At 43.1% G+C, this 72089-nt stretch overlaps 3 protein-coding genes across 9 annotated transcripts; 1 reads left to right on the top strand and 2 right to left on the bottom strand.

Moving 5' to 3' along the window:
- Positions 1 to 11369: 11369 nt before the first annotated feature.
- Positions 11370 to 17635, top strand: LOC118938801 (tripartite motif-containing protein 60-like). Its single transcript, XM_090200169.1, has one exon. The coding sequence runs from the start codon at positions 12743 to 12745 to the stop codon at positions 13829 to 13831; it is 1089 nt and encodes a 362-aa protein (XP_090056295.1). The 5' UTR covers positions 11370 to 12742; the 3' UTR covers positions 13832 to 17635.
- Positions 17636 to 29023: 11388 nt separating this feature from the next.
- On the bottom strand, positions 29024 to 46549 carry tpst1l (tyrosylprotein sulfotransferase 1, like). 5 transcript variants are annotated; one of them, XM_090200171.1, is made up of 8 exons: positions 46275 to 46515; positions 46030 to 46082; positions 35087 to 35203; positions 33577 to 34249; positions 33251 to 33409; positions 32842 to 33095; positions 31683 to 31884; positions 29024 to 29684 (listed from the first exon to the last, which is right to left on the bottom strand). In XM_090200171.1, exons 4-8 carry the CDS (start codon positions 33988 to 33990, stop codon positions 29652 to 29654), a joined length of 1062 nt encoding a protein of 353 aa, XP_090056297.1. In that variant the 5' UTR covers positions 33991 to 34249; positions 35087 to 35203; positions 46030 to 46082; positions 46275 to 46515; the 3' UTR covers positions 29024 to 29651. The 5 variants fall into 5 exon arrangements, with proteins under 5 accessions (XP_090056297.1, XP_036800282.1, XP_021418924.1 ...); XM_036944387.2 differs by having other exon boundaries at positions 35068 to 35203; positions 46275 to 46510; XM_021563249.3 differs by lacking the exon at positions 35087 to 35203 and having other exon boundaries at positions 46275 to 46549.
- Positions 46550 to 61699: 15150 nt separating this feature from the next.
- On the bottom strand, positions 61700 to 65588 carry crcp (CGRP receptor component). Of its 3 annotated transcripts, none has more exons than XM_036944384.2 (6): positions 65482 to 65588; positions 64647 to 64683; positions 64067 to 64165; positions 63823 to 63917; positions 63616 to 63673; positions 61700 to 63490 (listed from the first exon to the last, which is right to left on the bottom strand). In XM_036944384.2, the coding sequence occupies exons 1-6, from the start codon at positions 65487 to 65489 to the stop codon at positions 63344 to 63346; spliced, it is 444 nt and encodes a 147-aa protein (XP_036800279.1). In that variant the 5' UTR covers positions 65490 to 65588; the 3' UTR covers positions 61700 to 63343. The 3 variants fall into 3 exon arrangements, with proteins under 3 accessions (XP_036800279.1, XP_036800280.1, XP_090056302.1); XM_036944385.2 differs by having other exon boundaries at positions 65238 to 65536; XM_090200176.1 differs by having other exon boundaries at positions 65347 to 65520.
- Between the last annotated feature and the right edge of the window lie 6501 nt (positions 65589 to 72089).

The raw sequence follows: 72089 nt of genomic DNA, 5'->3' as shown, positions 1-72089 counted from the left end.
TGGCTTGTATTATTATTATTACAGTTAATAAAAAATAAATAGTACATTTTACAGGTTATGATCAAAACAACAATTACGTCTCTGACATAATAAAGAGGGAGAATGGTAAACATGCACTTCGAACCAACGTCGTCTTTGTGTTTTGGGTCACTGCTGTGTTCTTGCACGGTTACGTAGAGTGACGTCACATGACATTGATACTCCTTTGTAGTAAGAGTATCATGTGATCCTGTCAGATTTGTATTATTACTTTTTTTTACAGTATTCATAATTTATTGTCGCTGTATCTGTCTGTAATTTGAATCACGTTTACGTTTCCTTATGCATTATCCGTTTTATATGAAATCATATATTTACAAAATCATCAGAGTGGGTGGCAAGGAATAAGTTAGCCCTAAATATTTCTAAAACTAAATGCATTGTATTTGGAACAAAACACTCACTAAACCCTAAACCTCAACTAAATGTTGTAATAAATAATGTGGAAATTGAGCAAGTTGAGATGACTAGACTGCTTGGAGTAACCCAGATTGTAAACTGTCATGGTCAAAACATATTGATGCAGTAGTAGCTGAGATGGGGAGAAGTCTGTCTATAATAAAGCGATGCTCTGCCTTCTTATCAACACTATCAACAAGGTAGGTCCTACAGGCCCTAGTTTTGTCGCACTACTGTTCAGTCGTGTGGTCAGGTGCCACAAAAAAGGACTTAGGAAAATTGCAATTGGCTCAGAGCAGGGCAGCATGGCTGGCCCTTGGATGTCCACAGAGAGCTAATATTAATAATATGCATATCAATCTCTCCTGGCTGAAAATGGAGGAGAGACTGACTTCATCACTACTTTTATTTATGAGAGGTGTGAATGCACTGAGCTGTCTGTCTAAACTACTGGACACAGCTCGGACACCCATCCATATCCCACAAGACATGCCTCAAGAGGTCTCTTCATAGTCCCCAAGTCCAGAACAGACTATGGGAGGCACACAGTACTACTGTACATAGAGCCATGACTACATGGAACTCTATTCCAAATCATGTAACTGACACAAGCAGTAAAATTTGATTTAAAAAACAGATTAAAAAAAAAAAACCTTACTGAACAGCAGGGACTGTGAAGTAACACAAACATTGGCACAGACACACGCACGCACGCACGCACACGATAACATACACACTATACACACACATGGATTTAGCACTGTAGACATGTGGTAGTGGTGGAGTAGGGGCCTGAGGGCACACAATGTGTCGTAAAATATGTGAAGGTATTGTATGTTTTTAAAATTGTGTAAACTGCCTTAATTTTGCTGGACCCCAGGAAGAGTAGCTGCTGCTTAGGCAGGAACTAATGGGGATCCATAACAAATACAAAAATACAAATATATGCAACAATAAATGACACATTTTCCTCCGTGAACCGGATAAGTTGTGAAGAACAATATGCAGACATTTTGTAGTTTATTTTTCTAACCCTAATCGGATTCTGATCAATATATTCGCCATTGCACAAATATTACACGTATAGAGCTTCATGGCAGAAAACAAGCGTATGTATGTACATCTTTATACATACTGTTTTATATTGATATTGGAGCCTTGAGAACCTCAAAAACATACTATTTAAACATACTACACCCTTTATATGTAAATGTGAAATTTCCGTTTTTAGTTTTAAATAATTCTAATAAGCTGTTTCTGCTTTGTCATTATGGGCTATTGTGTTCAGATTGATAAGGGAAAAAAACATTTAAAAAAGTCAAGGGGTCTGAATACTTTCCGAAAGCACTGTATATCAATCAGCATTGTGCCTATCTTACTAGGCTATAGTTTGTGAACTGTATACTGTAAAATTCTATATTTTTTTAGACCATGAATATATTCATTTATATCAATGAAGTTTGGTGAAACTACTATCAAATTATATGCTGCTGTAAATAGGCAGACGTTCTTGTACTTCATCAGCCAGTAAGCTTCAATAGGACACATGGAAAGAGACCCTATGTCCTACCATTTGAAATTATGGTGTAGGGTACAATGCACTGCTAAAAATATATGGGTTGGGCAACAGTACATTTCCCGGAATAGGTTCAGAAGGTGAGGGGTCAGGGGTCAACGTCGGGGGACCAGGCTGCTCCTGAGGGAGGTGGTGGCGGCCTTCTCTTCCTGTGGGAGAGAGCGAGACAGAGCGAAAGAAGAAGGGGTGGTGTATTATTTCAGAAAGCATAGCAGTCGTCATCTGAGCGCTCAGCAATATAACTTCTATTTTCATCTGAGTTCTCATCTACATCAGAGTCATCAAAAATATCCCCTTCTCCCAGAATCAGATTGTGGTAGGTATTCCTGGTGTTGACTTGGTCTTGTGCCAGTTCACTCAATCGTCTCTTCAGGTGGCAGAGACTGCCATTCTTCCCTCCCTCTGACAACTCCAGTCCACTGCACGTAAAGCAGGGAATAATTTACAATGTCACTACACAAAATAGTGTGGAGGGTATTTGTAAAGCCAGACAAAAAAGTTCAGTCCAAAGATAGTATAAACCTCAACTTACTCTGAACTTGCAGGTGTTGGGACAGTGCCTCCAGAGTTCCCGCTGCTCTTTGTAGGCTCCCCAAGTGCCTCTTCATTTCCTGCACCAGGATCATCTCTTCCCCCTGCAGTCTGTTCACCAACATCAGTCTGTTGAATATTTCCTTTTTTGATGGCAAGATGGCTGTGGCCTGTGAGATGTAAACTCACAGAGGTATATAGCAGAACAATAGCAATGATTGCAGCCTACGCTAAATGTAAAAATTCAATCAAAACAGATACCAACTGCAATCATATACTTACTGGTGCCAAGTCTCTCCCATGGCAACACAAAGTTGTCAGTATTGATCAGCTCATCCACTGTGGGGAGCCTAAACTCTGCCTGCTGCTCGTCAAGTTGATCAATGGCAGCTGTCAAGGCTGCTTTGTCCTCAACAGTTTTTCTCAGAAACTGATGCCACCTCTTGTTGTCGTCTGAATAAAAGGGATGATTAGACGGATTGAAGATTCAGATATATTGCATGACTATAAGTTACAGAGCTACTATAGAGGCACAAACAAAGAGAGTACAAAGCAATCAATTCATTTCTAAAGCATTTGTTGTCATGCAGGTATAACATTATACAAGGCACGCAGAGTTGTGACTCACAAGGTACTCTGCTGTTTATGGTCATGTAACTTCTCAGTTTAATGAAATGTCTTACATAAGATCAATTAATAGCATAGGTCATGCCTACATTTGATCATAAACATGGTCTGATGTGTATGACTAATGCATTTTCTTTCACAAATTAGTTTTACTGCTTGAATAATAATGTGTTTGAGGTCATATTGTTGTTGGGTCTTACCTGTCAACAGTAGAAGTAGTGTTTCCTCTGTTTCACACTGAGGTAAAGCCCCTCAATCTTCTTCTGGAGATGCCCTGTCTGACTATCCTGTCTAATGGTAGAGGTAGTGTTTCCTCTGTTTCACACTGAGGCAAAGACCTGCCTGTCCTGTCTGACTATCCTGTCTAATGGTAGAGGTAGTGTTTCCTCTGTTTCACACTGAGGCAAAGACCTGTCTGTCCTGTCTGGCTATCCTGTCTAATGGTAGAGGTAGTGTTTCCTCTGTTTCACACTGAGGTAAAGGCCTGTCTGTCCTATCTGACTATCCTGTCTAATGGTAGAGGTAGTGTTTCCTCTGTTTCACACTGAGGTAAAGACCTGCCTGTCCTGTCTGACTATCCTGTCTAATGGTAGAGGTAGTGTTTCCTCTGTTTCACACTGAGGCAAAGACCTGTTTGTCCTGTCTGACTATCCTGTCTAATGGTAGAGGTAGTGTTTCCTCTGTTTCACACTGAGGCAAAGACCTGTCTGTCCTGTCTGGCTATCCTGTCTAATGGTAGAGGTAGTGTTTCCTCTGTTTCACACTGTGGTAAAGCCCCTCAATCTTCTTCTGGAGATGCCCTGTCTGACTATCCTGAAGTGTGGCTGTCAAACATAGGGCAAGTTACAAACATGACTCCAATGACATCAATGCAATTATGAAGTTGAGAGACAGAGAAACATTTACTTTTCTACCTGTTGGATTCTGGCTTGAAATATACGTATTCCTGTCATCATATTAGAACATATTGATTACTTTATATGTATAAGTAATGTATATGTTAGGGGTTAATTAAGGGTGAATGGGAACTTTGGGTATAGAAAGTTACTGAGTGAGACAGGGGGAAGTGCAGAAAGTTCATATTCTGTTCAAACATGTTATTGCTGAATATTCATATTTCTAAGGAAGGAGGCAAAGGGTAGCAGTCTGGTTTCAGTTCCTGACAAGGCAGGCCAGCTGCTGTGGAACTAGGACAATGAGGGATGTGGAACTCAACTCAAGATAATTCAACAGTTGAAAAGAGAAGACACTGCTGGGAGGGGGGCCATAGGGGTCAACCCTGAAGACCATCTGACTACAGTCCTATCTCATATTCACACACTTCCACGCCCATGAGGGTCCTAGATTTAGGCAGGGCCATGACAATACCAGTTAGAGGAACAGACTGAGTTTCTGCCTAACAACACAGAAGGAGTGTTTATCTAAGGCATGCAAGGCGGTGACTCCGCCTAGTCGGAAGGTATACATATATGCTTGTGTTGAATAACATTTGAGATTTTTCTGGTTGTCCGTTTGAGTTTTTGCTCTAATTCTTGAGAACCTAACATACCTCCAGGCTACTGTTGCACCTCAGCAACCCACTCACAAAGCACAGCGTTGCTGATGTCCAGCTCTGCCTGCTTATCTTCAAGGAAACTAGTCTCCTCCTTCAGTCTTTTGACATTCTGAAAAAAATTCAATTAAGGAATAACACAGGTGAAGGTTATAATTTTTCAAGTGAATCAATCTAAAAGATTTGACTTTAATGTATACAGTCATCCTGATGTTTTCCTACATCAAGATGACTAATAAATACTAAAAAGCTGAGCCAGGATTGCAGACAGAAGATCAGACTTGTAGAAATAGAGAAACAACAATGAGAAAGCAGATACAGGTATAAAAAATTAAAAAAACTTTTATGAAACCCCCCCCCCCCCCCCCCCAAAAAAAATACCTTCACATATCTCTCTGCCAACTTGCGATCCATGTTGGCAAACTTCCTCTTATTCCAGACCATTGTCAGGAGTGTGATAATGTCTGTCCGTACTGTTGGAAAAACATCTTCAGTCAGCTATTCTAATAAATTACTACTGGGTGCCTAACCAATCATCATAAAGACTGCAATTACAGTCATGTGTAAGACATAAAAACAATAAAATCATTAACAAAGCATAACATAACATCATCATCGCATCATCATAGCATCATCAGTTAAGGCCAAAAAAGAAATGTCCTTCACTGTCAGCTTCTCCCTTCAGCAGTAACATGGGTCCAAGAAAAAAAGTGCATGCTGATCTTTTTGTTACGAAGCATATTTTTGTGATGTTATATTGCAGTTGGTCTTCTTTTTAGAAGAACATTCATTGTTAACTAGGTCATTTTCCATTAAGAAAAATTGTGGGATAGTAATTTGTCTTTTTGAATGATCCAAACCCCTCCGAGACACACACAGACACAGAGAGGTTGGAGAAACACGGTCAGATGTCTGGGATTTGAACCCAGCTCTCTAACCTCTAGGCTACTTGCCACCACCCTGGTGGTTTGGTTTGATGTATAATTTTGTGATGTCATCTTGCAGCCTGTCACTCTATTTAGTGAGAAGCCTTTTGAGAAAGGCTTCTACGACGGTGTCTTGTGGCATTACATTGTAGTCCAGCTTTATATCCAGAGCTGCTGTCACGACAAAGTACATGTCCAAGGCTGAAGAAGGTTTAGGATTGCAACATAATTCCCTTAATAATGTGTAAGTATAAAGTGGTCCTTATATTTGAGCTCCAGCACACTTAGTAGTTAATAAGATAAACCTAATTGCCCCTCTCCTGGACTGTCACCGTGCCACGATGGAGAGGCTTGCGTTCTCCAATGACCCTGAGCGCAAAGCTGGAGGGGGTGCAGCCAAGCCGGTCGAAGGGTAGGAGGCAGACAAAGCAATCCATGATCCTCCATGTTGGGGGTTAAGCATGGGCCTAACTACCCCACCCCGGTAAAAACTCAAACATTGACGAATGGAAACCAAATAAATTGCACCATAGCAGGACATTTAAAGGTATAATTATACCCTGAACAAAACATGTCTATTTCAAACCGCCTGTCTACTCGAGGAATGCCTTCTGGAATGTTTCGCCACATATCTTTCCACTCTAATAACATGCAAAACATACAGAGGTATAAATAAGTAAGGGGCAATTTTTATATTAGGGACAAATATTAATCACAAATGTATTAAAATGATCGTTTGATGAGTATATACACACTTACCCTGCCAAAGTGCTTTTTTCTTCCATCAAACATTCCCACAAAGGCTTGACGGGAGCATCCTGGGGCCAACACCATCATGTCTTCAAAGGACTTGAAGAGGTCCACAGTGAAGGTGGTGAGACGAGTCCCGGTGGCTGCCCAGTAGACATTCTTTAAAACTTTGTCCAGCCCCACTGTCCAATGTCTCAGACACCTGGATCAGATCAGAGCAGGAAGGGACAGGTTGAAGCACCCTGAGTCAGAAGTAATTATTAGGAAGTAATTAATTACACTATTTAAACAACCATACAGCTGTGGCACAGCCATGGGCAAAATACAAACTAGAAACCAGAATGTGACACAATAAAAATCCAAAATAAATGGTTCTATATATTTGGACTGTAAATACTAATGCATTGAAAATTGTGCAGTATGACTCAAAAGTATTGCAGGAGGGGCTATCAGATTTGATACACCTAAACAATAAACACACACCTCTCTCCTGGAAGGTAAGAGACCACTCATCATCCTGATGAATTATGGTGGTTGGGACAAGGGGCGATAAAACCCTTCAAATTGAGACTTCCTGTTGTGCAAACCTTGATGCTATGGGTGGCTATGTCACATGCGGCACAGAGAAGATGCCCGGGCAGGCACTCTGCACCGGACAACAGCATCCTCACTATTGCAATACTGCCACTGGCCCAACACAATGCCTTCAGCAGACAGCGTGCTGTCCACCATTACCAATACTGCCACTGGCCCAACATAGTACCTTCAGCAGAGAGCATGCTGTCCACCATTACCAATACTGCCACTGGCCCAACATAGTACCTTCAGCAGAGAGCATGCTGTCCACCATTACCAATACTGTCACTGGCCCAACATAGTACCTTCAGCAGAGAGCATGCGGTCCACGATTATCAATAATGCCACTGGCCCAACACAATGCCTTCAGCAGAGAGCATACTGTCCACGATTATGAATAATGCCACTGGCCCAACACAATGCCTTCAGCAGACAGCGTGCTGTCCACCATTACCAATACTGCCACTGGCCCAACATAGTACCTTCAGCAGAGAGCATGCTGTCCACCATTACCAATACTGTCACTAGCCCAACATAGTACCTTCAGCAGAGAGCATGCTGTCCACGATTATCAATAATGCCACTGGCCCAACACAATGCCTTCAGCAGAGAGCATACTGTCCACCATTACCAATACTGTCACTAGCCCAACACAGTACCTTCAGCAGAGAGCATGCTGTCCACGATTATCAATAATGCCACTGGCCCAACACAATGCCTTCAGCAGAGAGCATGCTGTCCACCATTACCAATACTGCCACTAGCCCAACACAGTACCTTCAGCAGAGAGCATGCTGTCCACCATTACCAATCCTGTCACCAGCCCAACACAGTACCTTCAGCAGAGAGCATGCTGTCCACCATTACCAATACTGTCACTAGCCCAACACAGTAGCTTCAGCAGAGAGCATGCTGTCCACCATTACCAATACTGTCACTAGCCCAACACAGTACCTTCAGCAGAGAGAATGCTGTCCACCATTACCAATACTGTCACTGGCCCAACACAATGCCTTCAGCAGAGAGCATACTGTCCACCATCAGCTCCTGTAGATCTTGTGGGAGTCTTGTGGAGATAAAGATAATTATTTTTTAAAAACATGACAGAACCCATGAAATTAATTGCTTGGCTGTATAAAAAAAGGTTAAAGTTGGCGTGGCATTTGTCTGGCATTGTAGCAAACTGTACCTGTATCTTGTGGGGATAGGTGCAGGAGCATGGATACTGCAGGAGGATGGGTACTGGTACTAGAAACTATTAAATACAAATTGTGTTATTTCTTAATCAACACAACTTAAAGGCATTAGTATAACTGTGTTTTTTGGGTGAAGACATGAGAATCCACTACGACAGACATACGTCATAAAAGTATGATATACTTTACATCGTTATATTATATATATATATCATTAAATGACATGTGGGTAACTATGTGGTTTTAAGGTTGACCTGGATTCAAGCCTACCTCAGGTCAATACCCCCTTCTACCATTTGATTTCCTTAGGGTCAAGTGACCTGGATTCAAGCCTACCTCAGGTCAATACCCCCTCCTACCATTTGCTACTCTGATGAGCAGAAGTAGGATAGTGTATGAGGGTCAAAAGCTTGTCATGTTAAGGTGTGAGGGATTTGTGATAGAGAAGCACAGGTTGTGTTTTGTGAACCGAGGGAGTAGTGTAACGATCCTAGCCTTGATAAGTCTGTTAGGAAATCCCCCAAGGGAGTTATCGCTCTTGGCATCTCCCTTGGAGTTCCTTTAGGGCAGGTTATACCAAACCTCTCCTCGGGCCCCTCCAGAAGTTTCACATTTTTGTTTTAACCCTTAACGTGCACAAATGGTTCAATTAGTCAATTAATCATCAAGCTTTTGACAAATGAAATTATTTTGGGGTAGTTTAGGGTTAAAACAGAAATGTGAAACTTCTCGGGGGGGGGGGGGGGGGGGGGGGCGGTGGAGAAACCGTGTTTTAGGGTCAGATGCCCCAGGGTCAAGCTCTATTTTGGGGGATGCTCACCCCCGCCATTAGCTGCAATATAGTGACCTGTTCCGGTAAGGTCCATGTCTTCCTCTGTGACCTTTGATGACAATAACATACAATTGAAATGTTTTTATTTTCTTTATTTCACATTTATTTAACCAGGTAGGCCAGTTGAGATCAAGTTCTCATTTACAAATGCGACCTGGCCAAGATAAAGCAAAGCAGTGCGACACAAACAACAACACACATGGAATAAACAAACGTACAGTCAATAACACAATAGAAAAACATCTATATACAGTGTGTGCAAATGAGATAAGATTAGGGAGGTAAGGCAATAAATAGACCACAGTGGCGAAGTAATAACAATTTAGTAATTTATCGCTGGAGTGATAGATGTGCAGAAGATGAACGTGCAAGTAGAGATACTGGGGTGCAAAGGAGCAAAAAATAATTGTTATTTTTATGATTTTATTTCACCTTTATTTAACCAGGTAGGCTAGTTAAGAACAAGTACTGATTTGCAACTGCAACCTGGCCAAGATAAAGCAAAGCAGTTCAACACATACAACACCACAGAGTTACACATGGAATTAGCAAACATACAATCAATAATACAGTAGAAAAATCTATATACAGCATGTGCAAATGAGGTAGGATAAGAGGGGTAAGGCAATAAATATGCCATGGTCGCGAAGAAATTACAACTTAGCAATTAAACACCGGAATGGTAGGATGTGCAGAAGATGAATGTGCAGGTATAGATACTGGGGTGCAAAGGAGAAAGATAAATAAATAAATACAGTATGGGGATGAGGTAGATTGGATGGGCTATTTACAGATGAACTATCTACAGGTGCAGTGATCTGTGAGCTGCTCTGACAGCTGGTGCTTAAAGCTAGTGAGGGAGGTAAGAGTCTCCAGCTTCAGAGATTTTTGCAGTTCGTTCCAATCATTGGCAGCAGAGAACTGGAAGGAGAAGCGGCCAAAGGAAGAATTGGCTTTGGGGGTGACCAGTGAGATACACCTGCTGGAGTGCGTGCTACGGGTGGGTGCTGCTATGGTGACCAGTGAGCTGAGATAAGGCAGGGCTTTACCTAGCAGAAACTTGTAGATGACCTGGAGCCAGTGGGTTTGGCGACGAGTATGAAGCGAGGACCAGCCAATGAGAGCATACAGATCGCAGTGGTGGGTCGTATATGGGGCTTTGGTGACAAAACGGATGGCACTGTGATACACTGCATCCAATTTACTGAGTAGAGTGTTGGGGGATATTTTGTAAAATTACATCGCAGAAGTCGAGGATCGGTAGGACGGTCAGTTTTACAAGGGTATGTTGGCAGCATGAGTGAAGGATGCTTTGTTGCGAAATAGGAAGCCGATTCTAGATCTAATTTTGGATTGGACATGTTTAATGTGAGTCTGGAAGGAGAGTTTACAGTCTAACCAGACACCTAGGTATTTGTAGTTGTCCACACATTCTAAGTCAGAACTGTCCAGAGTAGTGATGCTGGGTTAGGGTTAGGGGGGGGGGGGGGGGGGGGGCAGGTAAGGGCAGCGATCAGTTGAAGAGCATGCATTTAGTTTAACTTGCATTTAAGAGCAGGAGGATAGTTTTATGGCACTGAAGCACATCTGGAAGTTAGTTAACACAGTGTCCAAAGAAGTGCCAGAGGTATACAGAATGGTGTCGTCTGCGTAGAGGTGGATCAAAGAATTACCAGCAGCAAGAGCAACATCATTGATGTACACAGAGAAGAGAGTCGGCCCGGGAATTGTGGCACCCCCATAGAGACTGGCAGAGGTCCGGACAACAGGCCCTCCGATTTGACATACTGAACTCTATTGGAGAAGTAGTTGGTGAACCAGGCGAGGCAATCATTTGAGAAACCAAGGCTGTTGAGTCTGCCGATAAGAATGTGGTGATTGACAAAGTCAAAATCATTGGCCAGGTCGATGAATACGGCTGCACAGTTTTGTCTTTTATCGATGGCGGTTATGATATCATTTAAGACCTTGAGTTTAGGACCCTTGGGTGACTGTGGCAGCTTTCCAATCTTTGGTGATACCAGACAATACGAAAGAGAGGTTGAACAGGCTAGTAATAGGGGTTGCAACAGATGTGGCGGATAATTTTAGAAAGAGAGGGTCCAGATTGTCTAGCCCAGGGGATTTGTAGTGGTCCAGATTTTGCAGCTATTTTAGAACATCAGCTATCTGGATTTGGGTGAATGAGAAATGGGGGAGGTTTGGGCAAGTTGCTGTGGGGGGTGCAGGGCTGTTGACCAGGGTAGGGGTAGCCAGGTGGAAAGCATAGCCAGCCGTAGAAAAATGCCCACAACTAACAGTGGGAAAACAGGCTACCTAAGTATGGTTCTCAATCAGAGACAACGAAAGACAGCTGTCCCTGATTGAGAACCATACCCGGCCAAAACATAGAAATACAAAACCTAGACATACAACCATAGAATGCCCACCCACATCACACCCTGACCAAACAAAAAATAGAAACATACAAAGCAATCTACGGTCAGGGCGTGACAAGCTATGGAATCATATTTATATGGGACACACAGGCCATAAATAAACTAGCTACGCCATCAAAGATCTAATTAAAAGGCTAACTAGTTTATTATGTTATGTGTTATGTATTATATGCAGAGTAATTGCTCATTTTAAGTTGGGTGCAGTATTTAACACAACCACAGGTATAATAAGAACGAAGACAATGGGCAGTTCTGGTACAAATGATAAAACGTCAGTTCCAGTACGACGGAATCATGGTAGATTGAGTTTCACGGTCCGTCAGTCACTCACAGCCAGACACTTTTAAGTCATGAAATAAAAAGCTCAATAATTTGTTAAGAAGTATTCCTATGTGCATATACACAATGGTTATTGTTGATTGTCTTTTTTACATAATAAATAACGGCAATCAGCTAGCTAAAAAGGCACAATGTTCACTGGGGTTGCATCCAGCAGGAACCAAAACGCTAACGTTAGCATACAAGATACTATTGTGAAGTGCGAATAAATGTAACTTACTGTCTACAAGATGAACCAATATACGTAACTGACTGAAATTAAATAAGAGTTGGCCTGACATTTGCCACAGCCCTTTTCAACCACTTTTGATTTGGTATAATAAAATATATAGATGCCAAAAAAGAGCGGCAAAGTGTTGTTTTTTTAGAACAATTTGCCTCATGATTTGTCAATTCGCACACAATTTCTCCATCCTTCTGACACATACAGTCAATATCGCTTTTGAGTTCAGCACTGATAAAGACATTGATATAGATACATTATATCCCTTTATGGATCTGTGCATTCTTGCATTCTCTTCAAGGGTGGGGAAACGTATTTTTATAATGTTACGACAGTCATTTTCTGGCAGTTACAGCATGATTCCTGTAAAGTACCACACCCCAGGTCATATAATGATTCCCATAGTGCTATATAACAATTACTGTTTGATATTTTGAGAGCAAAGTCGACTTTTCTTCATGCTTTCAAACCAGATACTCCTAGCCTGGTCCCAGATCTGTGTGTGCTTCATTCCAAATCCTTGATTGCATTCAGTTGTACAACTGACTAGGTATCCCCCTTTCCCTTCCCCTTGTCATGCAAAGAGTAGTGTCAATGAGTGGCATGATGGCATAAACAGACTGGTACCCAGGCTAAGACACTCCTACACTTTCTTTCTCATTGTAGGAGGATCTACAGAAAGCTCAGGTAGGCACCTTCCTTTTCTCTCACTTCTGACACGTCTGCAGTCATTCCAGTATGGCCACAGCCTCCTCTCCCCTCACAGACCACCTCCGTTGTTCGATCTGCACGGAGGTTTTCACTGAGCCTGTGTCTCTCAACTGCCAGCACACCTTCTGTAAGAGCTGCATCCAACAAAGCCTGAAGACCCTCCAGCAGTGTCCATTGTGCGGATCTTGCCTATTCAGCGACTCAACCTTTGAAATCAACAAGCCTAAACCTAAACCTAGACTTAAACCTAAACCTGAAGGGGTGGAACAGTCTTCCGATCATGGTGAATGGAGACAGAGAACCACAGCAGGACAAGACATGTGTTCTAAACACAATGAAATTTTGCAATTGTTCTGTGATACAGACAAACGGTTCATCTGTGTTGTATGCAGAGACGGGAAAGCCCACGCAGGACACAAGTTCAAACCTGTGAAAGAGGCGCAAGATGATGTCATGGAGAAACTAGTCTCTGACTTAATCTACCTTCAAGAGGATATCAACATGGTGGTCAGGTTCCTGGAGAGCGAGCGAGGCATCACGGCGAACACGCGGGAGAGAAACGTCCGACTCAAAGCCGAGATAAGCTCCCAGTTTGAGGAGCTCAGAGAGCAGCTGAGACTGAGAGAGGAACAGGCCATGAGGGAGATAGAGGATATGGACATGGACTTTGAGACTAAACTAACCGAGATAGAGGAAGTGTTGGCAGAAGGCTGGGAGAGACAGGCCATCTTAAAGTCAGCGATGAACATTGCTGAGCCCAGGGAGTTCGTCATGTGGTGGACAGAAAAGGGTGAGGCCGAGGCGAGGCTGGTGAGGGAGGTTGGAAAACTGCAGGGACCTTTGATGAGGAAATGCCCCACTCCCAGTCCACAGAAACCCTGGACAATCCTGGGCCTATCTGCTACACAGTCCAAACCATCCGTCACACTACCCAACTCAGTCATGATACAACGCGGCCCAGCCGGGACAGAATTGCAGAGCCTGCTTGGCTTCCTGGACTCAGAGGGTCTGAAGAAAAGTCTTTCCAGAAGCATTTCTCAACCCAAATCCAAGCATTTAGTCTTTAAAAAGAGTAAATCTAAAAAAGACAAGAGTAAATTTCATGTCAGTTTTTAGATGCTGAGTCATGTCTCAAAGTGACTTTCCTCTTTGCAAACTGATTGTGCTCTTGTAATCTGATTACTTCTATTGATGTGATTGATTTGAATGAATAATGTGTATTATTTTTAAACGTTTTATAGTAATAGCTGTATTGGTTTGAATTGTGGCACTGAGAAACAAATGATTGTGTGCATTTGGAATGTGTAAAGAAGATCATATAGATTTTAGATTATATTTAGATTTAATGTTTCGTTTTAGATTTTAGCATTAGTGATTAATCAAATCAAATCAAAGTTTATTTGTCACGTGCGCCGAATACAACAGGTATTGTATATCACCTTATAGTGATAAACAGAGTAGCAGCAGCGTAAAAAGAGGGGAGTTGGGGGTGGGCACACAATTCAAATAGTCCGGGTAGCCATGTTCAGGAGTATTATGGCTTGGGGGTAAAAACTGTTGAGAAGCCTTTTTGTCCTATACTTGGCATTCTGGTACAGCTTGCCATGCGGTAGTAGAGATAACAGTCTATGACTGGGGTGGCTGGGGTCTTTCACAATTTTTAGGGCCTTCCTCTGACATCGCCTGGTGTAGAGGTCCTGGATGGCAGGCAGCTTAGCCCCAGTAATGTAGTGGGCCGTACGCACTACCCTCTGTAGTGCCTTGCGGTCAGAGGCCGAGCAATTGCCGTACAAGGCAGTGATGCAACCAGTCAGGATGCTCTCGATGTTGAAGCTGTATAACCTTTTGAGGAACTCAGGTCCCAGGCAGGTATAATGCACTCAATTCTCAAGATCAATGGATTTATATGAATACATTTAAAAAAGTGTCAAACTGTGACCTAAGCTAGGAAGCCATAAATATTTGAAAACATGGTATACAGTGCTTAACCTATTTTATTTATCCTCTACGGGATCGGTGTCCCTAAACCGGGACAGTTTTTGCTCAATATGCGATAATGTGACTAGAATGATGTTGTAAACAACAGACATCTTCCGGGACATAGATGTCTAATATGGGCAGAAAGCTTACATTCTTGTTAATCTAACTTCAATATGCTATAATGTGACTAGAATGACGTTGTAAACAACAGACAACTTTCCTGGACATAGACGTCTTATATGGGCAGAAAGCTTAAATTCTTGTTAATCTAACTGCAGTGTCCTATTTACAGTAGCTATTACAGCAAGAAAATACCATGCTATTGTTTTAGGATAGTGCACAACAACAAAACACTTTTAGTACGGCAACTGGTTTGATACATTCACCTCTGAAGGTAAATAATGTACTTACATTCAATAATCTTGCTCTGATTTGTCATCCTTAGGGTCCCAGAGATAAAATGTAGTGTAGTGTTGTTTGATAAAAAAACATGTATATATTAAAATGTAGGAATTGGGTTCTACAGTAGAGAGAATAAAGTAGACACACGTCAAACGTTTGATATATGACCCAATGTCCGGATGATGTGTGCATGCCCATATTTGGGCATCCGGTCAGGACATTCAGGCGGGAACTGATCACGTGCTTATGCCCATATATGGGCATCCTGTTCCTGTTCTCACGCATTAGAGGGTGTGCTAATTTATGCATATATTGTATCTATTCCTTTGAAGTTGTCATGATGATTTATGTCTAGGGACCTCTTTGAACTGGGGGGGGGGGGGGGGGCCCCCCACCCCCTGTTTTATTGACCTTAGGGCTGTTGTCTATGAAACAGGAATGTCTGGGGTATTGGGTGTGGCAGACGCATTATAAATAAAGCCCAGAACAAGACATGCGGCCCCAGAACAGCAAACAAGATTTTAAAAATAAACATAGATTTTGTGATCAGTGGCAAAGCTGTGATGACTGTAACAACGGAAGCAGGACCGTGGCTAAAACATAGAGAAAGGGCCAAGTATAAAGCCACAATATACGATGCGCCAAAAAAACGGTTTCTAAGTGTGTATAGAACACAAATACCGCCCGCAACTGCGCTGAAAGATCAAGTGATGATGTCTAATGGACAGCAATGGGGGTATCAGTTTAAGTACCTGGCCTGTAGAGTGAACCTATATAGGAGAAGAAGGAGAGAAGGAGAAGAATATACCGACCAGACTTTAGGAGTGGACTACGGGCTTGAAGACTGGACAGTTTTTCGCAAGGTTGTGTGTCCCGAACTGAGACTTATCACCAAGGGGTATAGGTTGTTCACGGGCTACGAGACCCGTTGGGAAGGTGCCCCTGACTCCCCAGGAAGAATTTTTCACAGGGTAAATACAAAGAAAGAATGGACTTCCATTATGGCTGCATGGAGTTCTATATCAGCAATGAGGAAACCCGCAACCAAAACATTCGTGATGGTGGCCTGACTGGGGATTTTAGGTTGCGCATGCTTATTCCTTTTAAAAGTTGGGATTTAATGGAATTGAAAATGTTAGAGTTGTTGGACGCTCTTTTTGTACAGAGCCAACAGCGGCAGAGCATTGTTCATGTAAGGAAGTGCATAATATATGAAAATCCTGAGGATTATGATTCAAAGGAGCACCAAGAAGGTACATCCTCAGAAGGGTTATCCACCGAAGAAAACTAAGTACGTGGCTGCGTTAACCACGCCCTGATACCCAAAGGACTGGTTCAACAATAAAAGGAGTGCCCTTAAAGCCTCCAGTTCTTCATTTCCGCATATACCATTCATACAACATACCAGGACTCCGAAACGTTATGGGGGCCAGACCCTAAGGACTCTATGCCTCGCAGCCCAACATTCTACTCCCCCCTAGTACTGACTCCCCCCTGGCAAGACCTGCGACACCCCCCTACATGTACACAGCCTGAGTATGTGTTTGATGGGGTGGTCAGTACTATTTTTGTGGACACCATCAAGGCCTCTGTAGCCACCCTTTTAGACGTGGTGATTGGAGAGTATATACGAGAAAAATGCATTGGTTGTGAGGTCAATCACCCAGCCAGCGCAGGCATCCGTGCCTATACGACCCCCCAAGATACTACTTCTTCAACCATTTTGAGGAGCTGGTGAAAAGACTTTGATCCTGCAGGTTTATACCATCGCTGGTCAGAGCCCTGGAGTCTATGGGTCTTGTGCCGTCTATTCCGAGAGTTTACGGGGTAACCGAGGCTTTCCTACATGAACTGAAGGAGGCAATCTACATGCACAAGAAACTCAAAGAAATCCGACACACCCTGGTGGACGACAACAAATACAGGGAAGCTGTGGTGGCTGATGTGATGACTTTCTGGCTCAATAAACCCCAAGAGACCGAGTGACAATTTGTTATTTAGATGTAAAGCAATGGGCAACTGTGTGTATACAATTTTAGAGAGAATAAATAACTTTTTTCTTTTGAGAGAAATTACAAATGTTATGCATCAAATTATTGAAAATAAAGTGAACAATGTATCGTTCTACACAACCCACAATTCCTGGGCTATAGAGCGCTGTAGAGCGTGTGCTGAAAATGGAACAAATCAAGAATCATGTACGACATGCGTGCGAGAGTCTACAATGGACACAATTGGTATCCTGTCTTGTGGATGATTCTGAAGAACTAGAAACAACTTTGTCTAAGATTTTACTTTATTTGTTGGAAACACCATTTAATTGTAACATGTATCATATTTGTTGTTTATATACTTATATAGCGGACATGTGTGTTCTAAAAATTCAGCGACACAAGCCTGTTAATCTAAACCAAATATACAGGGTGTTGCATGCTGTGATCGTTGAGAAAACGGGGACATGTATACTGCAACGAATTCTGAATTGTCTGTATACGTAATACAAAATGTATGCTTAAAATAAAAATTCAAAAATGAAAATGAAATGTTGTCGTTATTTGAAAGTGGCTCATTAACGTTATTGTACCTCAGAGAGGCAAGAAGGATGGTGGAGCAGATGTTGAAAAACATTTATTATAATCCCTCTAACCCTGGGTCTTATGGGGGTAAGGAACGTTTACAGAGAGCTATAGCCGAAGAAACAGGTAGCCGGATAAGCGATGCTAAAGTGAATGACTGGTTATCAGAGCAGGATGCACATACTCTACATGAACCTGTAAGAAAACAAATTCCAAGAAATATAGTTTTTTCTACTCAACCCTTGTCCCAATTTCAGGCGGATCTATGTGACATGCAGGCCCTTGAAGGATGGAGGAGCCCCCAAGAAAGTGCAGACTGATGGCGCAAAATAATTTTTAAATAATACTTTTCAGAAACTCATGAAGAAGCACAATATAGTACATTTTGCTATAGGCTCGGATTTGAAAGCTTCAGTTGTTGAATGCTTTAACAGAACTCTGAAGGAGCGGATGTGGCGCTATTTTACAGCTCACAACACGCATAGATATATCGATATAGTTCAAGATTTAGTAATGGGGTACAACATCAGCTACCATAAGAGTATACGTATGTAACCCTCCGAGGTCTCTTCTGAAAACTATTTTCAAGTCTTTAAAAATCTGTATGGTTTGTTCCCCCTTCGCCGTAAGAAAAAAATACATTTTAAATTCATAGTGGGTGTCATGTACTTCTAGAAGTAGTGGGTGGAGGAGTCAGGTGCAGAGAGCAGGGTAGTTGATATGTGGAATATTTATTCCCAAAAAACAGTGTCGGTCAACGCCACACACAAGGGCGCAGTAAGACCCAGTCCAAAACAACAGGACGAAAACGGTTCGAGAACAAAATACTTCCACAGAAATCACACACATCAAATAACGGAAAACAAGCCCGCACAAAAGCCGGCGGGCCTACCGGGTTTAAATAGCCCAAAACCAAAACCTAAACAAGAAACAGGTGCAACTAATCAGACAAAACTAAATGAAACAGAAAAGGGGAAGATGTAATCTATAACACACCTCATTAATCCTCCTCAGGACTTTAAAGCGGCCCCAGCTTCCGGCAGGGCATGCGGAGGGGCAGGTTTCGGGTCGAGAGCCAGACCCTGTCGCCTGGTGCGAACACAGGGGCCTCACTGAGGTGGCGGTCAGCGCTCTTCTTCTGCCGTCCACCGGCCTGCTTGAGAGCATCCTGGACTGCCCGCCAGGTCTCCCTAGAGCGCTGTACCCACTCCTCCACCGCAGGAGCTTCGGTCTGACTCTGATGCCACGGAGCCAGGACCGGCTGGTAGCCCATCACGCATTGGAATGGCGACATGTTCGTGGAGGAGTAGCGGAATAAGTTCTGGGCCAACTCCGCCCATAGGATGTACCTCGCCCATTCTCCTGGCCGGTCCTGGCAATACGACTGCAGAAACCTACCCACTTCCTGGTTCACTCTCTCCACCTGCCCATTACTCTCTGGGAGATATCCAGAGGTCAGGCTGACCGAGACCCCCAGACGTTCCATAAACGCCCTCCAAACACGGGACGTGAACTGGGGACCCCGATCAGATAGTGCTGGAAGACGTGGGTAAATAGAGCCTCCGCAGTCTTTAGGGCCGTAGGGGGACCAGGCAATGGGAGGAGACGGCAGGACTTAGAGAACCGATCCACAATGACCAGAATGGTAGTGTTCCCCTGAGACGGGGGAAGACAGTAAGAAAGCCCACCGACAGATGAGACCAGGGCCGTTGTGGAACCGGGAGGGGCTGTAACTTCCCTCTAGGCAGGTGCCTAGGAGCCTTACTCTGGGCGCACACCGAACAGGAGGAGACATAGAGCCTCACGTCCTTGGCTAAGGTAGGCCACCAGTATTTTCCCCTAAGACCCTGCCCTGTCCTCGCAATCCCCGGATGACCTGAAGAAGGTAGTCTGTGAGCCCACCGAATCAATTGATCACAGACACCAAGCGGCACGTACCTGAGACCGGTAGGACACTGTGAAGGTGCTGGTTCCAAACGCAACGCCCGCTTGTAGGCCGCATCCACCTCCCATACCACCGGAGCCATCAGCCTAGAAGCTGGAAGGATGGTAGTAGGATCGATGGACCGTCGGCCTTAGTGTTGAGGGAACCTGGTCTATAAGATATCGTGAATCTAAATTGGGTAAAGAACATGGCCCACCTAGCCTGACGAGGATTCAGTCTCCTCGCCACCCGGATATACTCCAGATTGCGGTGGTCAGTCCAGATGAGGAAAGGGTGCTTAGCCCCCTCAAGCCAGTGTCTCCACACCTTCAGGTCTTTTACCATAGCTAGCGACTCCCGGTCCCCCACATCATAGTTCCGCTCCGCCGGACCCAGCTTCTTAAAAAAGAAAGTGCAGGGGCGGAGCTTCGGTGGCGTGCCCGAGCGCTGTGATAGCACGGCTCGGACCCCAGCCTCGGACGCATCCACCTCCACTAAGAAAGCTAACGATGAGTCCGGATGCGCCAACATGGGCGCGTCAGTAAACAACGCCTTCAACTGGTTGAAAGCTCCATCTGCCTCGGCCGACCACCGTAAACGCACCGGCCCCCCCTTCAGCAGTGAGGTAATAGACGCTGCCACTTGGACAAAACACAGGATAAACCTCCGGTAGAAATTGGCAAACCCACTGCAAAAAAACGCTGCACCTCCTTTACCGTGGTCAGAGTCGGCCAATTACGCACGGCGTTAACGCAGTCACACTCCATAACCACCCCCGAGGTGGAAATGCGATAACCCAGGAAGGAAACGGCTCGTTTGGAGAACACACATTTCTCAACCTTGACATATAGATCATGCTCCAGCAGTCGCTCAAGTACCTTGCATACCAGGGAGACATGCGCGGCACGTGTGGCAGAATAGATCAAGATGTCATCAATGTATACCACCACACCCTGCCCGTGCAGGTCCCTGAGAATCTCATCTACAAAGGATTGAAAGACGGCTGGAGCATTCTTTAACCCATACGGCATGACGAGGTACTCATAGTGGACTGATGTGGTACTAAACGCTGTTTTCCACTCGTTTCCCTCCCGAATACGCACCAGATGTCCAGTTTTTTTTTAAATGCGCTCTGTGGAATGATTCCACCGGTAGCATTGAGAGGTGGCGGATAACTAAATCCCACTGTGATCGAATTTAGACTTTGATAATCAATGCGCAGTCCTCACTCCTTTTTTTTCACAAAGAAGAAACTCGAGGAGACAGGTGACATGGAGGGCCGAATGTACCCCTGTCTCAGAGATTCCGTGACATATGTCTCCATAGCCAACGTCTCCTCCTGTGTCAATGGGTACACATGACCCCTGGGAAGTGCAGTGTTCTCCTGGAGGTTTATCACGCAATCCCCCGTCGATGGGGTGGTAATTTGGTTGCCTTTTTTTTACAAAAAGCGATAGCCAAATCGGCATATTCTGGAGGAATGCGCACAGTGGAAACCTGGTCTAGACTTTCCACCAACGTGGCACCGATGGAAACTCCTATACACATACCTGAACACTCCTCTGACCACCCCTGAAGAGCCCCCTGTCTCCAGGAAATGAGGGGATTTTGAATAGCCAGCCAGGGTATCCCCAACACCACTGGAAACGCAGGTGAATCGATAAGGTAGAAACTGATCCACTCCCTATGATCCCCCTGCGTTACCATGTCCAGCGGAACCGTGGCCTCCCTGACCAACCTTGACCCTAACGGTCGGCTATCTAAGGAGTGCACGGGGAAGGGTGGGTCTATCTGCACCAACGGAATCCCCAACTTACGGGCGAGTCCGCGATCCATAAAACTACCAGCTCCGCCTGAATCGACTAGCGCCTTATGCTGGAGAGAGGGAAAAAACGCAGGGAAAAAAATAAATAAAAACATGTGACCAACAGGGAGCTCTGGGTGAGTTTGGTGCCTACTCACCTGGGGTGGCCGAGAAGTGTTCCGCCTGCCATCTCGACTCCCAGACGGACTCCTGCAGCACCGGTCCGAAGTGTGTCCTCTCCGGCCGCAGTTGGTGCAGGAGGAGCCTCCTCCCCCGGTCCCCCTAGATGCAGCTCCTCCCAACTCCATCAGAGTTGGAGCGGGAGGGCTGGGAGGTGGAACTGACAGGACCCCCTCTGAATGCCCACGGGCAGTTAGCAGGTTGTCCAGTCGGATCGACATGTCTACAAGCTCGTCGAGTGAGAGTGTGGTGTCCTGACAAGCTAGCTCCCTGCGGACGTCCTCCCGGAGGATGCATCGGTAGTGGTCCATCAGGGACCTGTTATTCCATCCCGCACCAGCAGCCAAGGTCCGGAACTCCAAGGCGAAGTCTTGCACGCTCCTCGTCTCCTGTCTGAGGTGAAACAGTTGCTCGGCCCTCAGGAGGGTGATCGAAAACAGCGGGTGTACTCCGGGTAGTGGTCCCGAGCAGAGGCTGCCTCTACAGTAGATCCAGTTTGCCAGAAGAGAAGCACTTTGTCACTTTTGCTTTTTAAACTTTCTAATCATCTCTAGTTGTTTTTGTTTTTGTTTTTTGTTTTTGTTAGTTTAGATTTGTTTGTTTATTATCATATATTTTTATATGTAAAAGTAATATAAACACAACACATTTTATATGATCAGATATTTTTATTTTTAAACACAACACATTTAATTATTAAACTATTACACATTATTGAACAATTACATTTAATTTATTTTCTTTTCAACTTGTAAACCTAGACATTCTTAACAATTACATTTTTAAGCAGTGTATTAGTAGTTAACATGCTACCTAACTGATCAACAATTATAGGTACAAGCTAATAACAAGGTATATATGCTATCTTATTGAACAAGCAACTTAACTCAAATAATGATGTGTGCGCTAGGCATCTCTCTCCAGATCTCTCCAGGTTGTTGTGCTGCTTGGCTGGCTAGCTGCTCAATGGTTTCCTCCAGATATTGCCACTGTTGTCGCACACACTGTAGTACACACTGCCACCATCAGCTGTGTGTCTCCGCCAGTTCCAGAAAGTCCACTCCTTGCATAGTACTGTAAATATGATGAATCATAGATTGGCAAGGAAATCCTCTTCATCTTCACTGTCCAACTGCATTGTTACGGAGCTGGAACCAGCAGAAGAGGATGGAGTGGCCTTAAAGTTGTACGCTGCTGTGGTGCCAAACTGCTGCAGAACTTCATTTGGTAGTTTGTGCTGGTAAAAGGTATCACCAGCCAGCTTCAGTCCATACCGCACCAGGAGTATGGAGTTGAGAGTGTGCAGTGACATTCTATTTCTTAACTTTGACTTGACCACACTCATTTGGCTGAACAGCCGTTCAACCTTCACATTTGAGTGTGGCAAGGAGAGGGCAGCGAGTGCAGCTTTGCACAGTCACTCTAATATACTTGTCCTCTTGCTCAATTATGCACTGGGGCCTCCCACTCCTCTTTCTATTCTGGTTAGGGCCAGTTTGCACTGTTCTGTGAAGGGAGGAGTACACAGCTTTGCACAAGATCTTCAGTTTCTTAGAAATTTCTTGCAGCTTTTGAATGGTACTGCATATATGGGGCTCTCGAGTGGTGCAGCGGTCTAAGGCACTGCATCTGTGCTTGAGGCATCAGTGTCGAATTTGGCCCAGCATCAAATTTGTTCTTAACTGACTTGCCTAGTTAAATAAAGTTTAAATGTAATATATTATTGTTTTTTTACTGCCAACATTCCATGTTCCAAACAATGCATTATGCATCCACAGCCATATACTGGCTGAAAGAGTTGCAAATGAAACAAGTACTGATATTGTATCACTCACACCTTTCCAAAAAACAACAACACGGAGACACTTATGGTCTGTAAGAGTAAGAACTATCCTGTTTTATTCGTTTAGCTCTCCAAAATTAGTTTCATAAGCATTGAATTCATGTTATTGAGTTAATGTTTGAATAGGTCGTAGTTTCAATTATTCCTATTGGCAGGTTTCAAGGGTACTTGACTGACATCGTGTGGTTTGTTGACCGTATTGCATCCCAGCTGTTGTATTATTTTTGCGCACCATTTTCCCTCAGACTATTTTGTGCTGATGGAATTAATGGTAACGTTAGGTAGGAAATGCTTCTCCACTCCTTTCCCAGATAAAGACTTTCTTTTGATATAATTACATCCAAATTGTCACAGAATATGTATTAGCTAATGTACAATGTAATGACATATAGTTTGTCATAATGTGAAGTGTATTTTGGTTGTTTTAACAGAGTTCTCATGCTAACTAGCTAGCTATGCTAGCTCTCGTCCTGTTAGCAATGTAACGTAAACTAACCCCATTCCGTACAAATGTGCGCAACCGCGACATTCAAACTATGCTGCAAAGAAATGTAGCGACTGTGTTGACATCGAAATCTGTGGCGTGAACTACGTTTATATTATTGTATTGATTGACATGGTAATGGCTCTATAGTGTTGGAGAAAAGTTGGAAAAAACGGACACCTCCGACTCTGTACATCGTGACGTGTCATGTCGTAACGTACAGCAAGCATAAAGCAACTAATTATGTTTTACAGCCTCTCTCCACCAGGTGTAGAACTTCTCTCACTGTTTAAAAACAAGAAAGGGACAGGGTAAGGGGGGATACCAAGTAATTTTTGCGTCATCACTGCAAGCTATCATGACTCTCAAAAGCCGCTGTTTATTTCTGAAGATCACTTAAGCACCGCCTAAAACCCGATTCAAATTCGACACAAACCTTCAAATAGGTATGTAATGACACATTATATAAACCCTTTATAGTGTTTTATTTACATTTTAGAGGCGATAAAGTGATAAGTTGGACAGATCGAGTGAAAAAAAGCTGTTTCCCCACACGACATCTCTCCTTCTCACTATCACGCAATAGGTTTCGCTTCCCCACCCGCCATTTTTTATAAAGACCCAACGGAGTTCATTGCCTTCTTGGATCATGCAGAGATGGGCATCATGAAGGTCTCGTCATTGATTTTGTTGGAAAGGAGAGTAATTGTGCTTTACAACGGAATTGATATTACAGTTGATCTGGAAGTTTTACGCTTTTTGTACAAAAGTGAGTACAAAAGTGAGTTAGTTTACGTTACACTGTTAGCTAGCTTGTTTTCAACATGTGCACCCCGTCCAAACCTAGAAGGTTCAACATTTTTGACGAGTCCTTTTATGTTGTAGGAGTGTGAGAGAGGCCATAAGTCAACGAACACTGCTGTGTATGTTATTGTGTCTCAGAAAAAAAAGAAGAAGATTGCATTGTGTCAATGACGGTTACATATAAATTCAGCAAAAAAAAAGCATCCCTTTTTTAAGGACACTGTCTTTCAAAGATAATTCGTTAAAATCCAAATAACTTCACAGATCTTCATTGTAAAGGGGTTAAACACTGTTTCCCATGCTTGTTCAATGAATCATGAACAATGAACATGCACCTGTGGAACGTTTGTTAAGAGACACTAACAGCTTACAGACGGTAGGCAATTAAGGGCACAGTTATGAAAACGTAGGACACCAAAGAGGCCGTTCTATTGACTCTGAAAAACACCAAAAGAAAGATGCCCAGGGTCGCTGCTCATCTGCGTGAATGTGCCTTAGGAATGCTGCAAGGAGGCATGAGCACTGCAGATGTGGCCAGGTCAATAAATTGCAATGTCCGTACTGTGAGACGCCTAAGACGGTGCTACAGGAGACAGGACGGACAGCGGATCGTCCTTGCAGTGGCAGACCACATGTAACAACACATAGGTGTTGTTACACGTGGTCTACCACTGCGAGGACGCTGAGGATCGGTACATCAGAATCGGTACATCTGAACATCACACCTGCGGGACAGGTACAGGATGGCAACAACAACTGCCCGAGTTACACCAGGAACGCACAATCCCTCCATCAGTGCTCAGACTGTCCGCAATAGGCTGAGAGAGGCTGGACTGAGGGCTTGTAGGCCTGTTGTAAGGCAGGTCCTCACCAGACTTCACTGGCAAAAACGACGCATATGGGCACAAACCCACCGTCGCTGGACCAGACATGACTGGCAAAGTGTTCACTGACGAGTCGCGGTTTTGTCTCACCAGGGGTGATGGTCGGATTCACATTTATCGTTGAAGGAATGAGCGTTATACCAAGGCCTGTACTCTGGAATGGGATTGATTTGGAGGTGGAGTGTCCGTCATGGTCTGGGGCGGTGTGTCACAGCATCATCAGACTGAGCGTGTTGTCATTGCAGGCAATCTCAACGCTGTGCGTTACAGGGAAGACATCCTCCTCCCTCATGTGCTACCCGTCCTGCAGGCTCATCCTGACATGACAGCATTACAATGACACCAGCCATACTGCTCATTCTGTGCGTGATTTCAGTGTTCTTCCATGGCCAGCGAAGTGCCCGGATCTCAATCCCATTGAGCACGTCTGGGACCTGTTGGATCGGAGGGTGAGGGCTAGGGCCATTCCCCCCAGAAATGTCAGGGAACTTGCTGGTGCCTAGGTGGAAGAGTGGGGTAACATCTCACAGCAAAACTTGCAAATCTGGTGCAGTCCACGAGGAGATGCACTGCAGTACTTAATACAGCTGGTGGCCACTCCAGATACGGACTGTTACTTTTGATTTTGGCCCCCCCTTTGTTCAGGGACACATTATTCAATTTTTGTTAGTCACATGTCTGTGGAACTTGTTCAGTTTATGTCTCAGTTGTTTAATCTTATGTTCATACAAATATTTGCACATGTTAAGTTTCCTGAAAATAAACGCAGTTGACAGTGAGAGGACGTTTCTTTTTTTGTTGAGTGTATTTATACAGAAAATAGGTATAAAACCTGTACATGCTGCATTGATATTACAATATTGTGTTGACAATATTTCTATTATACAATTTCTGATATATATCTCATATGCCTTTAATTTTCCTGAATAAGTAAAAGCAAGAGCTATGCCTAATGCTATTCATTCCAATGAGATGGTTTGGATTTCTCCTTTACCAAAATCGTTGCCATTATCAGCACATTCTTTAATTATGAGGGTTATGAACCCATCCCCTTGAGTAATTTAATAGGATCTCTGTGCCAGAGAGACTGTAGTTACTGCATTTGAAACATGCTGTGAATGTTGTTTGCTGGATAGAGGGGGATTAACAGCAAAGAGGGAGAGAGAAATACACATTTAGTCCGTGCAACATGTCAACAGTTAGCCAAACATTCATTCTATGAAGGTGTCAGCGCTTCGGTTTGGGCCTGGGAAATGACCCAACTATCCTACAACAATGAAGGTGACCTCCACAGCAGAGTTCACTGTCAATGGTTGTGGTGGGGGTTGTGCTTACAGCCCAACACCGTGCAGGACGTTTTTCATTTGCCAGAGAACACCAAGATTGGCAAATTTGCCACTGGCAAGTGCTCTTCACAGATGAAAGCAGGTTCCCACTGAGCACATGTGACAGACGTGACAGAGTCTGGAGATGCCGTGGTGAACATTCTGCTGCCTGCAACATCCTCCAGTATGACCGGTTTGGCGGTGGGTCAGTCATGGTGTGGGGTGGCATTTATTTGGGGGGGCCGCACAGCCCTCCATGTGCCTGCCAGAGGTAACCTGACTGCCATTAGGTACCGAGATGAGATCCTCAGACCCCTTGTGAGATCATATGCTGTTGCGGTTGGCCCTGGGTTCCTCCTAATGCAAGACAATGCTAGACCTCATGTGGCTGGAGTGTGTCAGCAGTTCCTGCAAGAGGAAGGCATTGATGCTATGGACTGGCCGCCCATTCCACAGACCTGAATTCAATTGAGCACATCTGGGACATCATGTCTCGCTCCATTCACTGTCCAGGATTTGGCGGATGCTTTAGTCCAGGTCTGGGAGGAGATCCCTCAGGAGACCATCCACCACCTCATCAGGAGCATGCCCAGGCGTTGTAAGGAGGTCATACCCGGCACGTGGAGGCCACACACACTACTGAGCCTCATTTTGACTTGTTTTAAGGACATTACATTAAAGTTGGATCAGCCTGTAGTGTGGTTTTCCACTTTAATTTTGAGTGCGACTCCAAATCCAGACCTCCATGGGTTTATACATTTGATTTCCATTGATAATTTGTGTGATTTTGTCATCAACACATTGAACTATGTAAAGAAAAAAGTATTTAATAAGAATATTTCATTCATTCAGATCTAGGATGTGTTATTTTAGTGTTCCCTTTATTTTTTTGAGCAGTATATTATAATGCATGAACTTTCTTGAACAGTATAGTGTCTACTAGTGAGACTGATTACAGCACAATGCCGCTAAACTACCACAATCAAGGTCATATACACAACCCTATAGTGCTATATTGTATACATTTTTCCCCCTCATCATTTCAATAGACACTCCTAGCGTGTTCCCCAATCTGTTATCATTCCAACTCCCTGGAGAGCGAGCGAGGCATCACGGCAAGCACACGGGAGAGAAACATCTGACTCAAAGCCAAGATCAGTTCCCAGTTTGAGGAGTTTAGAGGGCAGCTGATACTGAGAGAGGAGTGAGCAATGCAGGAGATGGGCATGGACTTTGAGAAGAAACTAACCGAGATAGAAGAGTTCCTGAAAAAGGGAAAGGAAAGACAGACCACTATTAAGTCAGGGATGGACATCGCTGAGCCTAGGGAGTTCCTCCTGTGGTGGACAGACAAAGGCCAGGCTGAGGCGATCGAGAACAGACACTAAATCGACAGTTGACGACCTGCAGGAACCTTTGATGAAGAAATCGCCCCTTCTGAGTCCACAGAAGAGCTGGACAAAGGACCTCTGCCACACAGTCCAACCCAGGCATAACGAAACGAGGCCAAGTCGTCACACTCCCCAACCAAGTCACAACACACCCTGACCCAGCTGGTACAAAACTGGAGAGCCTGCACTGCTTCCTTGACCTAGAAAGCCTTGAGGAGCCTTTTCATGACTTCTCTCCCCTGGACGTAGAGCCCCAGCCACCTATTTGTGAGCCCCTGGAATCCCCATCATACTAACCTGACGCTCCACTGGAAAGGTCCCCCTCTGACAGAGGGGGTCCAAACTGAACTTTATTTTTTTTGAAAGAATAAGTAAAAAACTGGGCTCAATTATGAGTAGAAGAGTTTATGTAGAGTAGGTGAGAATGACAGATTTTTGAATTTCAATTGTTTTATACTTGCTTTCCCTGGCTAGATTTTGTGTTGCGTTACTTCCGTACATTAATTGTAGTGCCCTGCATTGAGTTTCAACGGTGATAAGACTCTGCTTCTTAAAGAAAACATTATATACACATTGACAACATAGTGATTTACCGGCAGTACGGGGAAAAAATAACCACCATAAAACCCTTAAAGATTAACCTTAGGCTTATTTTGGTGGGTACTGTAAGTCCTTAGCAAAGAAACCTGAAATAAATGCTTACAGACATACTTGCTATACAGTGATTTGCCTTATTTATTTCGACAAAACAAGCTACAAACTAATACTGAATGAATGCTCCAACAAAATAATTTATTAAGAAAATAAACATGACATCTTGAAAAATATAAATGTATGCCTACTTACACACACACACACACTCTCACAGATCTTTCCAAAAGCATGTTCACAGATTTTGGATGAGTGACAGGAAGTTAATAAGAAACATTGAAATGGTATCAGGTTCATCAATTGTTGGACAAAATCACTTTACACTGCAACACTATTGGTACATGGAGGGCTAGGTGGAGGGAGAGGAGGCAGAGTTTCAGACAGGGGACTTTCCTGAGAATGAGTCAAGGGAAGAGGCACCGGAGTTCCCACACAGTGGCATCCACTGTCCCACAGAATTGTGGAGCAATAAACTGATCCATATTTGATGCCCTCATTACCCTCAAATAACACAACATAGGCTAACAGTCACGGTGGCCTATGCAAAAACACAGATGCAGTTTAGAATCCTCTTTAGTGGGGTTGATGGTGGGCTGAGAGCCAATGGGAAAGGAGCATGGAATGTGGAACTGGAGAGGGTTCTAGAATGTCCAAAGTGCCTTGTGTTTACCTCCTCCTCTTTTTCCACCTAACTGGGATGTAGGGTTTCTGTTCTCTGAAGCTGAGGAGAAGAAAATCATCATCAGCCTTTAAGGAAGAGCACATGCAGATATGAAAATATGTGGATGACACAGGTGGCTCCTTAATAGGGGAGGACGGGCTCATCGTAACGGCTGGAACAGAATTAATGGATTGGTATCAAACATAAAGACATGGTTTCCATGTGTTTGATACCCTTCCACTTACTCCATTCCAGCCATTATGAGCAGTCCTTCCCTCACCAGTCTCCTGTGGTGCAGGAGTATATTACTTACTTACAGTGGGGCAAAAAAGTATTTAGTCAGCCACCAATTGTGCAGGTTCTCCCACTTAAAAAGATGAGGCCTGTAATTGTCATCATAGGTACACTTCAACTATGACAGACAAAATCACATTTTAGGATTTTTAATGCATTTATTTGCAAATTATGGTGGAAAATAAGTATTTGGTCACCTACAAACAAGCAAGATTTCTGGCTCTCACAGACCTGTAACTTCTTCTATAAGAGGCTCCTCTGTCCTCCACTCGTTACCTGTATTAATGGCACCTGTTTGAACTTGTTATCAGTATAAAAGACACCTGTCCACAACCTCAAACAGTCACACTCCAAACTCCACTATGGCCAAGACCAAAGAGCTGTCAAAGGACACCAGAAACAAAATTGTAGACCTGCACCAGGCTGGGAAGACTGAATCTGCAATAGGTAAGCAGCTTGGTTTGACGAAATCAACTGTGGGAGCAATTATTAGGAAATGGAAGACATTCAAGACCACTGATAATCTCCCTTGATCTGGGGCTCCACGCAAGACCTTACCCCGTGGGGTCAAAATGATCACAAGAACAATGAGCAAAAATCCCAGAACCACACAGGGGGACCTAGCGAATGACCTGCAGAGAGCTGGGACCAAAGTAACAAAGCCTACCATCAGTAACACACTACGCCGCCAGGGACTCAAATCCTGCAGTGCCAGACGTGTCCCCCTGCTTAAGCCAGTACATGTCCAGCTCTGTCTGAAGTTTGCTAGAGAGCATTTGGATGATCCAGAAGAAGATTGGGAGAATGTCATATGGTCAGATGAAACCAAAATATAACTTTTTGGTAAAAACTCGTCGTGTTTGGAGGACAAAGAATGCTGAGTTGCATCCAAAGAACACCATACCTACTGTGAAGCATTGGGGTGGAAACATCATGCTTTGGGGCTGTTTTTCTGCAAAGGGACCAGGACGACTGATCCGTGTAAAGGAAAGAATGAATGGGGCCATGTTAATCGTGAGATTTTGAGTGAAAACCTTCCATCAGCAACGGCATTGAAGATGATACGTGGCTGGGTCTTTCAGCATGACAATGATCCCAAACACACCGCACGGGCAACGAAGGAGTGGCTTCGTAAGAAGCATTTCAAGGTCCTGGAGTGGCCTAGCCAGTCTCCAGATCTCAACCCCATAGAAAATCTTTGGAGGGAGTTGAAAGTCCGTGTTGCCCAGCAACAGCCCCAAAACATCACTGCTCTAGAGGAGATCTGCATGGAGGAATGGGCCAAAATAACAGCAACAGTGTGGCAAAACCTTGTCAAATGTTTTCTTTAAGTCTTCACCTCTGTCATTGCTAACAAAGGGTATGTAACAATGTATTGAGAAAAACTTGTTATTGACCAAATACTTATTTTCCACCATAATTTGCAAATAAATTCATAAAAATCCTACAATGTGATTTTCTGGATTTTTAAAATTAAATTTTGTCTGTCATAGAAGTGCACCTATGATGAAAATTACAGGCCTCTCATCTTTTTAAGTGGGTGAACTTGCACAATTGGTGGCTAACTAAAAATACTTTCTTGCCCCACTGTATGATCACTGAGCATTGGGGTTCTATATTTCCAGCATCATGAGGATATGCATGCTGCCCTTCCTATCAGACTTTCCATCTGTTTGCATCTCCATTTATCCTTTACAATGATACTGTCCATAAGAATAAAAATATGAAAGGATGTAAATTCTGATATGGTGAGTCAGGTCTCACCAGTGTGTAGTTGTTGGGGGCTATGATGGGGTCTGGCCGGGCGTAGTCTGGGGGGTTTGCCAGGGGGTCGTAGCCGAGGCGGGCGAGCATGGGGGCGATGTCATGCATCTCACGCAGCACATCAGAGGGGATGTGACCCACCCACTTAGACAGGGCGTCTGTGTTTACAGGGTTCACAACCTGGTCTGTGGACCGCTCCACTCTACAGGGGGAGATCAGACAGATATAAATAACACTAGTGTATGTGTGTTTGTGCGAGACTTGAGTCACCTGACCTCTCCAACCTACAAGGGTCTAGACTAATTCCAATGCGTGTGTGTGCGCGCACAAGCATCTATTTTTGTCCTAGCTTTGAGAGGTGCATATGGTTGTGACAAGATTTAATCGTGGCGTAAGACAGAAGTATTATATAAAGCAGCTCACTGACTACCACAGCTGGCTTCACATTATGTCTCATCTAAACCTTCCATTAAACCATCATACATACAGCTCCAGACCTGGCTTCAAATGCTATTTGAACTCATTTAAAATACTTTCTGGGATTGTTTAAGCAGAATAGTCAAAAAGGTGAAAAGAAAACCCTGTACATTTGGCACTCCAGGCAAATGAGCAGACACTGAAAGTATTTGAAAATGTCAAATAGTATTTTAACCCAGGTCTATACTGCACCGCACAGCTGGAAAAACAAGACTGACCCTTTATGCTTCATAGTAGTAATAGATATGGCTGACCTGGTGAACAATGTCAGTATCCACTTATTGTATCACACACAAATGGAGGATAACTACCTATTCTTCAGGCATCTCTTTAGTGCGAACTATAACATAACGCAGCAAACGTCTGGTATGCAATCAGAAGATGAGACGTGTGTGTGTGTGTGTGTGTGTGTGTGTGTGTGTGTGTGTGTGTGTGTGTGTGTGTGTGTGTGTGTGTGTGTGTGTGTGTGTGTGTGTGTGTGAGTGAGCGAGCGAGCGAGTGAGTGAGAGGTGAGCTGGGAAGACAGACTAATGTGTGAATCCTGTGTAAGGAGTAATACTAAGTACACCTGTGAGCCATAATCTTCTACAGCAAAGGTTAAATGGGAAAGGAAATAATGAATCTTAGGAGGGTGCTTGTCTTGCATGTACATAAAGACAAACTCGCTCTCTCTTTCGCTCACTTGGACAGCGACACACCGCCGGCCTTGCCAATAAGGTCTTCGTGGTGTAGCACGGCCGGGTCCCATGGCAACCCCAGGAAGCTCAGCAGCTTCCTCATCTCTACCTCTGGGTGCAGTACCAGCTGCTCGTAGCGCACAGGCAGACAGCTGCCCTCAGGCGCCCCCTGGCACTGGGAGTACATGCCCTCCACCGCACGGCTCCACTTAGTTAGACAGTCCCTGTAACTAGTCAGGTCAAAACCAGAGATGGTCACCTGCAAGAAGAGAGAAGGGAAGGAGAAGGAGTCTGTGTTAAAGAGAGAGAATATAGAGAAGAGAGTGAAGTGTCTGAAGAGCAAGGAAGAATGGAAGCTCATCAGACCCCAGCATGCAGAGGGAACCCCCTCCCCCACCCCACAGCAGTTGCTACCTTGCGTGAGATCATGGAGTGGACGGTAGCCCTTCCATCCCGTAGCATGAGAACAAACTTGGCCTGGGGGAAAATACGGGCCAGGTAGGACAGAGACTTCAGAGCAAATGGATCCTTGTTACAGAGCCTGGCTGCTGGCTCACCATGACCTATTATTACCTGGTGGAAGAAATCAAGCAATGAATCCAGCCTCAAAGCTATAGAAAATGGTGCAGTTACAATTTAATTACACTGTAGCATCCTAGCCTAGGCAACCCTTCCTATGTTTTAGGATTACCTGATGTAAAGTGAGAAGACAAACAGGAGAGACAAACACCATGGCTAACCTCCAGTAAGAACGCCCGCACTGCTGAGTCCAACACCTGGTCAGTGACCCCGGCCTCATCCAGTCTGACCCGCTCTCTGGCCGAGCGACTCCAGGTGGCACGCATCGCAAGAAGACGCGGGATCACCCGTGTCTCCTCCCCGCAACGCACTGCATTGTGGGCATCCAGCATGGCCCGCATCAGTGTGGTGCCGCTCCGAGGGAACCCACCAATGAAAATGAGGGGTGTGTCCTCGCCATAGTAAATGGGAGATGCTTGGCTCTGATTGGTGGAGCCCAGGTGGGCATCTGCCCAGGTATGGCGGTGGGCGTGGTCAGGGGGAGGGCAGTCGATGCCACTCAGGCCCAGGTAGAGGAGAGAGGCGGAACAGAGGAGAGCACAGCCCAATAACATGCTCACCTTCTGTCCCCTCATGGTCAGTTAGACTGGAGGTTTATGGGCTGTGGACTGGAGTTAAGAGTAAGAGCTTGGGGTATGATTTGGTATAAAATCTGTGGGTTGAGACCTAGAGGGTTGAGAGAGGGGCAAGGGAGAGTGACTGAGGCCTTTGGGTAGAAAATAACGTAGAGACCCGTCGTTGCTGGCGGTCTAGGACCCCCCCAGGTGGCTCTGAGAGGGGTCCTTTCCAGCTGGGTGCCAGCCCTGTACATATCCTTGATCCACCATACTGGACCTGCAACAAACACACACACACACACACACACACTTATGTGTTCACAATTGATATTATTTCTTCTGGTGACCACATACAAAACACGCTATGTTATTACATAATTATTACGCATTACATTTTGGAACAATTTCAGAACAATTGTAGCTTCCTGCATATGTCCTGTCATTGACCTCCCCAACGAATGACTGAACTAGCTGCACAAAAGACACAGAAGAGCGTGTCTGGTTGGATTTCTGCAACATTCATATTCCACATCCTGCATTTGCAGAGCCACTAACTACACGGTTACGCTGCCTTCTCGTAAATGCCATCAACTCTCCCTTTCTTCTCACCTCACTCAGTTTCTTTCTTTCTTTCCTCTATCCCTCATTGTCACACTCATGTAAAGCCACTAACTGCTACTGTTCCATGTTTTCCTACAGTGACAGCTTGCTCAGCCACACGCTACAATGCAAAGCAATTTGTTTAAGATCCTATGAGTCACTACTAAACTAAATCAAAAGCCTGCAGAATGCCGATCCTCACATGCTGCAACAATCAAGTCATATTTACTCTGCTAGCTAGTTTTAGGCTACAAAAAGAGTTTAGTGTTGACGCCGAGTTTGCACCCAAAACAAAAATGTACCCAAATCATTTGCACAAAGAACGTGTAGCCTAATTTATACATTTTTGTTCATTCCCTTCTGAAAGGCTTAGGTACAAATGCTTTGTACAGTACATGTGGTCTCTGTATTAGATAGGTACTTCAAAGTAACTGTCCAGTGTTAAGATTTCTATGAAATATGACCTATAATTCCACAGTTCTTAAATTACGGTACATTTGGAAAGTATTCAGACCCCTTTCTGTTTTATGTCAGGAGGTAATGGGTCTCCGTAGAAAGACAGATGGCTTTGGAATGTGTTGGGTGGACGGGAGGAGATCACAGGATTGCTATAGGGGAAGCGGATGGATATCTGTGGATTAGGCAAAAGAGGGGTTGAGGTCAGATCCCCTGAAGGGAGTAATAAGGGTTGTAATGTAAGGATTGGAGAGAAGGAGGGGTATCTAAAGTGGAGTATAAATATATATAACACACACACACACTTGTGATGATGGGAACATAGCTGTATTCAGACAAAGTTGTGTCGACCCTTTGGGAAGAATTAAACTTGGTTCTCTAGTGTCCATGTTATTTACTCTGACAAATTAGAACTTAACACTAGGTTCCAAGAGTGTTTTTTTTTTTTTTTTTTTTTTTACACCTCCGTAATCATGAAATTTGGGAGTAAAATCTTTTCTCATCGCTGCAACTCCCCAAAGAGCTCGGGAGAGGCAAAGGTCGAGTCATGAGTCCTCCGAAACATAAGCTGCCTAGCCGCGCTTCTTTTTACCCGCCCACACTTGATAAACTAGTAATATCATCAACCATGTGTAGTTAACTAGTGATTATGATGAATTGCTTTTTATAAGATAAGTTTAATGCTAGCTAGCAACCTTACTGCATTCGCGTAACAGGCTGGCTCCTCGTGGAGTGCAATGTAAGGCAGGTGGTTAGAGCATTGGACTAGTTAACTAAGGTTGCAAGATTGAATCCCCGAGCTGACAAGGTAAAAATCTGTCGTTCTGCCTCTGAACAAGGCAATTAACCCACTGTTCCTAGGCCTTCATTGAAAATCAGAATGTGTTCTTAACTGACTTGCCTAGTTAAATAAAAGTAGTAAAAAAAAATATTTAAAAAATAGGCCAAATCGGTGTCCAAAAATACCGATTTCCGATTGTTATGAAAACTTGAAATCGGTCAATCTGATTAAATCGGTCGAAACCCTCCCTAACCGGCTGAAGAAAGAGCGACAAAGGCTTTCAATACGACAGTGACTTCTAACACTCCTATCTATGACCTGAGTCCGGGCGGCAGGAGTGCACCATGAGTCCTGAGACTGCGCATGGAGAGAGATCTCATTCAAACTTCTCTCATGCTCCTGGTGTACTGGTGGGAGAAATGGACCAGACAGAAGGGTGATGGCAGCTCAGGTGAGAGACTCGTGTATTTGGAAAAAACATAATTTATTTGGATATTGAAACCGGGACATTATCAAGGGCCATCAAATGTGACAGGCAAGAGTTACATATGTGCCGTTGGGAAGATTAAATGAAGCTATCTGATAAAGAACCAACGAAGACCCGCTGGAAGGATAAGTGCCGGGGGGGGGGGGGGGGGGGGGGTCAACCATGCCCATAATTGTTTAGTTGGGGTGTCAGGTTTATTGAGGAGGAATGCACACTGAAATTCATAGTAATTTAGACAGACTGCATTGAGATACCAATCTTTCATTACCATGCCACTCGCGACAGGAAAACCGGGAAAAATGGGGGTTGTAAAAGAGTAGAGCTATTACCTGGAATAAAAAGTTCCCGTTTCTAAATGTACATTCTAATCGTCATTATTTGTGCTAGGTTGAGAAGCTTTAATTTGAGTGGTAGACTCAAAGTAAAGCGCTAACAACTGTCATTCTAAATTTGGGTTGGATAATTTATCAAATATTTTAATTATGATTCGGACAAAGCGAGAAAGAGCGCTACTTTCAAGCTGTGAGGGGTGGGTGCACTGTTCAAATTTATTGGGCCTTGGGAGGGTTTTTCCTCCCAAGAAACCTTATCTTTAAGTAACCTTATATTTAAGTGTCCTCAGAGGGAGGTTAGTCGAGAACACTAGATGATAGCTTAAGACAACCATGAAGGGGTTTTTGTTTTACCATGTTGTGAGAATTTTAATGTTAAATCGCATCAATACATGGATTGTTGGATACTGTCCAATTAATATGTAAGAATATGTCAAGGATAAATACACAACGCAGAGGACAAAAGGGCTAGAATTAACGATCAATGGAAATAGTTCACTTCTTAAGGTATAGGGGGCAGCATTTTCACATTTGGATAAATAGCGTGCCGAATTTCAACTTCCTGCTACTCATGCCAAGAATATAAGATATGCATATTATTGGATGGAAGTTTCTAAAACTGTTTGAATCATGTCTGAGTATAACAGAACGTATGTAGCAGGCAAAACCCAGAGGACTAACCGTTCAGAAGTTTTTACATTTTTAGGTCTCCGTCTGTTCACTGAGTTCTCATTGGCAAATGATATTTCTTAGGAACCTGTTTTCAGTTCCTACCGCTTCCACTGGATGTCACCAGTCTTTGGAATTTGGTTGAGGTTATTCATTTGTGCAATGAAGAAGTATGCCATCTAGGCCTAAAAACTAAGGTGTCATTGTACGCTGATAATTCATGTTCTTTTAAAACCACAATTGGAGTCTCTCCACGGCCTCTTAGAGGAGCTAGATACTTTTGCTATCCTCTCTGGATTAAAACCAAATTCTGATAAATGTACCATATTACGTATTGGATCAGTAAAATTTTTTTTTTTTTACATTACCATGTAGTTTGCCAATTGGGTGGTCTGACGGAGATGTAGACATACTCGGTATACAAATCCCAAAGTAAAGAAATTATCTCACTCCAATAAATGTTTATAGAAAGTTAGCAAAAATAGATAAGATCTTGCTACCATGGAAAGGAAAATATCTGTCTATTTGTGGAAAAATCCCCCTGATTAACTCCTTAGTTATATCACAGTTTACCTATTTGCCTACACGTAGTGACCTGCTTTTTAAATTATACGAACAAAAAATATTCCATTTTATTTGGAACGGCAAACCAGATAAAGTTAAAAGGGCCTATTTATATAACGAACATGAATTCGGAGGGCAGAAATTATTAAATATTAAAGCATTAGACCTCTCACTAAAGGCATCAGTCATACAAAAGTTATACTTAAATCCAAACGGGTTCTCTAGTCAATTGGTACGAATGTCTCATCCTATATTCAGGAAGAGCCTTTTCCCCTTTATTCAGATTACACCTGCTCACTTTCGGCTGTTTGAAAAGGAAATAATCTCCAAAATATCTTTCTTTTTTAAACAAGCCTTAGAAAGTTGGCTGCAATTTCAGTTTAATCCACCTGAAAGGACGGAACAAATAGTACAACAAATATTGTGGTTAAATTCAAATATACTAATTGATAAAAAAAACTATTTATAGAAGACATTTTTAAAAAAGGTACACATTCAGTGAATGATATCATAAATAGGACTGGTGGAGTTGTCACACATGCAGCTAACACAGACATATGGAAATGTCTGCTCTACCCAAAATTACAACCAATTAATTGCATCATTACCGCAAAAATGGAAGAGGCAAGTAGAAGGGGAAAAAAGTAAGGAACTTGTATGTCGGCCCTGTATTAAAGAACATAAATGGTTAAAGAAAAGTGTGATAAATAAAAACATTTACCAATTTCATTTAGGGACCAAAAAACTGACAGCTGTGCCATATAAATTGCAAAATAGTTGGGAAGAGATTTCATGGCACATGATTTCATGGCACATGGTTTATGAATTGATACGCAAAACAACGCCGGAGTCAAAACTTCAAATGTTTAAATATAAATTACTATACAAAATAATTTAAAACTAATAGAATGTTATATATATATATATATATATATATATGGGGGATACAATCTTCCCAGCTCTGCAGATTCTGCTGTGAGGAGGCAGAGTCATTAGATCATTTATTTTGGTATTGTCCATATGTAGCTCATTTTTGGTCACAGGTCCAGGAATGGCTGAAGAATTGCAACATTTGCCTAGAACTAACACGACAGATAGCAATACTGGGTGATTTGAAAAGCCATAGTCAATTATTCAATAATATAATAATTATTTTAGCAAAAATGTTAATTTTTAATTTACAATCTGTAGAAGCTATGAGAATAGGAAGGTTCAATTATTTTGTGAAGAATCACAGCACAGTTGAAAAATATATGGCAAGTAGAAATCCGAAATGGATGATGTTGAGAGACAGATGGGAGGGGTTGAGTGGGACTAATAACAAGATAAACAATGTAAAACATTCGGGATCTGTAAAATGTATATAGGTTCAGAACTTTTGTGAAATAGCATAGAGCTGTTTTGCAAGGAGGAATGGGAAAAAATGTCAGTCTCTCGATGTGCAAAACTGATAGAGACATACCCCAAGCGACTTACAGCTGTAATCACAGCAAAAGGTGGCGCTACAAAGTATTAACTTAAGGGGGCTGAGTAATTTTGCACGCCCAATTTTTCAGTTTTTGATTTGTTAAAAAAGTTTGAAATATCCAATAAATGTCGTTCCACTTCATGATTGTGTCCCACTTGTTGTTGATTCTTCACAAAAAAATACAGTTTTATATCCTTATGTTTGAAGCCTGAAATGTGGCAAAAGGTCGCAAAGTTCAAGGGGGCCGAATACTTTCGCAAGGCACTGTATATTTATTTATATAAATATATTTATTTATATTATTTATATTTTTTTAAATAAAAAATAAATATATATATCAAAAAATATGGGGGATTGGAAATGATGCTGACAATTACATTGGATGCAACATTCTTTCCGCAATATTAAGCTGATCCACCCTCTAAAAAAAGAAGGAAAAAAAAGAAGAAATAAAGTATGACATCTAGGAACTGAGTAACACTGTTGAGAGTTGGCCAAGACATGAAAAGTAGCATTAGTTTCCTCTCGTCCTCTATTGAAAACAGACCCATATTCAATTTGATCGATTATTAACGTTTAAAAATACCTAAAGTTGTATTACAAAAATAGTTTGCCAAAATATTTCAAAGTTCATAGGCAACTTTTAAAATATTTTGTAGTGACTTTGCGCATTCTGGAAGCTGTTTTTTCTGGATCAAACACGTCAAATTGACATTTTGGATATATATGGATGGAATTAATCGAAAAAAGGACCAATTGTGATGTTTATGGGACATATTGGAGTGCCAACAAAAGAAGCTCGTCAAAGGTAAGGCATGTTTTATATTTTATTTCTGCGTTTTGTGTAGCGCCTGCAGGGTTGAAATATGCTACCCTCTGTTTACCATTGTGCTATCATCAGATAATAGCTTCTTATGCTTTCCCTGAAAAGCCTTTTTAAAATCTGACATGTTGGCTGGATTCACAACGAGTGTAGCTTTAATTGAGTATCTTACATGTGTGATTTAACGAAAGTTTGATTTTTATATCTATTTGCCGCGCTGCATTTCCCTGGATTTTGGCCAAGTGGGATGCGAGCGCCCCCTATCCTAAAGAGGTAATTAAGGAAGAAGGAACAGTTTATTGCCCGTATTACTTAACTTCCTGCCTAGCAAAAAAGACAATGTTTAGAGAGGAGGAGATCCCACCCCAAATTGGGGTATATACAGTTGAAGACGGAAGTTTGCATAACCTTAGGTTTCAACCACTTCACAAATATCTTGTTAACAAACTATAGTTTTGGCAATCGCTTAGGACATTTGTGCATGATACAAGTAATTTTTCCAACAATCGTTTACAGACAGATTACTTCACTGTATCACAATTGCAGTGGGTCAGAAGTTTACATACACTAAGTTGATTGTGCCTTGAAACAGCTTGGAAAATTCCAGAAAGTCATGTCTTTAGAAGCTTATGATAGGCTAATTGACATCATTTGAGTCAATTGGAGGTGTACCTGTGGATGTATTTCAAGGCCTACCTTCAAACTCAGTGCCTCTTTGCTTGCCATGATGGGATAAATAAAAAAAAATTAAAAAATCAGCCAAGACCTCAGAAAAAAAATTGTAGACTTCCGCAAGTCTGGTTCATCTTTGGGAGCAATTTCCCAACACCTGAAAGTACCACGTTCATCTGTACAAACAATAGTACGCAAGTATAAACACCATGGGACCACGCAGCCGTCATACCGTTCAGGAAGGAGACGCGTTCTGTCTCCTGGAGATGAACGTACTGTGGTGCGAAAAGTGCCAATCATTCCCAGAACAACAAAGGACCGTGTGAAGATTCTGGAGGAAACAGATGCAAAAGTATCTATATCCAGAGTAAAAACAAGTCCTATAACCTGAAAGGCCACTCAGCTAGGAAGAAGCCACTGCTCCAAAACCACCATAAACAAAAAAGCCAGACTACGGTTTTTAACTGCACATGGGGACAAAGATCGTACTTTTTGGAGAAATGTCCTCTGGTCTGATGAAACAAAAATAGAACCGTTTGGCTATAATGACCATCGTTATGTTTGGAGGAAAAAGGGAGAGGCTTGCAAGCCAAAGAACACCATCCTAACCATGAAGCACAGGGGTGGCAGTATCATGATGTGGGGGTGCTTTGCTGCAAGAGGGACTGGTGCACTTCACAAAATACATATGAGGCAGGAAAATTATGTGGATATATTGAAGCAACATCTCAAGACATCAGTCAGGAAATTAAAGCTTGGTCGCAAATGAGTCTTCCAAATGGACAATGACCCCAAGCATACTTCCAAAGTTGTGGAAAAAGGACAACAATGTCAAGGTATTGGAGTGGCCATCACAAAGCCTGACCTCAACCCTATAGAAAATTTGTTGGCAGAACTGAAAAAGCTTGTGCGAGCAAGGATGCCTACAAACCTGACTCAGTTACAGCAACTGTGTCAGGAGGAATGGGCCAAAATTCACCCAATTTATTGTGGGAAGCATGTGGAAGGCTACCTGAAAACGTTGCTCCAATGTGAATCAATTTAAAAAGGCAATGCTACCAAATACTAATTAAGTGTATGTAAACTTCTGACCCACTGGGAATGTGATGAAAGAAATAAAAGCTGAAATAAATCACTCTACTATTATTCTGACATTTCACATTCTTAAAATAAAGTGGTGATTCTACTGACCTAAAACAGGGAATGTTTACTGGGATTAAATGTTAGGAATTGTGAAAAACTGAGTTTAAATGCATTTGGCTAAAGTGTATGTAAACTTCAACTGTATACACTACCACTGGTGGAACCATGTATTTGGCTTATACAGCTGTATGACCCAATAGGTGAATAAACTTGGTTTAAGCTTTACTAGTCGTCCATGAGTGTTAACAGGTTCATTTAGAACCTAACAATGCTAAAACATTTAGGAGATAGAGGTGCTCAAAGTTGGCCCATATTGCATTCCCCACCATTTTGATATCATTTAAAAGCTTACAAACAAGGTTGTCGAAAGTGAATGAAATCAAATGGAATGACACTCTGGTCTAATGTAGTAGACTATATAGGAAACCGGGTGCCATTAAGGACTCAGTCATTGACTCTGTCCCAGAATGAAGAGTAGGCTACAGAGCAGTCTCATTGTCTCTCTTCTCCGGTCTGTTCAGAGTGGATGTGGAGGAAACTGGGCATCTGGTTGAACCAGGAAGGCAACACCTACTTTCTGGATACTTGCTAAAGTTCTTGTTAAAGTTCTGACAGATGAGGATGTTGAATGTGAACACTGGACAGAAATTGGTCAATAATAATTATTTATGTACATTATTTAGGCTGTTATTTCAGCAGGAGTAGTGTGACGGTCACAAATGAATTCAAAACAGTCTCATTCAGACTAGTCTAGACATTGCACTTCCCCTTTAATTTCCAATGAAATAGCCAGCATCAGGTGCGCAATAAGGCGACAGTTGCCATTTATTTTGTTCTATAGTGTGCGTTGTAACCGTGTCTTAAAGCCAACAAGGGCGCCGGATTGAATCCACTATTTCCATTGTTGGATTACAATTAAACAGTCAAATCAACGTTAATCTCTGCTGGAGTTCTATGGACAGATGGGTTGTACAGATCTAGCCAGTCAGGAGCCCTCAACCAAAAATATAGAAAGGCCTACTTGAATGCAGGACTTCAAACAGTGTGACCATAGGGATGGGATTAGCAAGGCTTTGTGAGAATGCAGACTGTCGAAAAACAGTCCAGAACTGCCCTAAATGTGTGTTAGAGATTGCCAGGTCTGTTGCTGTGCAGATTGCAGTGAGTGTGTGTGACAGTGTTTAGGGGAGAGAGAGAAAGAGATTGACAGGTCTGTGATAGCTTAGAATGTGTGTGTGCGTGTAGGATTATTCCACGATTCTCTGCTATCGGACACTGAGCTCCAGGATGTTACAGTGGCAAGAAAAAAATAAATAGGTGAACCCTTTGGAATTACCTGGATTTCTGCATTATTTGGTCATCAAGTTTGATCTGATCTTCATATAGGTCACAACAATAGACACACATAGTGTGATTAAACTAATAACACACAAATTGCATTTCTGGTCTATATTGAATACATCATTTAAACATTCACAGTGTAGGTTGGAACCTGTTTGGAAGGAACACAACACTGTGTTGAGAAAAAAGGGCACAGCTCACCAACATCAAAACCTCATCCCAACTGTAAAGTATGGTGGAGGGAGCATAATGGTTTGGGACTGCTTTGCTGCCTCAGGGCAAGGACAGCTTGTTATCGTCGATAGAAAAATTAATTCCCAAGTTTATCAAGACATTTTGCAGGAGAATGTTAGGCTATCTGTCCGCCAATTGAAGCTCAACAGAAGTTGGGTGATGCAACAGGACAACCACCCAAACCACAGAAGTAAATCAGCAACAGAATGGCTTCAACAGAAGAAAATAAGCCATCTGGAATGGCCCAGTCAGAGTCCTGACCTCAACCTGATTGAGATGCTGTGGCATGACATCAAGACAGCAGTTCACACCAGACATCCCAAGAATATTGCTGAACTGAAACAGTTTTGTAAAGAGGAATGGTCCAAAATTCCTCCTGACCATTGTGCAGGTCTGATCCACAACTACAGAAAACATTTGGTTGAGGTTATTGCTGTCAAAGGCAGGTCAACCCGTTATTAAAGCCAAGGGTTCACATACTTTCTCCACCCTGCACTGTGAATGTTTACACAGTATGTTCAATAAAGACATGAAAACGTATAATTGTTTGTGTGTTATTAGTTTAAGCAGACTGTGTTCATTGTTGTGACCTAGATGAAGATCAGATAACATTTAATGATCAATTTACGCAGAAATCCAGGTATTTCCAAAGGGTTCACATACTTTTTCTTGTCACTGTAAATTGCAGAACAGACCAGGCAGAATCACCAGTGAACATCTGGTCATGACAAGGGGTAGGGTGAAGTTAGCTGCTTTTAGAAACACGTATTTACACACTAGCGTTGATAGGAATTAACTTGCAAAAAAACGCAATAGTCCGCCAAAACGCAATTTCAACTTACTCTGAAGATTGTCTGTAGGGTTGGTCCTTATGCGGGGGGGGTGGTTTGAGAAAAAAAAAAACTGAACAGAGTGTAAACAGACTTAGCAAATCTGGGTCTGTTGTAGACCCACTTCCTCTCTGCTTACCTCATGTCAAAAAAAAAAAAAAAGAATGCACAAAAAGCAAGAACTTGTGGGGAACATTTATTTTGACGAGGTAAGCAGAGAGGAACTTTGCCTAAACATCAGACTGTTACAATGGTTACACCATGAATATCAGTCTGAAAGAAGTCACTAAAAAAGATGCTAGTCTCTACAAGGCAGAATATTGACTACAATTACATTTACTTTAAGGAATTGGGATACCTAGTCAGTTGCACAACTAAGTAAGCGTTTCACTGTCAAGTCTACACATGTGACCAATAAAATTGTATTTGAATGCATTCAACTGAAATTTGTCTTCCACATTTAACCCAACCCCTCTGAATCAGAGAGATTGTTGTTGGAGGTTAACTGACTTTCTCAAGGGCAGAACGGCAGATTTTTCCATTTGCCGGCTCGGCGATTCAAACCAGCGACCTTTTGATTACTGGCCCAACGCTCTTAACCGCTAGGCTACCTGCCGCCCCATGTACTGGTTGTATATTTTGTTGGTCCTTTTGGCGGTAGGAGGTGGAGAAAGGGTATCCACAGGAAAGCATTTACCCTACTTTATGCGGTGCTGGTAGGTTCTGTCCCTTGTATTTTCAATCTGTTGAGGCATTGCTTGTGATGCACAATATGTAAATAATAGTCGAATTTAGTCCACCAAAGCCCTCGGCTGAAAGGGGTTTGCTGGTCTGTTAGGCACTGCCATATTGTGCAAGTGTTTGTCACGTGTGAATTGCATTAGTATTGAAATGAAAACCTGTAAACACAAACAATATATTTACACAAACTAACGTTAGCATACTGAATGTCTGATTGATGGGGATTTGTCTCACATTCCTGCCTCCAAAAGGACCAATCACATGGACAACCAGTGAAGCATCATTTTATTCAACATTCTGCTTTGTTGGGGTCATAAGAAGAATCTTCCCTGATCTGAAAGCGAATTTCTGCCCGAAATATAATTATTTGCAATTGAATGGTGGGTCTTCAGGCTAAGAGAAACTGAATTGACCTTGCTGAGGAACTACAACAAACCAACGTTGGGAAATTGTTTAAATATACTTTCCATTATATGATACATTCCAAGCCTAGAATCAATCGACAGAGTAAATCTAAATTGTATTTTTTTTTAAATTGACAAGCTAATTTCCAAAAATCAGCTAGGGTTATGGAAACTAACTAGGCCAGCGGTCCACACTGAAAAAATTAAAAAACAGCACCTCCGGCAAACAGGGGTGTAATCATTAGTTCAAACAGTTGCATTCCGTTTTATAATTTAAAACGGGAAACAATTTTGCAACTAACACGAGGGGCACATTCAGGTAGGACCCTCCCCGTTTCGTTCAGTTTGCTTCCCTTTAAGAAACGTTTTGCAACAGAATCGGCCTAATTAATACACCCTTGGTTAATCGACAGTATTGTTACCTCCAGTGAGTTGTGAATACCCAGGAAGCGCAATTGGTCGTAGTTTTGTATACACAAAACTTCACGGAATCGAATGTGAATATCACTCACCTTAACTGCGGAGAATCAGTCTCTGAAAAAGAAAGGTCCGTTGTATTGTGTAACTGCAAAATAGAGGAAACTGTCAACTTCAACACAAGCCGCTCAAACAAGATAAATTGTGTAATTTAAACGAGTTTAACTATGGTGTTGTCTTGTCACCAGTCTGAGGTTCAGCCGTATCTACTATCGTACAACACAACATATGGACAGTAATTCAGCATTCTTAAAAGAAACGCCTGAGCGGTGTTTATTACTTTCTGATCCTGACGAGAGAAAATAACTATCGGGGAGGTTCTCTTTTGCACTGTTCAACCAATCGAATAAACGTGTAGGAGGAGTTAAGATGGAGTTTGCCCTTGTTAAATGGATGTTAATAACGTCCAAAAGTAACATCACATGCTGTCTTTCCATTCCTCCTAAAGACCGGATGCAATCGTTTGACTCCACTGACGGTGTACGGAACAGTTGCCATAAAGGCAGTCCCACAGCTAGAATAATGAGACAGATATTTCACCGGATGTATAAGTGTGAAGCATCCGGTTTTCCGCTTCCACTCACTACCAAATATGGTGATGAGAGGAAGTCCATTGGATGGCAGTGAGAGGAGATAGATTTTGTCTGACATGATGCCATTTTTTCACCAATTAATCTTTTGGTCTCAAAACAGTTTTCCGTTCCCAAAACTACACTCTGTTCCGAATAGAGTGGACTAAGTTTTGTAGATGTTATCCTTTGCCAAAGGAAAACAAAAATGTTTTGTTTTAAAGGAGTGCTAGGGGGAATTTATTTATTACACACGTACTTTAGGGTAGGCGCTCCCTAACGGAATATGTACATTTTTGCTTGAACGCTCCAATAGGATCTCGCTAACTCATGCTTGGCTCTAACACCCTTCCTTGCTTGTTCTGCCCACTATGGCTCATTTGTTTCCATTTGAAACGACAGGAGTTGGTCTATCTTGGGTTAGTTGTAAAATTCCCTTTGATACAAGGATAGACACTTTCACAGTACAATATGAAGAGCGGCTGAAACTGCTTCTCCATTGAAGGACCGATCACACTTTTCGGCGATGTCATATCGCAGCGACGTTGGCTATGCTCATGCGTAGGAACACATAATCAGGTCTAAAGGTAGTCTAGCAACAAATAAAAGGTAGTCTAGCTCCAAACTGCGCATGGGCAGGCTGTCAAATCAAAGGCGGGCTGTCAAATCAAAGGCGGGCTGTCAAATCAATGGGCAGGCTGTCAAATCGATATAAAAAATCAAAAAACTTACTGAAATGTAACAACTTGGTTTATAGTAAACACAATAGAGAACAACGCTCAGTAGACCGCTAATTTGATCAACTAGCAGTTGTTAGCTCATACACCGGAGAAAAACCTCCACCTGATTCCTCATGTGAAGAAATTGAGGAATCTGGACATTCGGTTGATTCAGAAAATCCAGTCAATAGTCCCACACCCAAAAAGACACAAATAATTGTCTTTGCGCGAACTTCAGGTCAACATTGTTTAAATATATATATATTTAAAAAAAAATTGTTCTCAAGGTCAACAATCGATGCTGCCTCTGCAAAGATAAATGAAAGAGCCAATGGTCTGGAGAAAATTATACACAAAAAATCGTTCACCTCTAGACCTCTCTGAATCATGCATAAAATAGTATCTAAGAGCTTAAACTTGCAAGCACTGCTTCTTCTGATAAATGCACTGCACAGGAGAAGACCATCCAACATGCAAGAGTGCTTATCTGAAGCAGAGAGATACCGGAGAAGGTGGGGGCTATGGCTTTACGGTGTCCCCCGGGACCACGGTGAGGATGTGAAGTGCATATTAGGTGGCACCGGACTTCCCCGATGGATATATGGACATGGCTGTGGTTGTTGCTCATCGTATTGGGATGAAGCAAGATGCCATCGGCAGCCACTCGATCATCATCCAGTTTGCTTTTCGCACAGTGAGAGATGCAGTTTGGAAGAAAGCAAAGGAAAGCGCCTTTCTGAAAGATAGAGAATTTAGATTCGGTGAGGACCTGACTGCAGGTTATCCAAGATGGCGTAGCAGTGAAGACGTGTTTGTTTGTCCTCTCGTGTACTTTTGTATTTTTCATATTTTTTTGTATATATATTTCAATTCATTTTCAATCTCTTTTCGATTTTTAATTTGATTATACCTTCCGGTAACCTGCCTAACCCAATGTGATACGGAATTGCTATTATTTTCAATTTTAGAACACATTCAAGAACCTCCAGAAGCTAACCAGCTAATTAGCTACAAGCTATTAGTCATTGTTAGCCACTGCTAGCGGCTTTTACCTTATGTACAGATACAGGCCCTGTTTTTAGCCTGGATAATACTCGCTAGTCTACCAGTATCGGACTGTCTCCACAACAACGCCGGATTCCTGCCGTAATCCCTGGACCACTACTTCTGATCGTCACAGCTAGTTTGCAGCTAGCTAGCTAGCTAGCTCACAGCCTGCAGTTAGCTAGCTCATGGTGGTATCCAGTACCAAAGCTATCCCTGAGGCCCACCTCTCGGCCTAGTCAGCTGTTCACCCAAACCCCACAGAGCCCAATACTCCACCGGATCCTTGCTGTAAACTCTGGACCTTGGCACCGGATCACCGCTGCTACCGATTGGCTATAGTGGCTAACGCCACTGCCACGAAGCTAGCACCAGTTAGCTGTGAGCCAGGCGCATCTCCCGGCTAGCAAACTAAATTCTACAATACCTCTTTTTCCATCTGGCTTGGATTCTGTCGACACGGCGCCCCACCGCACCACCACGACTGGTCTGCCGACGAATACTCCATCCGCTGTGCCTTCAACCGGCCTCCGTCGGAGCAGACGCTCCTACTAGCCCCTTGCTACTAACTTTAAACGCCGTGTCGCTAGCGTAGTGGTGGCTTCCCTGTTCCATCTACTGCTGCCCCCTGGACACTTTGATCACTTGGCTACATAGCTGATGCCTGCTGGACTGTCCATTAATCACGGTACTCCATTCTGTTTATAATTTTTTTTTATCTGTCGGCCACAGCCGCGAACTCAGACTCTGTGTGTGGTTAATCCGACCCTCTCTGCCTAGTCATTTTACCTGCTGTTGTTGCGTTAGCTGATTAGCTGTCGTTGTCTCACCTGTTGTTTTAGCTAGCTCTCCCAATCAACACCTGCGATTACTGTATGTCTCTCTCAAATGTCAATATGCCTTGTATACTGTTGTTCAGGTTAGTTATCATTGTTTTAGTTTACAATGGAGCCCCTAGTTCCACTCTTCATACCTCTGATACCGCCTTTGTCATGATACCTCACATCTCAAAATAGGGCTACTTAATGTTAGATCCCTTACTTCAAAGGCAATTATAGTCAATGAACTAATCACTGATCATAATCTTGATGTGATTGGCCTGACTGAAACATGGCTTAAGCCTGATGAATTTACTGTGTTAAATGAGGCCTCACCTCCTGGCTACACTAGTGACCATATCCCCCGTGCATCCCATGAAGGCAGAGGTATTGCTAACATTTACGATAGCAAATTTCAATTTACAAAAAATAGCTTCTAGTCATGAAATCTATGCAGCCTACTCAATCACTTTTTATAGCTACTGTTTACAGGCTTCCTGGGCCATATACAGCATTCCTCATTGAGTTCCCTAAATTCCTATCGGTAGTCATAGCAGATAATATTCAAATTTTTGGTGACTTTAATATTCACATGGAAAAGTCCACAAACCCACTCCAAAAGGCCATCATCGACTTTGTGGGTTTTGTCCAACATGTCTCTGGACCCACTCACTGTCACAGTCATACTCTGGGCCTAGTTATGTCCCATGGAATAAATGTTGTGGATCTTAATCTTTTTCCTCATAATCCTGGACTATCGGACCACCATTTTAATATGTTTGCAATTGCAACAAATAATCTGCTCAGACCCCAACCAAGGAATATCAAAAGTCGTGCTATAAATTCACAGACAACACAAAGATTCCTTGATGTCCTTCCAGACTCTCTCTGTCTACCCAAGGACGCCAGAGGACAAAAATCAGTTAACCACCTAACTGAGGAACTCAATTTAACCTTGCGCAATACCTTAGATGCAGTTGAACCCCTAAAAACTAAAAACATTTCTCATAAGAAACTAGCTCCCTGGTATACAGAAAATACCCGAGCTCTGAAGCAAGCTTCCAGAAAATTGGAACGGAAATGGCGCCACACCAAACTGGAAGTCTTCCGACTAGCTTGGAAAGACAGTACCGTGCAGTATCGAAGAGCCCTTACTGCTGCTCGATCATCCTATTTTTCCAACTTAATTGAGGAAAATAAGAACAATCCAAAATTCCTTTTTGATACTGTCGCAAAGCTAACTAAAAAGCAGCATTCCCCAAGAGAGGATGGCTTTCACTTCAGCAGCAGTAATAAATTCATGAACTTCTTTGAGGAAAATATCATGATTATTAGAAAGCAAATTATGGACTCCTTTAAATCTGCATATTCCTTCAAAGCTCAGTTGTCCTGAGTCTGCACAACTCTGTCAGGACCATTGATCACCACATTCTTTTGGAGAGACTGGAAACCCAAATTGGTCTACACGGACAAGTTCTGGCCTGGTTTAGATCTTATCTTTCGGAAAGATATCAGTTTGTCTCTGTAAATGATTTGTCCTCTGAAAAATCAACTGTAAATTTCGGTGTTCCTCAAGGTTCCGTTTTAGGACCACTATTGTTTTCACTATATATTTTACCTCTTGCGGATGTCATTCGAAAATATAATGTTAACTTTCACTGCTATGCGGATGACACACAGCTGTACATTTCAATGAAACATGGTGAAGCCCCAACATTTCCCTCGCTAGAAGCATGTGTTTCAGACATAAGGAAGTGGATGGCTGCAAACGTTCTACTTTTAAACTCGGACAAAACAGAGATGCTTGTTCTAGGTCCCAAGAAACAAAGAGATCTTCTGTTGAATCTGAAAATTAATCTTAATGGTTGTACAGTCGTCTCAAATAAAACTGTGAAGGACCTCGGCGTTACTCTGGACCCTGATCTCTTATTTGAAGAACATATCAAGACCATTTCAAGGATAGCTTTTTTCCATCTACGTAACATTGCAAAAATCAGAAACTTTCTGTCCAAAAATGCAGCAGAAAAATTAATCCATGCTTTTGTCACTTCTAGGTTAGACTACTGCAATGCTCTACTTTCCGGCTACCCGGATAAAGCACTAAATAAACTTCAGTTAGTGCTAAATACGGCTGCTAGAATCCTACCTATCTCTCTGATTTGGTCCTGCCGTACATACCTACACGTACGCTACGGTCACAAGACGCAGGCCTCCTAATTGTCCCTAGAATTTCTAAGCAAACAGCTGGAGGCAGGGCTTTCTCCTATAGAGCTCCATTTTTATGGAACGGTCTGCCTACCCATGTCAGAGAGGCAAGCTCGGTCTCAACCTTTAAGGCTTTACTGAAGACTCATCTCTTCAGTGGGTCATATGATTGAGTGTAGTCTGGCCCAGGAGTGGGAGGGTGAACGGAAAGGCTCTGGAGCAACAAACCGCCAGTGCTGTCTCTGCCTGGCCGGTTCCCCTCTTTCCACTGGGATTCTCTGCCTCTAACCCTATTACAGGGGCTGAGTCACTGGCTTACTGGGGCTTTCTCATGCCGTCCCTGGAGGGGGTGCATCACCTGAGTGGGTTGATTCACTGATGTGGTCATCCTGTCTGGGTTGCCCCCCAAGTTGGTGGTTGAAGATATCCCTCTAGTGGTGTGGGGGCTGTGCTTTGGCAAATTGGGTGGGGTTATATCCTTCCAGTTTGGCCCTGTCCGGGGGTGTCTTCGATGGGGCCACAGTGTCTCCTGACCCCTCCTGTCTCAGCCTCCAGTATTTATGCTGCAGTAGTTTATGTGTCGTGGGGCTAGGGTCAGTTTGTTATATCTGGAGTACTTCTCCTGTCCTATTCGGTGTCCTGTGTGAATCTAAGTCTGCGATCTCTAATTCTCTCCTTCTCTCTTTCTTTATCTCTCTCGGAGGACCTGAGCCCTAGGACCATGCCCCAGGAATACCTGACATGATGACTCCTTGCTGTCCCCAGTCCACCTGACCGTGCTGCTGCTCCAGTTTTAACTGTTCTGCCTTATTATTATTCGACCATGCTGGTCATTTATGAACATTTGAACATCTTGGCCATGTTCTGTTATAATCTCCCCCCGGCACAGACAGAAGAGGACTGGCCACCCCACATAGCCTGGTTCCTCTCTAGGTTTCTTCCTAGGTTTTGGCCTTTCTATGGAGTTTTTCCTAGCCACCGTGCTTCTACACCTGCATTGCTTGCTGTTTGGGGTTTTAGGCTGGGTTTCTGTACAGCACTTTGAGATATCAGCTGATGTACGAAGGGCTATATAAATAAATTTGATTTGATTTGAATGCCATACAACACTCCTTCCGTGGCCTCCAACTGCTCTTAAATGCTAGTAAAACCAAATGCATGCTTTTCAACCGTTCGCTGCCTGCACCCACACGCCCGACTAGCATCATCACCCTGGATGGTTCCGACCTAGAATATGTGGACATCTATAAGTACCTAGGTGTCTGGCTAGACTGTGAACTCTCCTTCCAGACTCATATCAAACATCTCCAATCTAAAATCAAATCTAGAGTCGGCTTTCTATTTCACAACAAAGCATCCTTCACTCACGCCTCCAAACTTACCCTAGTAAAACTGACTATACTACCGATCTTCGACTCTGGCGATGTCATCTACTTAATAGCTTCCAATACTCTACTCAGCAAACTGGATGCAGTTTATCACAGTGCCATCTGTTTTGTTACTATAGCACCTTATACCACCCACCACTGCGACCTGGAGGGCTTGGCCGGTAAGGATATCCTTGTCTCATCGCGCACCAGCGACTCCTGTGGCGGGCCGGGTGCAGTGCGGGCTAACCAAGGTTGCCAGGTGCACGGTGTTTCCATTCACATTGGTGCGGCTGGCTTCCGGGTTGGATGTGTGCTGTGTTAAGAAGCAGTGCGGCTTGGTTGGGTTGTGTATCGGAGGACGCATGACTTTCAACCTTCGTCTCTCCCGAGCCCGTACGGGAGTTGTAGCGATGAGACAAGATAGTAGCTACTAAACAATTTGATACCACGAAATTGGGGAGAAAAAGGGGTAAAATCAACAAAACAAAAAAAAGCAGCTAAGACAAAGTTGTGGCCTCTCGTCAAAGAGCCACGAAATCAAGGAAACGGTGGATACTACATGGGAATCAGAGCCTTCTTCACCGAGGGAAAATAAATACTACCACTTTAGACCAAGCAGTCTTCATGTTTGTCTGTCACCAGTGCAAATATCTTCTGTGTTCCAAGGTCATTGATGACTGCCTTCAGCTCATCTGCAATGTAGAGGCCGGTGTGTTTGTTGTCCCTTGTGTCTGTGCTCTTGTAGAATACTGGTTGCGGGGTGGAGATGATGTAGTTAATTATTCCTTGGCCACGGACATTCGACCACCCATCTGAGATTATTGCAATACAGTCTGCTTTCTCTGTGATTTGCTTGACCTTCACTTGAACTCTGCATCCAGTAAATTAGTAGATAAAGCATATCTGGTTGGAGGGGTGTATGCTGGGCGAAAAACATTCAGAAATCTCTTCCAATACGCATTGCCTGTGAGCATCAGAGGTGAACCAGTTGCATACACAGCTCGAGCAAGACTTTCATCAGCATTTATCTGACTATGTTCCTCCATAGAGTGAAAAAAACTTCTGATTCCAGGAGGACCATGAGCTGTTTCTATCGATGAGGTGTCTGATTCACAATTTTCACCTCAAATAGAAGAAGTAGAGGGACTTTTGTCAGAGGTTGCTTGTTGTGAGCACTAAGGGAACTTTATGCACTTGGCCAGATGTTTCTGAATCTTTCTTGCATTCTTCACATATGATTTGGAACATTATTTGCAAATGTACACAGCTTTTCCTTCTACATTAGCTGCAGTGAAATGTCTCCACACATCAGATAGTGCCCGTGGCATTTTCCTGTAAAGATTAGAATAAAAATGAGTAAAAAAATAAATAAATACAATTCCATGTACAGATAAATAGTTAAGCAGTTAGATTAAACAACTCCTTTGTAAGATAAATGTTAAAATTAAACATGTATGGTAACAGGTGAATTAACACTCCTCAGTTAGCAGGCTCAAGCAAGCTAAAACCCACATGGTAGCAAAAACTAACTAGCAGAGATTGCTAACAAGTTAGACATGATTTAAACACACTTTGCTGTAGGCTACTATTTACTAGTTAACAAAAAATCATGTAGGTTATAAAATATATTCACCCCACCCAGTAGTGTAATCAAAACTTACCAGAAAGCATGTAGTCCTTGGCTCAGACAGTGTAGTAGTGTGGGCTCAATAGCATCTCATTAGTGTGCAGGATCTTGAGAATCAGCTGTACATGTGATAGAAGAATGCACTCTGCATGCAGAGGGTTGCAATTCCATTGAATTTCGGATAGTTTAACCAAAATATTCCACAAGACGGAGAATTGCCTTGTGTATCCCAAAAAAAGGTTCACTGTTATCAGCTAATTTTTTTGATATATTTAAGCAACATTTCCGGGCTTATTAACTTCCCAAGGAAAATTTCCAGAAAATATCCGACCCTTTTTCCAACCCTAGATATCACAGAGATTGAGCATCTTGATCTTAATGAGAAAGCTAAATTGAATGATTTTACAGAATCAACTAGATACATTTTATGTAGAGGAACCTTCATAAGATCCAGAAAACAATGTCTTGAAAAGGGTGAAAAGAACAGTAGATACTTTTTTTAATTTGAAAAATCGGAGAGGGGAACTCAACACACTTTGGAAACTTAAGATTAATGGGGTGACCACTGAGGATAGAGAGTTGTTATCAGAATTTACCACTAAGTTTAAAGTCAGGCTTGAATGATCTGATTGATGAATGACAATCAGGGTTTATGAAAGGGCGCCATATATCTAATAATCTGAGACTGGTGTTAGACTTGGTTGAGTATTGTGATCTATTGGATGACTTACCTGTTATCTTATTTTGGGATTTTCAGAAAGCATTTGATATCTTATGTCACGATTTTATCTTTGTCTTAAGCATTCTAAGTTTGGTAATTTGTGTTGTTATTAGAACTCTGTATAATGGTGACAATAGCTGTATCAAACTCTGTCATGGAACACCCTCAAGGTTTAACATTTACAAAGGAATACGACAAAGTTGTTCAATCTCAACTTCTGTATTTTTGTTAGTATCTGAAATCTTATGCTCATTAGTTTATCAAAGTCAATTTGAAGGCATTACATTCATTCCAGGCCAGAGAGAGCAAAATATCCCACCTGGCAGATGACACCTCACTTTCTTTGACAAATGTGTCACAAGTTAGATTAGCATTGGATAATGTGAAGCAGTTCTCCAAAATTTCAGGTTTGGTATTACGTCTTTCCAAATGTGAGATGTTTGTTCTGAAAGGAGCTGTCAATCCAGCAGATTGTAACATCTCTGCAAAAGATACTGTAACCTACCTCGGTGTAAAGATCACCAAAAATCTTAAGGCTGTGAATGATCTTAATTTGAATCCTGTAACGGATTCTGTCCCCAAAAAATGCTCATCATGGTTAGGGTGGGATTTAGGTCTTCAAGGAAGTGTGCTTTTATCCAAAGCTGAGGGGCTATCTTTTTTCTTCTATTGACATTCCCAAATCCACTTGCTATACCTTTAGATAGGCTTTGTATAACTTCATATGGAAAAAAAACAAGCCACATAAGATGAAAAGAGATGGTATCACCAACAGCATTTGTGATGGCGGTCTAAATGTCTTAGACTTCACTCTCTTTAATCAGATATCAAAAGTCAACTGGGTTAAAAGGTACTTAAAAAGGTACATGCGGGTAAACTTGTGGGTAAACTTCCTGTGAAATTGGCGGCTTTTCACAAGCAGGCTTTAATGTGCTGGACTTTGCTGTATAAACACAATTTTTCACCTCAAATGTTTTATATGGATCAATGGGTCGATATTACATAGAAGCAAGATGTTATTTTACTGTAACTGGTTCTCGAAAACATTGTCCTTGTCAGCCAATTAGTTAGTATTAGTGGGAATCTATTTACGCAAAGATAATTTATGGAAAGATACAACTTTGAGGTTTCATGCAAGGAATATGACTGTTATAAAAGCTATACCTAGTGGGATAAAATCTTTACTTCAGAATAATGCATATTTTGGAACATATCCTATTGTCAGCGATATCCAGGTGAATGGCATAGGTTTACTAGATAAGATATTCAACAATTGTTTATTAAGGGATAGTTTCTACAGGAAGTCTATTCCCTCTGTGATATTTTGTTGGGATTCATTGTTTGATGTAAAGTGGCAATGTGCTTGGCTCACTCCACACACATTTATGTTTTGATCAATAAAGTAAAGGAGATCTCCTTTAAGATTATCCATAGATTATATCCGTGTAATAGCTTGATTTCCAAATATATTTATGATGTTACCAGTGAATGCAGATTTTGTGAACTAGAAACAATCTATTGAACACTTATTCTGTAATTGTTTACATAATGAAGTGTTCTGGGCTGATGTAAAACTATATCTTGTCAACAAAATACATGCAACCATTGAAATATCTAAGTTTGACATATTTTACTACACTAATTCCACAATTGAACGTGAGTAGGTCATAAATCTATTTTCATACACAAATCAAAATTTTTGAAGAAAAAGCCCATTCATTTTTTAAAATCTGATTTGGAAAACTATTTCGAATCATTAAAACGTATACAAAACTAAATATAAAAAATATGTATTCGCTACATGTCTATTTTAATTGATATAATGTGGATTTGTATTTTATTTTTAAAAATGAATCGAATTTCTTTGTGGAATCCCTCTGGCTGTTCTGTTTCTTGTGTTTTGCATGTTACTGTTTAATAAAATACAAAATAAATAGAAAGGTTCGAGAGGATCAGAACCGCAAAGTATAATTGGTAAATTGTGACTGTTATTTAAAAATAATAAGTCTTTATGATGCAAGGTGACATGTAAACTCAGCAAAAAAAGAAACTGCCCCTTTTCAGGACCCTGTCTTTCAAAGATAATTCGTAAAAATCCAAATAACTTCACAGATCTTCATTGTAAACGGTTTAAACACTGTGTCCCATGCTTGTTCAATGAACCATGAACAATTAATGAACATGCACTTGTGGGACAGTTGTTAAGACACTAACATCTTACAGACGGTAGGCAATTAAGATTGGTCAACATGCTTATTTGACACGTCAACTAGTGTTATTTGACGTGTATCATTTTTGACACGCAAAGACACAAACGGTGTTCCATAGACATCCTGGTTGACAATGAAACGGCGGAACAAATTAACAATGAAACAGCACAGCAAGTAAGTGAAAGAAATAGGTTTTGATTATGTTTTACTGGTAATGGGGACATACGTAAATGCCAACAAAATAACTTTTTGGTTAGTGTGGTGTGTGTGAGTTTGTAACCTTTATTTAACTAGGCAAGTTAGTTAAGAATATATTCTTATTTCAATGACGGCCCGGACGACGCTGTGCCAATTGTGCGCTGCCCTATGGGGCTCCCAATCACGGCCAGATGTGATACAGTCTGGATTCGAACCAGGGACTGTTGTTACGCCTCTTGCACTGAGATGCAGTGCCATAGACCGCTGCGTCTGTGTGTTAACTATTTAACTGTACTAGAATGCTTAAAAGGCCACAATTTTTAGTTATATTGGTATCGTTTTTTTGTCAAGGAAAATATTGGATATCGGCCAAAAATGTCATATCGGTGCATCACTAATTCCAATAAGGCATGACAAAGGTATAAATACAACATCCTGTTGAAACAAGGCTCGTATCGCTCTATTGTTGTTGAATGGATTAAAAGAAAAACAAATCTTTCCTATTGATGAGTCAAGTTTAATTGGAGGTATGTTCTGAGGGTCAGGTCTTGACATGTTCTGTCACGGCTGGCTGAAGGACTGGACCAAGGTGCAGCATGGTAAGCGTACATTTTCTTTTTATTAAAAATGACGCCGACAAAACAAACAACAACAAACAAACCGTGAAGCTTTGGGCTATGTGCCCTGAACAAAGTCAAAGTTAACTTCCCACAAAACAGGTGGGGGAAAAGGGTACCTAAGTATGGTTCTCAATCAGAGATAACGATAGACAGCTGTCCCTGATTGAGAAGCATACCAGGCCAAGACATAGAAATACAAAACATAGAAAAAAGGACATAGAATGCCCACCCTAGTCACACCCTGGCCTAACCAAAATAGAGAATAATAGCCTCTCTATGGCCAGGGCGTGACAGTACCCCCCCAAAGGTGCGGACTCCGGCCGTAAAACCTGACTCTAAAGTGGAGGGTCCGGGTGGGCCTTATGGCGGCGGCTCGGGTGCGGGACGTGGACCCTTGCAGCAGGCCCCGGACTGAAGACCCTCGTAGAGGGCGCCACTGGACTGAGGGGCGGCAGCTCCGGACTGGAGGGGCGGCGGCTCCGGCAGCTCCGGACAGGAGGGGCGGCGGCTCCGGCAGCTCCGGACAGGAGGGGCGGAGACTCCGGCAGCTCCGGACAGGAGGGGCGGAGACTACGGCAGCTCCGGAAAGGAGGGGCGGAGACTCCGGCAGCTCCGGACAGGAGGGAGACTGCGGCAGCTCCGGACAGGAGGGAGACACACAGGAAACCTGGCTCTGGGAGCAGGCACAGGACTTACCGGGCTGGGGAGACATCCAGGAGGCCTCTTCCTTGGCCAAGGCACCAGATACACTGGGCCGTGGAGGCGCACTGGTGGTCTCGAGCGCAGAGCTGGCCCCACCCGTTCTGGCTGGATGCCAGCTGCCACGCGGCAAATGCGGGATGCTGGCACCGAGCACACCGGCCTGTGAATGCTCCGCCTCGACACCGTGAGCATCACCCCATAGCAAGGGGCCTGACCAGTCCCATGCTCTCCAGGGTAAGCACGGGGAGTTGGCTCAGGTCTGCTTCCTGACTCTGCAACACTGGGAACAGGTGGAGGCAGCTAGGAGAACAGAGGCAGCCGGAGAAAGGAACCAGCGGTATGTGGGAACACGGCTGGCAAGGAAGCCCGAGTGGCACACGGGGAGTGTGCCACTCGGGCTTCCTTGCCAGCCGTGTTCCCACATACCGCTGGTTCCTTTCTCCGGCTGCCTCTGTTCTCCTAGCTGCCTCCACCTGTTCCCATGGAAGGCGATCCCTTCCCGCCAGGATCTCCTCCCATGTGTAGACTCCCTTGCCGTCCAGAACGTCAAATTGATACGGTGAGATAAGACAACCTTGCCTAACTCAAATCTAGGTGAGGTGCCATGTTTCAGTTTGATAGAGTTGTTACCATTCGTATAGAGTCTTAATAGCCTTACAGAAATAAATCCCCAAAGAGGAACTGATGCTCCACTTGTGTCAAATTCTTTATAAAAAACAAAAAAATAATATGAAGCTATCCTCGGTTATTAGGTCCGAGTAGTTAAGTGTGTCTTATACTAGTCTGATATTGTTAGAAATATGCCTGTTCCTCATTAATCACATACCCTTGTAAAACTGACCATCCTACCAATCCTCGACTTTGGTAATGTCATTTACAAAATAGCCTCCAATACCCTACTCAACAAATTGGATGCAGTCTATCACAGTGCCATCCGTTTTGTCACCAAAGCCCCATATACTACCCACCATTGCGACCTGTACGCTCTCGTTGGCTGGCCCTCGCTTCATACTCGTCGCCAAACCCACTGGCTCCATGTCATCTACAAGACCCTTCTAGGTAAAGTCCCCCCTTATCTCAGCTCGCTGGTCACCATAGCATCTCCCACCTGTAGCACACGCTCCAGCAGGTATATCTCTCTAGTCACCCCCAAAACCAATTCTTTCTTTGGCCGCCTCTCTTTCCAGTTCTCTGCTGCCAATGACTGGAACGAACTACAAAAATCTCTGAAACTGGAAACACTTATCTCCCTCACTAGCTTTAAGCACCAACTGTCAGAGCAGCTCACATATTACTGCACCTGTACATAGCCCACCTATAATTTAGCCCAAACAACTACCTCTTTCCCTACTGTATTTAATTAATTTATTTATTTTGCTCCTTTGCACCCCATTATTTTTATTTCTACTTTGCACATTCTTCCATTGCAAAACTACCATTCCAGTGTTTTACTTGCTATATTGTATTTACCTTGCCACCATGGCCTTTTTTGCCTTTACCTCCCTTCTCACCTCATTTGCTCACATTGTATATAGACTTCTTTATACTGTATTATTGACTGTATGTTTGTTTTACTCCATGTGTAACTCTGTGTCGTTGTATGTCGAACTGCTTTGCTTTATCTTGGCCAGGTCGCAATTGTAAATGAGAACTTGTTCTCAACTTGCCTACCTGGTTAAATAAAGGTAAAATAAATAAATAAAAAAATTAAGCCAGACTGTGTTTCATCAATGATTGCATCCAGGACTTCTTTAATTATTTTTGCAAGCAGTAAGGCTAATATCATTATTAAGAAGACAAATTGGACGCCAGTTAATGGTGAGCAGCACTTCTTTTTTAGGCTTAGGTATCAATGTTATTAACCCCGGACTCATTGTAGGAGGGAGAACATTGTTTTAAAACTCTCTCAAAAGACTTCCAAGTAGGAAGGGAGCTACTTGTTCAGAAAATAACGTGTACATTTATGCTGTAATTCCATCAATACCTGGGGATTTATTGTTCTTTAGGATGTTTGATAGTTGATGAGATTATAGAGTCTATGATGAGTTTATCACACTGTTTAGATTCTGTATCACTGATAGAATGAACATTAATCAGTGAGTCAAAAAACATCTGTGGTTTCCTGAGAGTACATAGAGCCATACAATTTCCTGAAAAAAATGCTACAGTAGTTATAACACAGTAAAATACTTATTTTACACCATAATTTGCAAATAAATTCATTAAAAATCCTACAATGTGATTTTCTGGATTTTTTTTCTTCTCATTTTGTCTGTCATAGTTGAAGTGTACCTGATGAAAATTACAGGCCTCTCATCTTTTTAAGTGGGAGAACTTGCACAATTGGTAGCTGACTAAATAATTTTTTGCCCCACTGTATACATTTTTTTTTTTATGCAACCACAGGAGGATTCAGGACCCTGCTACCTCACTGCATAATACTGTAAATAAATGTAACTGGACAATTGTCTGAGTCAGGGTCTGGACCTAAGCGGCAAAAAAATGACAGTTTTTACATACACTACATGACCAAAATTGTGGACACCTGCACGACAAACATCTCATTCCAAATCATGGGCATTAATATGGAGTTGGTCCACCCTTTGCTGCTGCTATAACAGCCTCCACTTCTGGGAAAGCTTTCCACTAGATGTTGGAACATTGCACCGGGAATTGCTTCGATTGACAAATAGTGCCTCCCACAATGCAGGCAAGTTGCATCTGAGGAGGAGCCACTGCAGAAAATTGAAGTTGATTGCAGTCGAAACTTCATGAGCTTTGATCACATGGTTCATGCAGTCGACATGTAGGCGCAAGTCAGACAAAATGTATCCCCATAATGCAACACTTTGAAAAGCGAACCGCTCGAACGCGCCAACATTCATCCACAAAGGCAAACGCATACTGTATGCCTTTGATTTTATTAGGCAAATGGATTTACAAAGAAACAAGTATATTTATCCAATGTATGGTTATGTCAAACAAAATACAAAACAAGTCTACCTTCTACCCCATTTTATGGCATCTGAAAGCAACAGTGCTCTGTAGAGGACAGTGTGGGTGCTGTCAAAACTGTGATCCCTGACTGTTCTCTCTGAACACACCAAGCGTGTGCTTCTGTCTAGGTATGTTCCATTCACTGTACTATGAAAGCTAGTTATTACAAATATTTCCTCGTCAGACCATTACTCTGTTCCAGCTGGCTGATAGGTACTGTTTGGTGTAACAGAGAATTTTCAACCAACCTTAGCCAGACGATCGATACGTCTAAAATTCCCAACTTGGAAGACAATCAATGTCTTATAAACATCCATGTCTAGTTGCAGGGGTTCGTTTAAGCAATAAGGCAAGAGGGGGTGTGGTATATGGCCAATATACCATGGCTAAGGGCTGTTCTTATGCGCAACGCAGAGTGCCTGGATACAGCCCACATACCATAAACCCACGAGGTGTCTTATTGCTATGATAAACTGGTTACCAACGTAATTAGAACAGTAAAAATTTAACGTTGTCATACCCATGGTATATGGTCGGGGCGGCAGCGTAGCCTGGTGGTTAGAGCGTTGGACTAGTAACCGAAAGGTGCTAGATCGAATCCCGAACTGACAAGGTACAAATCTGTCGTTCTGCCCCTGAACAAGGCAGTTAACCCACTGTTCCTAGGCAGTCATTGAAAATAAGAATTTGTTCTTAACCGACTTGCCTAGTAAAATAGCACAGCATTCAGGCCTCGAACCATCAGTTCATAATTTAATTTAGAAAATCGGTTTTTCAATGAAATAAAAGTTCTGCTCCATGAAGTAATCCAACAATGTGTACGTCGCCATCTTAACCATTTAAAATCTTCTCTCATTGATCAAGAGAGGTAGGTCTCCACCACAAAGTGCTGCATGTCATGATGACACTCACCTGTCTCGATCAATGAGTGAGAAGACTTGAAATAGACAAGATGGCGGCGTACACATTTTTGGATTACTTCATGGAGCAAAGAATTTATTTAATAACAGAGCATTTTCTAAATTAAAAAACAAAGCCCTTGCAACTAGACATTGGCGTTTAGGAAGACATTGGTTGTTTTCCAAGTCGGAAATTGAGTAAGTGTCACCAAGGTTGGTCGGAAATTCTGTGATACGCCGCAAACAGTACCTAACCTGTAATGGTTAATGGAGCTTCACATTAGCCCGTTGTAATCTGCTAACTATATGAAAGCATGTAGGACAGGAGATCACTAACACTATCTTCTGTAAGTGCAAGTGGATTCCAGAACACACTAGTTAAGAAACAGTGCTGTAAACACAGAAGGACTAAGAGCTGAAGTTGAACCAAGCAGACAGGTAGGTTAGTAATGCACAGAAGAATGGGAACAGTCTTGTTACTGTCAATGGTAATATCTGACTGTATTCCATTCTGCATACTTCCATGTCCATTCCAGAGCACCCAAAGGAGCATGAAAGTGGATTTCCAGTGTTTTCTTTATACCATTTTGACTCCTGTTCAGCTTAGGCTCCCTCCCTCAGTAACAGACAAGCTCCATCAGGACTCGTGGCTATTGGTCAATGCCCTCTTCCATCTCTGCTTCATTGCTGGGGGTAGAGCCTTCTTGTTCTGGGTCGCCTGGGAGCACGTCTGTGACCTTCTGAATGAGCTCCTCAATCTGCTCCTCTGATAACCGCTCCTCACTCTCCTCTACCATCTACACACACACACACACACAGTTAATCTCACCCACAACAAACACTAGTGTAGGATAGAAGGAGATGAGTAGGAGAAAGGGAGGAGAGTAAGTGAATAAAGAGTGAAGGATAAGCGTGGTCTCACCAGTTGGATCTCTACAGCAGTCTCTGGTCTGTGGTTCAGTAGCTGTAGCTTCTCAGCCCTATGGACAAACACACATATCTGTGTGTGTGTGTAATATGTTTCCGAATGACATGTCATGTTCAATGGCATGTAACAGTTACATTTGTGTTTAACAGAGATTACACAGGGGGTAGGAGGAGTGGGTAGTGTGTGTGTTTTGCCACTCACTTAGTGAGTTTGTGAGGCACCATGGTGGTAAGGAAGTTCTTGACAGTCTCTGGGTTCTGCCTGCTGCACGGAGTCTTGGACAGGTACTTCAGCGTCTGGAAAGAGAGAAAACAGGTGTGTGTCTGCTGCAAACCCTATACATTAAGTTCTGCTGGTTTCTGGCTACAGTGTGTTTGTGAGTGTGTACCCATCGTGGTACTAACCTCATACAAAAAATGTTGAGGCTCTGCGGTGTGCTACTAACCTCGTACATGATGGTGTTGAGGTTCTGTTGTCCAGCGCTGTGTTTGTTCTTCCCACTGTCCTTTCTCTGTTCCTTCAGATCTGTCAGGAGCTGGTACACCTAGGAGAGAGAAAGATTGAGAGGGAGAGAGAGGGGGAGTGAGTGAGAAAAAGAGATTACCAGAGGGAGAGATGGGATGAAAATACAGTGACGGGGAGGTAGTGCATGAGACAGAAAGAAATGCAGAGGAAGGGAGGGAGAGACGGGATACAAACACAGTGGGGGGAGGGAGTGCATGAGACAGAAAGAAATACAGAGGGAGGGAGGGAGAGACGGGATGAAAATACAGTGATGGGGGGGGACAGAAACAAATACAGTGGGGGGAGGGGGACAGAAACAAATACAGTGGGGGGAGGGGGACAGAAACAAATACAGTGGGGGGAGGGGGACAGAAACAAATACAGTGGGGGGAGGGAGTGCATGAGACAGAAAGAAATACAGAGGGAGGGAGGGACGGGATGCAAATACAGTGACATATAACATGTCAAAAATGACACACAAAAAATAATACAATGGGCCGCAGCCAAATAATATAAATTACCTCGTAGTTGCTGAGCATAGCAGCATTGGCATCCTTCCTGAATGATAAACATGAGACAGACGATTGAAAAGGTCTAATATCTTACGGTGTAATGCCATGAGATTGTACTACATACTTGACTCACTCAACAAGTGAAAATGTAGAAGACCCCCTCCCCTGTGACCCACCAAAACTACAGATTTATAGTGGTAATCTTTGTTAATTTGTGAGATTTCCTAAAGTCTAAATGTATTCTTTAAATAGTCTTGAACCAGCAGGTTAGCGTTTTTCATCATGAAAAATGTTCTGGATGCAGAACTGGAGACTGGTCACTAACTGGCACAGCCACAAAGTCATAAAATCTGATTTCAAACCGAACCTTAACCACACTGTTAAGCCGAAAGCATAACCCCAAATTTAAATTATGACCAATAAGCCAATTTTAACTTTGCATCCTGCCTATCTATGGTTTAAGGGGAAATCGCTCAGTTCTGACTCCAGGACAAGACTCGTGATAATAAACGCCAACCTGCATACTGGTAATCGGAGGACAACATGTTTGTGCCAGAAAGAAAACCACTTTATAAGACATAACTAACTAGTAGTACCTACTCTGGTTATTTAGCTGAAAAAATACATGATTCCATACTCGTCATGATCAGGCACAAGGCATCCAGGCAATAAGATGTAGGTCTAGCTATCATCTTTGTTTTATAATCACCGTTTGTTGCGTGCACTGCTGAGTATTTACAGGAAAAGCTAGCTATTTATTTCACAAGACAACAACTACGCACAACAGTTAGACCATTTTAACATAAATCTATGTCGTTGAAATAAATGGTCAGAAAATGCTTACACTTCCATTTTGCCAGCAACTCTAGCTTGATCCTTTGCCAATTTAATCCGTCTGGAAACATGTTTGCTGATAAATTTAGTTCCTAGCCCGCAGACGTTTATATAACTCGTGACATTACCGTTCTACTAGTAGCAGGATATTATGCTGGCAGCACGATCTCGGATTTTATTTGTTTTAGGACTCTAGTGCAATATAACTGTTTTTCACAGCATTGAACCCACCTCTGAAAAAGTGTATGGATAATTTGACGTATTCTTCTTATTATTAAAAGTTTACACAAATTTTACGCAAATACTATAGCGCTGAAAGTGATTGTGCAGGCTATATTTAAAACAATACACTTTTAATAAAATAGAAATGTGCACTGAGTGCACAAAACATTAAGAACACCTTCCTAGTTGCACGAGTCCCCCACAGTTCTGTCAAGTTGGCTGGATGTCCTATGGAGGATGGACCATTTTTGATACACACGGGAAACTGCAGTGAAAAACCCAGAAGCCTTGTAGTTCTTGACGCAAACCAGTGTGCCTGGCACCTACTACCATACCCCATTCAAAGGCACTTAAATATTGTCTTCCCCATTCACCATATGAATGGCACACATACACAATCCATGACTCAATTGGCTCAAGGTTTACAAATCCGTATTTAACCTCTTTCCTCCCCTTCATTTACACTGATTGCACTTCAAAGCATTTCATCGGTAGCCATGAAGTACTTTGAAAGGCTGGTCATGGCTCACATCAACACGGAATCATGCCGGAAACCCTAGAACCACTTCAATTCGATACTGCCCCAACAGATCCACAGATTACGCAATCTCAATCGCACTCCACACTGCCCTTTCCCACCTGTACAAAAGGAACACCTATGTGAGAATGCTGTTCATTGACTACATCTCAGCATTCAACACCATAGTGCCCACAAAGTTCATCACTAAGCTAAGGAACCTCTGACTAAACACCTCAATCTGCAACTGAATCCTGGACTTTCTGACGGGCCGCCCCCAGGTGGTAAGGGTAGGCAACAACACATCTGCCACGCTAATCCTCAACACTGGGGCCCCTCAGAGGTGTGTGCTTAGTCCCCTCCTATACTCAATGTTCACCCACGACTGTGTGGCCAAGCACGACTCCAACACCATTATTACGTTTTCTGAAGACACAACAGCCTGATCACCGACAACGATGAGACAGCCTATGCTGCCCTACTAAGCAAAAAGGCAGTAACTGCTCATTTGGTCGAAAATTGGTTAATGTAATTTTTGCTACATTAAATACATGCTTAATCACGTGGACAAGTATCCCGCCTCTATTCTATTGTGTTTTGGAGAAAATGGGGGTCATGTTAGCAGTAACTGCATAAAGTTACTGTGAAACCAAGGTAAATAAAAGCCCTTTTTCTCAGTTCCACGCTATGAGCAGTTACTGCCTTTTCACTTGGTAGGGCAGTATGGGGAGGAGGTCAGAGACCTGGCGGTGTGGTGCCAGGACATCAACCTCTCCCTAATATGAACAAGACAAAGGAGCTGATCGTGGACTATGGGAAAAATCTAATCAAAACACATTTTATTTGTCACATGAGCCGAATACAACCTTATAGTGAAATGCCTATACAAGCCCTTAACCAACCAAGCCGTTTGAAGAAAAATACCTCAAAAAAATGAGAAACAAAACTAACAAATAATTAAAGAGCAGCAGTAAAATAACAATAGCGAGGATATATACAGGGGGTACCGGTACAGAATCAATGTGCTGGGGCACAGGTGGGTCAAGGTAATTGAGTTAATATGTACATGTAGGTAGAGTTATTGAAGGGACTATTCATCGATAATAACAGAGAGTAGCAGCAGTGTAAAAGGGGGGGGGGGTAATGCAAATAGTCTGGGTAGCCATTTGATTAGATGTTCAGGAGTCTTATGGCTTGGGGGTAGAAGCTGTTTAGAAGCCTCTTGGACCTAGACTTGGCTCTCTGGTACCGCTTGTGGTGCGGTAGCAGAGAGAACAGTCTATGACTAGGGTGGCTGGAGTCTTTGAACATTTTTAGGGCCTTTCTCTGACTACTAAAGCCTCTGTTAGCTACCTGGGATGAATGTAGTTATGGGGGGAGGTTCTGACGACAAAAACTGCTGTCAGCTACCAGGGATGAATGGCGTAAGGGGGGAGGTGCTAACTACTAAAACCGGTGTCAGCTAACTGGGATGAATTGAGGTATGGGGGGAGGTTCTGACGTCTAAAACTTCTGTTAGCTACCAGGGATGAATGGAGTAAAGGGTGAGGTGCTAACTACTAAATCGTCTGTTAGCTACCAGGGATGAATGGAGTTAGGGGGCAGGTGCTGACTACTAATCGTCTGTTAGCTACCAGGGATGAATGGCGTAAGGGGGGAGGTGCTAACTACTAAAACCGGTGTCAGCTAACTGGGATGAATTGAGTTATGGGGGGAGGTTCTGACGTCTAAAACTTCTGTTAGCTACCAGGGATGAATGGAGTAAAGGGTGAGGTGCTAACTACTAAATCGTCTGTTAGCTACCAGGGATGAATGGAGTTAGGGGGCAGGTGCTGACTACTAATCGTCTGTTAGCTACCAGGGATGAATGGCGTAAGGGGGGAGGTGCTAACTATTAAAACCGCTGTTAGCTTCCTGGGATGAATGGAGTTAGGTGGGAGGTGCTAACTACTAAAACGTCTGTTAGCTACCTGGGATGAATGGAGTTAGGGGGTGAGGTGCTGACTACTGTCATATATACGGGCTAAGCATACAACGATAGAAATAAACACCACATAGTAAGGACTGAATATACCTAGATAACGCATTATACACATTATCAGACAAATTAGATAAAATATCTGCAGCCACCACCCCAATACCCTCCCCCACAGCAATATATCCTGCAACAGCAACAGCCACAATGGGCTCAACGGGGCACCTATACCGGTCCACCCAGAGGGGTGTGCTACAACTGTGGAACTCCTGGCCATTATACACGGGATTGTCAACAGCCACTCTCCACTCAGCAACGCCTATGGAGAGGTAGGGGACGTGGAAGAGGAAGTGGGGGACACCCACCCCTGCAACACCCTCAACCAGGACCCAGTCACCTGCAGCAGTCAGCACCTGCATACAACCACCCCGGACCTACTCACATGCAACAGCAGCAGGGAGGATACAGCCAACCGCAGTTCCAGGGAATGGCTGGGGACACCATGCCCTGGCCATGAAGATGCCCACCCCCTGCGGCAGGAGGGGGAGCCGACATTTTCAACTACACACTGAACCAACTATGATATGTTAAGTTGAGGGTGTTCCCCATCAGTTCCTGGTAGACACAGGATGCAACTATTCTACTATCAAGTTCCCTCAAATGCTGTCATCTGATTCCATATCGGTGGTAGGGGTCACGGGGTCACCTGAGGCTCAAAGCCGCACTATCCCTTTAACATTCTCCTGGGAGAAATCTCAGTTGAAACACCAGTTCCTGTACTGTCCAAAATGCCCGATCAACCTACTAGGACGGGACCTCTCATGCAAAATGGGGTGCACCATATATCTTACTGAAAGTGGAGTGGAAGTATCCACCAACCCTCCCTCTTCAACACCTGATCGCCCAGTAAGAATTATGATGATGCCACTCCTTCCGACGCACACGCTGTCTGAAACCCAAGAAGTGTACTGGCTAAAATGCCTACCCACAGGGCCTGCCACCCCTCACATCAAGTTTAAGTTCAACCAACTGAAAGCTCAAATCTACACTCTGCACCCGTATAAGACTCCCCAAGCTGAGACACTGATGACTGCCCCTACACTGAAGACTGGGACGAAGACATGATGCACCTGACCCCACCTATCAGGTGTTGTGTGTGGCCCAGAGGGGGTGGCAGCACCGATCATCCTACGACCAAGGAACCTCCATGCACCCCTGGCCTGGACGGCTGAAGCCTCAACAGCTTTTGCACTCCTGAAAACTGATCTATCAGCGGCAGCAGCTCTGACTGCACCTGACTACAAGAACAAGTTCCATTTGGATGTTTCTGAAAAGGAAGGATTCACCTCGTCCGTCCTATTCCAGAAACAAGAGGGGGAGAGAAGGGTATTGATGTACCACTCCTCCAAACTTGACCACATTGAGGTAGGACAGACAACATGCTCCAGATACGTTGCTGCAGTAGCAAAAGCTATTGAAAAAAAAAAAAAAACAGCTCACCTCGTGATGTGTCATCCATTGGAGATCCACACCCATCATGGCGTCGCTGCGTATCTGATGAGTAAAGAATTCACGTTTAGTGCTGAAAGAAAAACCAAGATCCAGAACAAATGCACTCAGTCACATATCACGTTTGTGAACACAGAGAAAAATATGGCAGATGCACTCAACGCAGAAGAAGGAAACATAGCAGCCTATGCGGTGGTACAGCAACTCCCAGACGGCTCACATGTCACCCTTGAATCAGCCATCATCCCTCAACCAGCATCGGCCCAATTAGCTGAAATCATTGGATTGACACAGGCCCTCATCAGAGGAAAAGGAAAGACTGTGAATATCTATACAGACTCAGCCTATGCCCATTGAGCAGTCCACACTGATGGACCCAGAACTTTTACGAGAAGCACATGGCCCCACACACGAAGGCAAACTAAAGACCCTTCAAAAGGTCTCGCACATCTGGTGGCACCCTCACATGAAAAATATGACTGACTTATTTTATGACGAATGCAACATTTGTGGCAGCCACAACCCAAAGAAACCATATCAAACACCAATGGGCTCATACCCAGTACCCAATGCATGTTTTCAGGACATTAGTATAGACTACACCGACATGGGCCCCGACAATGTATCTAAAGGGAAACGCTATCTCTTAGTCATGGTAGATAGGTTCTCCAAATGGGTAGAGGCAATGCCAACAGCAGGGGAGGATGCTAGGTCAGTCGTTAAGTGGCTACAAACCAAACTAATACCCAGGTATATTGACAGTGGCTCACATTTCAGTAACAAACACCTGAGACAGGTGGAAGAAAGATTTGGCATAACCCACAGATTTGGATCTGTGTACAGGCCCCAACCTCAAGGTCTGGTGGAACGTCAAACCAAAAGCTGAAAGCTAAGATAGCTAAAGTGTGTGCAGGTTCGAAGAGGACATGGGTTTAAGCCCTGCCCCTGGCGTTGATGGCCATGAGAGCCTCACCAGGAGCAGGCACCCATCTCTCTCCTCATGAGATAATGACTGGAAGAGTCATGCCTGGTCCACCAAGGGAGGGAGGTTATATGCCCGCTCTTGATGTACAACAAATTGTAATGTATGATTATGTGAAAAAACTGACGGTTCTCTCTGCAGCACTCTCTACCCAGGTTCACAAGGTCCAGGAGGGGGAGCTGCCGGGGGACACGCCACCACTGAAGGTAAAAGTTGGAGACTGGGTGAGGGTTAAAGTCCACAAGAGAAAGTGGCTGGAACCCAGGTGGACTGGACCGTACGAAGTGAAGGAGGTTACTTCACACTCAGTCCAGGTCAAAGGTAAATCAGGCGCACCTTGGCACCACCTTACACATTGCACCCCAGCCCCAACTCCTTCCAGAACACTGACTGAAGTCTGAGCTGATTTGAGCAGCCTAACTCGATACCAAATTAAGACACTCCTGACTCAGGTGATGGAGTATCAAACTCCATCTCCCCTGACAAAGGAACCTCGCCCAGTTAGAGGGATATTTCTCTCTCCCTGGGCAAGGCTAGGAATATCTGGGACTTTGTTTGTGATATTCCTACTGATATTTGGGGTGTCCCTGGGCACTTTCACATGGTTAATAGAACAACTATCACACCCTACCACATCACGTACACTTACCCAGTCCCCTATCCCTGACACCGTCCCTAACATCACTCACTCCAATCACTCCCGTCCCAAACGCAGAATTACACCTACAGACCAACAATGCACTCCATACAAGGTTAGAAGCACCACCTTATTGCCTAGTTTCGCTGCATAATAGAGGGGGTTTTTGTTTTCGTTATATCCTTCTTCTTGTTTCTGCTATAGTTTTCACGTCTTTTAAAAGACGTGAAGAGGGGGACTCAAAATTTGGGTTCCTACCAAATTGTTAGGTTGCTTCATATTTTTGGTTCTATGGTTCATGTTTAGTAGGTGTGAAGAGGGGGATTTGTCATATATATATATATATATGTAACATTCATACACATAGCTCATATATTATACAGCGCCAAGCCAAACCGCCTGACTCAAGTCATCTTACTTACCCCTGCTAAAACAGGAACCAGCTCACTCACCCAGCAATAAAACTACCCCCCTAAAACTACCCCCCTCAGCTCTGTTGTCCTGCCTCACGACCCCCACTGACACACAAATATCTCCTTACATAAACACACACATCTCAACCCCCCTCTACTGGTCGAGTGCTCAGAACAGAAGATTCTGCTGTGCACCAATGGGGCTCCTGCTCTGGCCAGAGCAGGTCCGCCTCCAACCCTTCAGGCCCATCCAGAAGGCGACAAGACTCTACCTACTTTATTCTATGTATAAAAATGATTGTAACCTTTGTATAGGTCTCTTTTTCACCTGACTCCTTACCGAGTTATATGAACTAGATCCGT

This window comes from Oncorhynchus mykiss, chromosome 15 (assembly GCF_057628025.1).
Source record: "Oncorhynchus mykiss isolate SJ-2025 chromosome 15, ASM5762802v1, whole genome shotgun sequence".
In the NCBI taxonomy this organism is placed as follows: Eukaryota; Metazoa; Chordata; class Actinopteri; order Salmoniformes; family Salmonidae; genus Oncorhynchus; species Oncorhynchus mykiss.
This window is presented reverse-complemented; position numbering and strand designations above follow the sequence as displayed.

Excerpts from the sequence above, each read along its gene's own strand:
- tpst1l (XM_021563249.3), bottom strand. The coding sequence starts at position 33,990 with ATGAGGGGACAGAAGGTGAGCATGTTATTGGGCTGTGCTCTCCTCTGT. Across the intron at positions 31,885-32,841 it reads GGCGGTGTGTCGCTGTCCAA|AGTGGAGCGGTCCACAGACC; the intron begins GTGAGCGAAAGA and ends CTCCCCCTGTAG. Across the intron at positions 29,685-31,682 it reads CCCCCAACAACTACACACTG|CTTCAGAGAACAGAAACCCT; the intron begins GTGAGACCTGAC and ends TCTTCTCCTCAG.
- LOC118938801 (XM_090200169.1), top strand. The coding sequence starts at position 12,743 with ATGGCCACAGCCTCCTCTCCCCTCACAGACCACCTCCGTTGTTCGATC.
- crcp (XM_036944384.2), bottom strand. Across the intron at positions 64,166-64,646 it reads CTATGCTCAGCAACTACGAG|GTGTACCAGCTCCTGACAGA; the intron begins GTAATTTATATT and ends TCTCTCTCCTAG. Across the intron at positions 63,674-63,822 it reads GTGCCTCACAAACTCACTAA|GGCTGAGAAGCTACAGCTAC; the intron begins GTGAGTGGCAAA and ends GTTTGTCCATAG.